This window comes from Balaenoptera borealis (assembly GCF_965194805.1).
Source record: "Balaenoptera borealis genome assembly, chromosome: 4".
NCBI classification, from domain to species: Eukaryota; Metazoa; Chordata; class Mammalia; order Artiodactyla; family Balaenopteridae; genus Balaenoptera; species Balaenoptera borealis.
The window spans coordinates 16,627,450-16,699,538 of record NC_138861.1 but is presented as its reverse complement, the minus strand read 5'-3'; the positions used below and the strand labels follow the sequence as shown (position 1 = coordinate 16,699,538).

At 35.4% G+C, this 72,089-nt stretch overlaps 1 pseudogene across 1 annotated transcript; it reads right to left on the bottom strand.

The window, feature by feature from the left end:
* Window positions 1–35,552: 35,552 nt before the first annotated feature.
* LOC309628471 (transmembrane protein 135 pseudogene) lies at window positions 35,553–70,559 on the bottom strand (annotated as a pseudogene). Its single transcript has 2 exons — window positions 70,525–70,559; window positions 35,553–55,896 (listed from the first exon to the last, which is right to left on the bottom strand). The product of its transcript is annotated as a transmembrane protein 135 pseudogene (transcript).
* Between the last annotated feature and the right edge of the window lie 1,530 nt (window positions 70,560–72,089).

Below are 72,089 nucleotides of genomic sequence, written 5' to 3'. Positions count from 1 at the left end.
ATGACCCTGGGTCTTGACAAGTGTTTCTTGGTTCCATTCCACCATTTGCATGATACAAGAAGGCTAGAGAGGGCTAGAACTTAATAAATGCCCTTCCATCTAGGTGAGGTAAGGTCTGGTAAAGTCTTGTCCCCTGATTAGCAGTCCTTTATTATGGAGAGCACTCTGAGTATATTTTAAAATCTTACATTTCCCTGTAGGACCTGTTAGAGCAAGGAGAAGGTTTTTCTTGGCTCTTCACCAGAAGCTCGTGCAGTTCCTGGAGAAAAATTCTATCAGTTTTGCGTCACATATTTTGAAAGTACTGGGTATCCCTACCTCTGAGTTTCCCCTCACCCCCCAGTAGTTTCCCACTCTCATGCTTGTCTACCCTTCAGCTCCAGCAAGCAATCAAAATTACCATTTAAGTGTCCCTCTCAGTTTATGGCTCCTGCACATTCTCCTCCAGATCTTACAAAGCAGATCTTGGCTGTGATTTGTTAGATTCTCCTGTCTCTCCAGATTTGGTATGGTGGTTTTCCCTGCAACCCGAGTTCTCTGATGAGTTCAAGAAATTTTTAGTTTGTTTGATTTTAGTTTGTTCAGCTTTTTTTCTTGCTATACGGATAAGAGTGACAACTTCTAAGCTCTTTGCATGCCAGATCTGAAACTTGAAGTCTTTGATTTTACCTTTCAGAGAAAGGATTTATTTCTGCTTCAAAAAACAGGGGCATATCACCAAATCTGATCAGAAATTGATGCATTTAAAGACTAGACATCAATCCTGGTAAAGGATGGTTTATTCCAGTTTGTACTTATTCCTAGGATGTAACATTCTAAGAGGTCTCAGGCAGAAGTCTGAAATATTTGCAAGGTTCCCTCATCCCCGAAATTGAAATTGTAAGACATTGAACTTCAGTTTTTGTCAGCACATTCCTGTGAGACTGCTAGAAACTCTTTTCAACTTTTCACTCTGTTACCTCAACTTTTACTTTATTGGCAATCTCCTCAACAGAAAAATGGCACTAAATAATAGGCCCACTTCTCTTGGCTTTTGTCCTCCTCTGTATCTTTCTTTCTCAGCACATGCTTATTGCCTAATAACAAAGACCCTCCTTGACCAAATTCTAGACAAGCTCCTCTGATCCCTCTTTTTGAGGAGGCTTTGTTTTTTCTCAGCCTGCCTAAGCTTGACTTAGCAAAGAATCCTTCTAAGTCAATCCCTTACCCTTGATATCTGATCATTTTTGATATCTGATCAAGTTCCTCATCCCCCATCTTTAATGTATAAGTCCTGCCTTATCAAGAATCCTATTAACTTGCTGTATAAAAAAATGAATAAAAATAAAATAAAATAAAATTCAAATCAGCTATAAATAAAGTAAAATAAAATAAAATAACAACAACAAAAAAAGAATCCTGTTTGACCACTTTAGCAAGAATCCACCAGCCCTTGGGTCTCCCTTAGAAATTTTCCTTTCACTGATTCCCTCAGTCTTATAAATCCCTGCTTGTCTTTGTTGTATTTGGAGTTGAGTGCAATCTCTCTCCCCTACTGCAATGGTCTTAGCCCTTTTGCAATAGTCTTGAACAAACACTCCCTTACCTTTTTTAACAAGTAGCAGAATATTTTTTCTTTAACACTGGTAGCTTTCTAATACTTCAAACAGATTTTTAAAAATATATTCAGTTCATCTTTTAAAATTTTTGAATGTGGGAGGGTGGGTTAAAAACAACCTAGAGAGTCATTTCTCAAGAACAATAATTTTGAGGGCATAAGCAACTATACTAAGCACTGAACTAGGTTACATAAGTTATCTCCTTATACAACAGCTTTTTTTACAAAGATAAACTGAGGCATATTGAACATTTTTAGAGTTTATTTGAGCAAAAATTTATTCTAATCAGGCAGCATCCAATCTAGCATATAGAAAGAGCTCCAAGGAGTTGTACCAAAAGGAAGATTTTATAGGCAGAAGGGAGGAGGAACAAGGAAGTTATCTAGACAAAAAAGCAGGTTGGTTATTGCAAAGTTACTTTCCTTTAAGGGATGGCAGGACTTTATCAGGCAGATTACTTAACTAGTGCTGATCAAGCAACTTCTGATTGACTAGTTCAAGATTCCATTTCTGGGAGAGTTGAAACTATCATTAACTTAAGTCTAGTGTGGTGACATAAAGCTTAATATAAATAACTCCATTTCAGGCCTGATGTCTCATTTGTAACAGCTTATAAGAATATCATTTCTATTTTACAGATGATGAAGTGGAAGATTAAAATGTATATGTAATTCTCCCATGGTTTCACAAATATTAAAGAATGGAAAGCCAAATTTAATCCCAGATTGGTCTGATTGCAAAGATAATACTTCTCAGTACAACTTTCCACAGTCTACCTAAGCATCTTGACTTTATGAAATTACTGGGATGAGTTAGTACCATATGGTTCATTTTAGATTTTATGTCTTATCCCACTCTTCCTAGAATGTTTTGGTCTTGGTGGATGCCTGCACATTATTTCTCTGTGGACATTTTTTCTGTAACAAAATTCTATATAGACCTATGTGTCAAGCACAGGTTGAAAAATCTTATAATATTATTTTTCAATCCCCATAACCCTTTGAGGTAGAGCCTATCAATATTTCATTCTACCTATGAGAAAACAGGGGTTAAAAGAGGTAAGTAACATTCCAGTGTGGGCACAGAGAGTTATTGCTCACCACCCAGTTCTGCAAGGGTTAAGTCATAACCCACTGCAGTTGACAACCAACAGTGCACCCTGAAAGGAATTCAGGATGAAAAATAGGATGAGACACTCTGTGCTTTGGACAAGCAGGCCCCTTAGATAGTTGGAAGTATATCTCAGGAAGAATTTCAATGATCCCAGATTCTTGATCTTCCCATATATAGAAAAGCACTAAAATCATTAACTTGAGATATATGTTCTTTGTAATTAGCAGTAGTCTTTTTTTTTTTTTTTTTTATGGCTGTGTTGGGTCTTCGTTTCTGTGCGAGGGCTTTCTCTAGCTGTGGCAAGCGGGGGCCACTCTTCATCGCGGTGCGCGGGCCTCTCACTATCGCGGCCTCTCCTGTTGCGGAGCACAGACTCCAGACAAGCAGGCTCAGCAATTATGGCTCACGGGCCCAGTTGCTCCGCGGCATGTGGGATCCTCCCAGACCAGGGCTCGAACCCGTGTCCCCTGCATCGGCAGGCAGACTCTCAACCACTGCGCCACCGGGGAAGCCCTAGCAGTAGTCTTTTACCAAGATGTATGCTTGACTACACATATTTCCCAGCCAAAAATCATATATAACTTGGCCTCTCCCCCACCTCTTCAGAGCTATTTCCCCAGAGCTAACTGAGTGGCTGTCTCAGGCTACAGTCCTCAGCAAGATCCTGAATAAAACTTAAACTCACAACTCTCATGTTGTGTGCTTTTTTAAAGTGGATACCAACGATCAGGATCCTGTACAAAGGAGCCAGTATTTGAACCACAGTCATGTTGCCTTGAATTCATACACTTAACTTCAACATTAAGTTATCTTACTTGATAAGTAGTTCTGTTGAAGCTTTATTTTGACAGATTAATGATATGGTAATTTTTTCCCCACTTATAAATTCAACCATTCATTTTAATCTCCTTTTTCAATGACTATTAATATGTAATAAATTCTAAGTTATTATAATCATGGCTAACCTATTTATCCATATAAATAAAAATTATTAAAATTTATTTCACTACATTGTACACTTACTGCTCAAGATCAGCTAAGTTCTATTTCTGTATCCATTGACACTCTCTTCCCACCTTCCGCCTTAATCATCATGTCTTCTGTTCAGAATGACATCACTGATACGTGTTAGTTCCATTTGACAGCTGTCACCATATCCTGGAAAATCCCAACATTTCTTTCAGTTGCTACTGAAAATAGGTAGTACTTCACGTTTATATTATATTTATTACAATTCTAACCAAATCTGGGATAGTAGCCTCTTTAGGAAGAGACTGTATATTGTCATAAATAGAAACTTATGTCCATGGGATTAAAAAAAAAAAATCAGGGGCTTCCCTGGTGGCGCAGTGGTTGAGAATCTGCCTGCCAATGCAGGGGACACGGGTTCGAGCCCTCGTCTGGGAAGATCCCACATGCCGTGGAGCAACTGGGCCCGTGAGCCACAACTACTGAGCCTGCGCGTCTGGAGCCTGTGCTCCGCAACAAGAGAGGCCGCGATAATGAGAGGCCTGCGCACCGCGATGAAGAGTGGCCCCCACTTGCCACAACTAGAGAAAGCCCTCGCACAGAAACGAAGACCCAACACAGCCATAAATAAATAAAATAAATTTTTAAAAAAATCATAAAATAGAATGACATTTTTAGAAATTCAAATATGTGTTTGGCAATTAAAATCTACGTTTGTCAATTTTCAGGCACATCTAGAAATATTTTTAACTGTTATTCATATATAGGTATAGCAATTTTCAAATGTGTATTAAAAAGTTTGTATTTACACAATATCAATTTTATGATACAAACTTGTAGTGGGTAGAGATACTGATGGAAGTTAATTATTTGCTTCCTCTTCATTTTTTGACATCTTGTACAAATTTCCAGAATGCTAAGAAGGGTCTAACTGGAAATTTTCAGAGAAGAATTCACTCTTGAAGGACTTTGATAATAACATATGAAAATGTTTACTTCTAAATGACCTGCACTCTGCAGAATGTAGATTAACACAGATTGGACATACAGGCATATTATAAAGTCAGACAGTCAATATTAATATTTGAGATCTGCCCACACTGATTACTAAGCCCCGGATACCTCACTAAGGAAAAAAGTGTCATGGTCCTTATTCTGGAAATCTTTCAGTTCTTGAGAAAGTAGACAAATGCACATACATCAAATAATTTCAGGAAGAACTAACAGAGCAACAAATATATAGAGACACTTGAGCTGCTATCACCCAATTCTAGTTCCCATATAAACTAAATAAAATTATTTTAAATATATTCTAAAATATCATGATAATTGAAGACATTTATTTTTTAATTAATAAGAAAGGAGGAACCTATTTTTTCAATGTAAATTTATTTCAAATAGAAATATATTCATACATTGAAAAGGGAAAATGGAGTAAAATTAGGTACAATGATACCAACACATTGCAGATCAACCTCAATCACATAAAAACTAATAAAGGAATAAAACATACTTATCACATCTTCAGTATAATGGAGAGATCATATAGGATATGGTAAGGAAGTAAGGAAGGAAATGAACATTTATTGAGATAGGTGCCTATCTCTGAGCTGCACACATTCACATATATAATTGTGTGGTATGCTCACAACATCATGAACTTCTTGAAGGCAAGAACTGTCCTTTTTAAAATTGTATATGCCTAGTTCCCTTAAGCATTATTGCTCAGTCAATGTTGATTAAATCAATTATTACATAAATGAGTGAACTAATGAATAAATGAACATGCTTTGAATGGAAAAAGTCTTTGGAATACAGAAGCCCAAGTCATTCTTTAGAACAGGAAACCTTTATTTTATTATTCCTAATTCTGTTTTTTTCAAACTACTCTGCTACCATTTTTTTTCCATCTGTACCTCTTGTTTTAAGATTATTGGATCTCATGTATATTCATGTCATTTATAATTTATTTCTCTTTTATATTTTCCACTGCATTCTTGAAGAAACTCCCTATTTCTTCATCTAATTTTAAATGCTGTGTGTTCAGCTCTAACCATTTTTTAAAATTCTGCTTCTCTATTGAGATTTGTTCATTTCCAAAAATCATATTTTGAGAGTTTTGTGGGATTTTTTTTTAATATTTAAGAACTATCTCCTTTACAGTTTTACATTTTTAATTGCAGCATCCTTTTTATTAATGCTCAAATCTCATTGGAAATGCTAATGAGAACTTTAAAAATTCTCTTCCGCATGTATTGTTTTTCAATAGGAGCCATTTGCTCCCAATGATTTTCCTCAAAAAGGAAAAGCAAGTTTCTCTTAATTTTTTATGTTAACAAATGTAGATGCATCATGATGTCTCCGTTTATGCTGAGGACCAAAAGACTTCGCCTCCCCTGAGTTCCTTTCCCCTGCTAAAGGCCTGATCCCTCTGCTAGCTCTCTTCACTTCCAAAGCCTCTTAAAATATAAATCCTTTTACTGTTCTGAGAGAGTCAGCTCTGTCTTCATCTTGACCATGATTCTGAGAAAAAGAAGACCTTGGCAGTTTAGCCAAGCAGCAGCTCTCTGAAGCCTACCGCCCCCCCCCAAACCCTCTATCCACCCCATCACACACGGGGGGCTTCTGAGTAAGAACAAAAAGGTTCTGCTGCTAAAGCTAGTTTGACAAACACTCATCTAAGTCTTGAGATCTTTCTACAGAGAATGTCAGGTGGACAGTACTGGGGCTGGGCTAGCGCTGTGCAGAGGCAGGGGCTTTTCCATGGATTCTGGCTCACTTGCACTTGGATTTTGCTGATGCTGCTCTTGATCTGCAGAGATGTGCCTCTTGGTCAGTCAGGAGACCAAGTCCAAAGGCTGCAGAGCACCTGCACCTGCGCCCTTTCCCCAGGAGGCGAAAAGCTAGGGATTTTGCAACATAAATTCAAAACAAACAAACACAACACAACAAATCTCATGGAAATGAAGATGACAACAAATAAGAGAAGACACCGAGGGTGAGCCTTGTGGGACTCTCCATCTCTGAGCTGTCCTGGAATTGGCTTTCTCTCCACATTGCTGTTTCTGCCCCTGATGCTGGGGTAAACAAAGACTCCTCCTTCCGTGTTCTTGATACCAACAGAGCTGTCGCTGACTGTGGCCTTACCATGGTCTACCACAGACACCCTCCTCCCCACCCAAAAATCCTACTGGCTATAGCAGAGAATACCAAAAATCCTACTGGCTATAGCAGAGAATATCTTTAAACCAAGGTTCTCTTTTAATCATGATTTACATTGTTTTCTTCCATGAAGTTCACCTTCATATACCTTCCCTGACCTACAAAATTGTTAACACTGTCTTAAGGTGAAATGACTGTGAAATCAGTGTTTAATTGATAAATTTCTCTCTGTCCTCTTTCAAAAAAAAAAAAAAAAAAAAACCTAAAACAGGAATTAAGGACAGTCACATTATAAAGGTTGGTGTGAATTACCCCATTGGACCAGGTAATACAAGCAGTAGTGATTTCTCATTTCCACTCTATAAAAGAATGGAGATAGTAGTATGAAGAGAGAAAAACTTTATTACTGAAATTGTAATTTATTTACTGAACTGCAGAAGGTTTTTTAACTAAAATAGATCAGAAAAGCTATGGGACATATCCAACATTTCATTCTGGACCATAGGAAGAACAGTCTACTTAAACTGAAATTAAAGGACAATGGAGAAAAAACAAAGCAGTTTACTTCCTGCTGTGTTCAGATCATTAAAAGTTAATATGTAAGTTGATTAATATGAGTAAGTTCTTAAAGAAGTTGTGACTTTTTTGTTGTTGTTCTTTCTTTCCTTTCCCTCCTCTTCTGTTCATTCTCTTCTCTTCTTTCTCCTCTTTTCTTTTCTTTTCCATACTGGATAGCCTTACTTCTTGCTGCTGATACAGATATCTTCAAAAGTGTGCCCTTGATGAAGCCCCCTCCCTTAGCATGCTCTGTGCTCCAAGTCAGAACTAGGAGGTAAAGCATTCAGCTTACTGCACAGTGTGATAGCTTTTTAACATCCCTTAAGACAAATGTTACCTGTTTTTCCCTCTCTCCAAGAGTCCCCCAAGATGTTCCAAGATAAAAAAAAAAAAAAAGGAAGGCCCTGTGCGAGCAAAAGTTTTATCTTCCAGCCCCCTTCTGTCCTAGCAGAAGTCTAGGGCAGAAACATCCTTCAAGTTACCTTGTCTCTAATACAGTCTTTTCTTTTAAGTCAATGGTTTTGATGTAACCCTGGGGGCATGGCACACAAGGATTTTTTGATGTTCTGTGAACTGATCAAAAGGTGCACAAGATCTGGGGGAGAGCAACTTCCACAAAGTTTTAGAGATATTAATTTCTATATCTGATTAAAGATTATTTGCTATAATTATGTATGCATCAACATTAGGCTTCAGTCTCAGTTTTGCCCAAAATCTGCTCTTAAGTTTTGAAATCAGCTTAGGCCTTTTTCCTACCTGTCATTTTCACTTTTACTTTGTTATCTTATGTTTTGTTCATTATGTTTATTTTAAATTTTTATAGTCCACTGAAAGTTTTCTTCATGTTGGTCATTTCCTATTGATTTTTCAAGCTATTTATTTATTTTCCCATGTTATATGTAGAGTGGTTTCCCCATTCAATTTTTACCTTCTTTTTATTATGGAAAAAAATAGTTCCTTCAGAATATTCATTTTGAAAGAGGACACCTTCTTTATAGCTTCCAATGGTTTTTTCACTTTCTTTTGGGAGTAAAAGTGTGAGAAAATATTTCTAAGTAGTAATATATTTGTTTTATACTTCATCCCACATCCATAATTTACATAATTCTTACAACTGAACCCTCTGAGCCTTTTCATTATCACCACCAGCTGCCCACTAATAAACATCAGATATGCACTGGGGAAATAGAATCGAATTTGGGGACTACTGAGATAAAGAGATCAAGAGGCACACTGAAGAGTGAGTTTCTGCAACAACTAGATAAAGTGCAGACTCAAGAAGAGAAAAAATAGGGTCAATGGAAAATGGTCTGGAGGAAAAGGAGTAGCAACATAGTGGTCTGAAAACTTCTCCAAATTGGCTTTGGGATGAAAGGTCTGGAAAGTACAGTGTCACATGAGGAGTGAGGAAAAGCCTGTGACTCCATACCCAGTCCAAGCAGATGTTCAGTAAATCCTTTTCTTGTGAATGAGTAAATGATGTTCAGTCAGAAGAGAAAATGTTGAGGACATTTTCAAAACTTCAAAAATTTAGAAGCTTGTTTTGTGAAAGAAGCAGACTTATTCAAATGAATTAAAGGGTTACTTTAATTTAAATGAATTAAAGACAAGGAAATTATTAAGATGAGAAACTCTTTTTGTTTGTTTTCTTTTGGGAGAAGAATAGCTTTCTAAAAACACATTAAAGGATGCTCAACATCACTAATCACTAGAGAAATGCAAATCAAAACTACAATGAGGTATCAACTCACACCAGTCAAAATGGCCATCATCAAAAAATCTACAAACAATAAATGCTGGAGCTGGAGAAGGTGTGGAGGAAAGGGAACCCTCTTGCACTGTTGGTGGGAATGTAAATTGATACAGCCCCTATGGAGAACAGTATGGAGGTTCCTTAAAAAACTAAAAATAGAACTACCATACAACCCAGCAATCCCACTACTGGGCATATACCCTGAGAAAACCATAATTCAAAAAGAGTCATGTACCATAGTGTTCATTGTAGCTCTATTTACAATAGCCAGGACATGGAAGCAACCAAAGTGTCCATCCAGATGAATGGATAAAGAAGATGTGGCACATATGTACAATGGAATATTACTCAGCCATAAAAAGAAACGAAATTGAGTTATTTGTAGTGAGGTGGATGGACATAGAGACTGTCATACAGAGTGAACTAAGTCAGAAAGAGAAAAATAAATACCGTATGCTAACACATATATATGGAATCTAAAAATAAAAAAAAGGTTCTGAAGAACCTAGTGGCAGGACAGGAATAAAGACGCAGACGTAGAGAATGGACTTGAGGACATGGGGAGGGGGAAGGGTAAGCTGGGACGAAGTCAGAGAGTGGCATGGACTTATATATACTACCAGATGTAAAAAGACAGCTAGTGGGAAGCAGCCGCATAGCACAGGGAGATCAGCTTGGGGCTTTGTGACCACCTAGAGGGGTGGGATAAGGAGGGTGAGAGGGAGACACAAGAGGGAGGAGATATGGGGATATATGTATATGTATAGCTGATTCACTTTGTTATAAAGCAGAAACTAACACAGCGTTGTAAAGCAATTATACTCCAATAAAGATGTTAAAAAATTAATTAATTAATTAATTAAAATAAGAGAAGTCCAGTAACGGAAAACATTCATTCACCAAATACGCCTCTGATAATAAAGCTGATGGTCAAGGTCTGGGTTTTCAATGGCAACCAATATTTATCTTGAATACATGAAGATGGAGAAAGTAGGGAGCAAGGGCAACAGACACTGGACAACTAATTACACTATAATTGAATTACAATTCAAATAATTGTTATGAAGAAGAACTACATAATTCTATGAAGATTTTAACTGTAGCACCTTACCTTGTTTTGGGAATTAAGGAAAGATTCCCTGGGGAGGTGACATCATGAAAAATTCTAAATAAGGGAAGGGTGGGGAGAGAATGGTAGGTCACCAGGCAGTGGAAAGAGTATATAAAGGCTCCAGACAGCAAGGAGAAGAGTCAGTGATGAGTGTGGCAAGAGAGGGGATTGAGATAGAGTGCATGGTGCCTGACATAGATTAAAGAAAGTATGTTTAGTGGTAGTATCAGGGAGCTGGGTATACCCTGACATAGTGACCTCATACCTGGAAAGCTTTCTTGCTGACTTCCAAAGAAGAATTCTCAGTCCATTAACCTGACTGAATGTGTGAGGTAGAGTGAACTCCTCACATTCCAAGACCCTGTATACCCTGTCACTCACACTACTTAACCCTTTTAGTGTGGACACTATTTAACCCCCAGAATAGTGTGAGACTCTGACCTCTTGAAGGATGATTCTTTTGTAACGGAAAATCATTGCAATTATATAATCTGCATAAAAATGAAGTTTTCCTTCTCTTTTCTTATAATTTATACACTATTTCTTTTTCTTTTCTAATTGCAATGTCTTGTAGTTTTAGTATTTCCTGTATGGTGTTAAATAATTGTGTTGCTATTGGATATTTTATATTTTTCCAGACTTTTAACATATTTAGTGTTTCTTCATTAAATATTATGCTGGCCTTGTCTTAAAACACATTTTTTTCAATTGCATTAACATGCAATTATTGAATTACAGGCCATTAAAAGTTACTGTATTTTAAAACAGAAATTCATGTTTAACTCTTAAAATTTTTTTCCCACTGTGATATATAACTTCTCTGAATTGTGACACACTTTTCTATTTCAAGAATAAAAAACTGTCTGATAGAGTTGAGGATGGTATAAACAATAATGTAGTGTGATGGATGCAGGCAGAGGCTGTGGCACTTTTATATCTGTGCATATCTCTTTTCCAGTGTTATTGCTATTTCATGTTTCATATTTCATGTCTCAAAATACATGCCAGAACTATTCAAACTCTTATAGAAGATATTCTAAATTTGATTCCTTAAGATTCCACATTATGGTAAGAATAGCCTAGAGCACAGATATAGACTTGTGCCTATCAGGCACACTATAAAGCATCCCACAGTTATGTCTAGCGCTACAAGTCATACCTCTTAAAGCTAATAGTTTTTATTTCTTCTCCTGCATTATCTCTGGCTCCCCTACTCCACCAAGATTCAAATTGTCCTAGTGATAATGTGTTTGACCATAAAGAAAGATAACGTTATCCAGTGTGAGTAAGTAGAGGAGAAAATAAGAAACATTCTCCACTTAGTTTGTTCTGCCTTACTTGCTAGACCCATAGAGTCTCCTGAAGTAGGGCATGTAATCAAAACCACAGGCTTGGAGCTCTAGTTGAAAAATCCTGCTATAAGATACATGTTTTTCTTCTCAGAGGAAAGTTAAATCCAGTGCCACTTGTTGTAGTGCCACTGTCTATATCACAGAGATGTGATAAATTGTCTTAGGCAGCCCTTTCTCCCAGTATATAACTCTCTCAGCTGGAAACCCTACCAATGTGGCATAATTTGAAAGAAGAGAGGGAGAGTTATAAATTATACACCATTATAATTAAATGTGAAATTGTCACTCATCAGGTGGCCGTACCATTCATAAAGACCTTCCCAGCTCATTGCACTGGACTTCTTAATCTAGTTCTTGGAGGTAGTTAATTTTCTCTGTAATTGAAAGAATATCCATTGTGAATGATTTCTAGGGGCAAGTGAACATGAAGATGATTTGCTCAACTGGTCAGTGGGTGTTGAACTATTTTCCTTTATTAATTTACAATGATTTCTTCATGTCCTCTGAATTTCTAACTTGATTCCAGAAAAGGTCATGCATTGAAAAAGGGGTGTTGTTGCTGGCTATAATCAGTCATCTTGCTGTCAGTTTTAAGGGAAAAAAAAGGATGGCAGATCAGGTGGACAAAGAGAAAAATTAACCTAACATAACCTGAGGTTTATGACACTGAAAAGCTAGTTAAGTAGGCTGTGGACTGTGCATTGTAGTAAAACACCTCTGTGAGTTGTAAAGGAAAATAAAAGCTCTCCATGGAAATGCTGCAGCGGTGCCTAAAGCAAAAGCTATTTTATATTTTCTCCTGTGGGAAAATGACTATGATTAGGTTTATAAGACACTTAACTCAGCACAAGAAACATTGTTTGATGATGCTTTCCAAGGCTATTGACAACAGTGCTGATTCTCAGTTAGAACTGGACTTCAATCATTTCAGAATTTCAACAAATACTTCAATCACTCTAAGTTAAAGTTAAGTTTCCCAGTCCTTCAAATAATTAGCTGATTCTTAATATAATGACTCCTTATACTATTTTCTTAAATTTGCATAGCACCTCTCTAAGGAGCACAAAGTGGTTTCCAGACCATATCTCATTAATTTTTTCTAAAAGCACTGCCAGGGGAGAAGGCCAAGAGAAATTAGAAAAGAATTTTTCTATATAAGGGAAAAAAAAATCTTCCATCCATATGTATAGTCTCTGTACATGTGACCATAGCTCCTATTGTTAAGAAACCAGAGATTCCTCCAATGATAATCTTTAAGCTTGTTTTTTATTTGTAACTACAATTTCAAAGAAAAAATTTCCTTCTGATATATTCTTTAAATTGAAAAGAAATTGAAAGAAAGTAGCCTTGCTTATATCAAGTAAATTAAAGAACATGTGACAGAGTCTTGTAGGACTTATTCAAGCTGGTATGGGAGAGAACAAACTTCACAAAAGAAGTTGATCGTGTTTATTGTGGGTCTGGACATGGTGAAGTTCCTGGTGAGTTTTCATTGTTGCAAACACAAGTGAGGTTTCAGTTAGCTTATTAAGGGACATATGGAGCAACAGGACAGTTTCTGAAGTAGTTAGTGTGCAGATGCAGCATGATAGCGTGATGCTATAAAAGGCAATCTTTCCAAACACACTGAAAAGAAATGAGATGCAAGCAGGAGTTTTCAATTTTTTAAATGCCAAGATTTGTTTATGAGGAAGAGATGGAGGCTTGAGGACAAACTCTTGATGGCCTGCCATGCGCTTCTCATCATTTCTGTAAACAATACAATAGAAGGACTTTTGAATCTGTCTTGGAAATAAGTTCCAAGAGCCATCAAAATGCCAGAAATGTTGTGGGATATCTGCTGGTTTCAATACAAGTATAGACCAACACCCAGGCTGAGTCATCCAGCACTTTCTGGGAGGAATAGCCAGTCCTCAGCAGAAGTACTGGGAATAATTCTGGATTCCAGGAACACACTGAGTTTGGAGGATCATGGAGTGGAAAGCAACAGAAAAAGATAAACAAGAACAAGTTCGGGACTTCCCTGGTGGTGTAGTGGTTGAGAATCCCCCTGCCAATGCAGGGGACAGGTGTTTGATCCCTGGTATGGGAGGATCCCACCTGCCGCGGAGCAACTAAGCCCGTGTGCCACAACTACTGAGTCTGCACGCCACAACTACTGAAGCCCGTGCGCTGCAACTACTGAGCCCATGCACTGCAACTACTGAAGCCCGCAAACTCTAGGGCCCGCCTGCTGCAACTACTGAGACCGCGTGCTGCATCTACTGAAGCCTGCGCGCCTAGAGCCTGTGCTGTGCAACAAGAGAAGCCACCGCAATGAGAAGCCAGTGCACGACAACAAAGAGTAGCCCCCACTCACCACAACTAGAGAAAGCCCGCGCACAGCAACGAAGACCCAATGCAGCCAAAAAAAAAAAAAAAAGAACAAGGTCAATGAGACCCACAGAATGAGAGCCTTTTGAAATTCCTTTGGTTATTGATTAGACAGGACTCAGGCAGTGTTAACAAGCTACTGAAATAAGCAGAAAACAGGCAGGCTGAGGCTGCAGCAGCAAAGTTCTCTTACAGGGAGTCTCCACTGTTCTTCCTCCTGGCAGTACCAGGAAGGCAAGGACTAAGGCTTCAGTCGACCTGGAAGAGCAGAATGGTAGACCTGTCCTCAAGAAGGTGAACCGTTCTTGTCTAGGGTAATTAGTCTAGGAGAACCGCTGGGAGTAGCTGCCACATCTAGAGCCTGGCAGTGACAGCCACCATGGCACTGAGAGAGGCAGCGGGAAGGGCAGCATCTGGGGCAAGTGGTTTCAACAGGGAGAGCCATTCTTCATTGAAAAGACAGCTGACAAATCCATCCCCAAGAGAAGCACTGGTCTTCCTACCCTGGGACAGATGCCCAGCAGTAGGACTGGCACCCAGCTCAGCAGCTCCACCAAAACCAGACAGAAACCATGCAGAAAACAAATGTCCTCTGTCAGGATCATGCATGGGCCAGTGCCCTCAAGGAAACGCAAATTAAAACAATAACTCAAATGTCACAGATCTGGAAAGAGAATAGAATTGAAAATTAGAAGACCTTTCTAAAAAAGCTCCAAGCTTTTCATAGGTATAATTTTCTTTATCTTCAGCATCCTAAGAAATGGATCAAAGGAGGTTTTACCACCATTTTAGGTGAAGAGAGCATCCTGGAGAAATGAATCAAACTGTTCAAGTCATTCAATTCCCTTCTAGAAATACAGTCTCTTGGTATTTGAGAAGCAGGGGAATTCATGCTTTCTTTTTTATACAGACCTTCAATCTCACTTATTTAAAAGATCAAATGATACCATGTGTTATAACATTGGTTCCATGCTTACCCATATTTTTTAAGCATCTTAAACATCCCTGTAAACAGGTTAGTAGTTCCTATTCCTACATCACTATAACGTGTAAATTATTATAAAATTTTAAATTCATATATTGAAATGAACATAGAATAAATTATATTCACATTTATTTTAGACTTCTAATTAACATGGCTGTGATTGAATTAATCTTAGCCTTATCCCTTTAACCTCAAATATTCCTTAACTAATCTCCTTGTACCCACTATGGGCTATGCTGTACTCTGGGCTACAAAGATCAATGAGAGCAAGTTGGCCTCTTTAGGAATTTATTATCTAGTGAGGGAGAAAAAGAGATTAAAACAAAGTACTGTAAAGTGCTAAAGGACACCTAGATCCGTGTTGTAGAGACCAATTTCATTCTGAATGTTTATACAAGTTTCAGCACTGGTACATTATAGCCTATAAAGTATTTTTTTAATTATACTTTATACTCACAACAACTGCTAGAGAAATTCCATATGAAAAGTAAAATGAAGCTCAGAGATTTTAAATGAATAACTAATATATATGATGAGTAAGAAGCAGATACAGGGCACAGACCTTAGATTTCTGGCTTCAGAGCCTCTGCCCTTTTCTTTATTATGACATTTGAACCTAATGAAGGAGGGATGCACAGGATTGAAGGGAATGATAGTAGAGAGAATGTGGGATCAAAGCTCTGTAGAATGGAGAAAGAAGAAAAACAATCTTAATTTCCTTCTCTCTGTAAAGGGGACAAGAGATCCTAACAGGAGAGTAGTTATGAAGATGTGGTAATTTTGGGGGGCAGTGCAGAGACCTCATACATGGGGGTGTTAACTGTTGCTAAAGAGTAGGAGATATAAGGCTGGGGGTAAGTCTGGACAGCTAGATTGTTAAATAATGACTCCCTGATCAGTACTGTGACTTAATCTAACTGAATATCTTTGTTAATTCCCTGTGCCTGAAAAGCCTCTGATTTTCACATAATTCCTCTTTTGAAATCCACGGAACTTTATCTGTACTTCTCTTAGTAAATCAATCATATTCCACCTTTTATTATAGTTAAGTCCAACTTCTCACCTTACTCTAATAGTGATGTTAACAAGAGCACTTTAATCATCTTTACCAGTCTAAACAACTAATACAATGTTTAAAACTGGAAAATGCTTATTTTCATTTTTTTTGTATTAAGGTTTGTATGAAACATGAAATGTTAGACTTTCTAGACTCATATTTATAGCCCTAGTGCCAATTTGCAGTACTCAGAATATATATTTGAATGAATGTGCAATACCTATTTGTTGATGGATTAGTGTGTTTGAAGTCCTGAAAGTTAAATTTGACAGGAAATACCTTATTTTGCATCCTGATGTATGATATATATTTGGACGGTTTGGGCATAATTTACCTCAAAAACAGGTAATTTGTGTAAAGCATATTTCCAATGAATGACCCCGTATAGTTAATGTATGTATAAGCAGTTTTTTTGAGTTGGCTGAACTCATTAGGATGCAGTCAAGAAATAGCGGAATGTTTTTCTCTCCCTCTTACCAATATCTTCAGTATGATTTATTAGATTTTTCCTTGCTTCAGACACAACTTGTTTGATCCCATAGATTTTAGTGCTTCTCACCACTTAGAAGAGTCTTTGAACAGTTTCATTTTCAGGGTGTTCAGAAGTTCAGTCTAATCTAAATAAAAATTTTAATCTCACAACCAAATTAAAAATTTTTCCTGCCCTTCACATCTTAAGTGAGTAGTGGTTCAATGGCCAGCATTGTAGAAGGAGGTATTTGGTCTGTATTTCACGCTCCATCTTCACTCCATCTTTCTTCTTAGGGTCAGATAAAGGGGAGGAGAGATTAGAGGTTCAACGTTATGGCCTTGTTTACTAAGCTTGTGAGTATTTCTTGATTATAAAACACTGTCTGTCATGGAAGGTGCTCTAGCAGGTTCTTCACAACCTAGTGGAAGCCTAGAGGATGGGAGCTCCCTGTTGCAGGGGATGCAGTCTTGTTACTTCCCAGGGCTTCCCCATAGCTGCTGCCCAGCTGCTGACTCTCTGCCCAGTTCCCCCCACCCAGGGGGAGAGCTCTTGTGTGGAGTCTTTCAGGTGACTCACAACTGTTCACCTCTTCAGCCTCTCTCCTCGCTCTCATGCACCCTGCCCAACCAAATGGTGAAAGCATATGTAAAAAACTCCTCTCTTCGTTTCCCTCTTTCCTCGTGCTTTCCTTACTGACTGCCTCAATCCACCCCTTATCACATGTCAAATTCTTTCAATAACTTTTTTACTTAGGTTTCTGTTAACAGCATAGTACAGACCTAAAATTTTCTGCAGGTTAGCAAGCATTAAATCTAGGTATGTGATGCCACTCTTCTCTTTTTGTATGTCTCTCCCCATCCAAGAGATTCTCTTGCCGACCAAATTGTCTTGGTGGAAAACATACTCCGACCAACTCCTGTTAAAGAACGCTTCTCTCCAAAAAGCCCCTTAACATCCTCTTTTATGAGGTAGCGATAGACAGTGCTTACTATACTGCCATGATATGTCTAGAACCCCACTTTAAAATATGCATACATTTATACCCCATTTTCTCAGCTTTGTGGCTTAACTTAGAGACAATGAAGGATGTAATAAATGATGGACCAAGAAGTTAAAGCCATCTGTTATGATAGATTATTGAGGACAAAAAGATTGCTTGTTTACTCTATATCTTATTGTTAGTGAATTCACTTGTACACATGTACAAAGAGAAAGGATTAATAACAGGTGAAAGAGAGATTATAGCCTTCCCTGGAATAGCATGAAATATCATGGATTATGACGTTTTGATTATGTGTATTCCAGTCTTCTCAGGGTTTGGAGCATTGATGACAGTTGACTTGAAACCAGACCATGACCTCAGAGAGGCTGACATGGATATGAATAGACACATTCCCCAGTATCATTAAGAAGTGGAACTCCTCTGTCCCCTTCCCTCTAATATTGTCAAAACACTATATTTGACATAACACTGTTATCTTGATAGAATATATACTGAGGTGGACATTTCATTCCATGTGAAATCACCTTTTTTTTCAAATGGAAAAAGATGGATGGTTAGAAATACTAACTATAAAATGCCAAATTTCAAAATTTACAAAGTAGAAGGCTGTTCAAAATGATACTATATATTTTAACTAAAAAATGTCTTGATTTTTTCCCTATGGATATTCTTAGAAAATAATATCTTTTTAAAGTGTAATTTTAATGACTTTCCTCATTCTATTGTATGAAACTATTACAATTTGTTTAAGAAATCCTAAATTGTTGGACATCTACATTGTCTTTTAATTGTATATTATTATAAAAGCTGCTTTATAAACATCTTTATAAAATTTTCACAAACCATAATTCTTTTCATGAATTTTAGAAATGAAATATAGAATATGTGTACATGCTATAAGGGTTTTGAAACATATCATCCACTTACACTTTAGAAATGAATCAATTTATAACTAATTGTAAGTGTAAGAGAGTAACATTTCCTCATACTTCTTCCATTTAATCTTTTTAAATCTTCTCTAAGACATGAAAAATGGTACTGTATGCGTTTGATTCTTTTATGGTGAAGTATGATTTTCGGATGCTTACCGTTTGTATTTAAAAGTAAGTTTACATACTTTGCCCATCGTAATATTCATGTTTTTCTTTATATTACTATATAAAATGGTATTATTTTATTTCTCATAAACATTGCAGTTTTTGACATCTGATATTTGCTTTTGTTATGCTTTAATATACCAAATTTTATGTAGCAAATTATATTAAGTTTTAACTTCATGATTTCTACCTGTGCTAAATTTCAATAGTTTATGTAAGGGGGAAGTAAATAAGGATATTTTATTACAGTAGATGGAAAAGAAAGAGCAGCATGTTGAATAACATGTAAGTATATAATATTTGAGAACAGAAATTCAAAGGATTAGAATTATCCTCCTCACCCCCTTCAAGCTTTCAATATCTTCTTTATTGAAATCTCATTTAGGAGAAGGCTCAGATGTTACATTTTTTAAAAATTTAAACAATAACCTAACTGTTATGAATGGGGTTATAATTTCTCCTAGGTTAGCTATATTAAATAAATAATTTAATTATGTTCTGTTTTATTTGGAAGTAAAAGAAGAGTTATTCCCTGGATTGTTTATTTTATACTATTAATAGAGATCATTTTCAAGGGATAAGATCATGAGATATTTTATTTTCTTCTTTATAAATTCATGAACGTTTTAATTTTTGTCTTTAAATGGGCATATATGCTCCCCTAATCAGAAAAAATAACATCTATGAATTTTGAATCAAAAAGAAATAGGTTTGTGCTCTTAAAAACTGAGATGTGCCAACAAAATTTCATTATCAAGAAAAAATGACAATGTTGTATAAAATATTTCTTCTCAAATTTAATGTGCACAGGAATCACCCAGGAAATTGCTAAAATACAGACTCTCATGAAATATATTTGAGGTGAGCCCTGAGATTCTGTATTTCTAACAAGTTTCCAAGCGATGCTACAGATCTGAAGACCACAACTTATATAACAAGCATATAGAGATAATTATTAATTTTGACAGCAGGCAGAGTTAGATCTGTTTCTGTTGAAATTTTATTTTGTGTGAGAATTTTGTTTGGCTTTGTTTATTGTTTTTTTTCTTTTTTTTTTTGCTTTTTAAAACTTCATTTCAACATAACTATACTTACAGAAATACACTCATATTGGTTATTAGAAAGCAATTTAACTTATCCTACACAATTTAGACCAAAAAAATCTGCCAAACTCTATGACAATTAAATGAGATAGTGACTATAAAATCCTTAGCTGAATGCCTGGCAGTGGGAAGAATCATGTAGCCTGTGATGTTAAAATTAACTTGTACTGTCAAACAACAAGAAAAAGTTTATTCTTCAACTATAATTAGGCAGAAGAGCCAAAGGACTAGTTTAAAGGAGATGATATAATCATTCACTAATTTGCCAAACATGTTTTTGAAAAAAAAAAAAAGCTAATAAAAACTTCTACAAAATTAAAGGACAAAATTAAGATATTGATATTGATATTTTTAACTTCCCTTTCTTTTAGGATTCCACTGATTTGGTGGTAAGAAGTTTTGAAAGAGTAATGTTCTTTATGTAGTAAAATTCTGTTCTCTTTTGGAAGCCCCAAGAGTAGCAGCAATAGCAAAATATGAAGTAAAAGAAAATTTCAACTACAGTACACAGTTTTGGTGACTTTTTTTCTTGAGATGGAGTGAGGAGAAATGCAAGAACAAGTCAGAGGCCTTATGATGAGCCCCACTGATCTTGAGAGATTGTCAACAGTTTTTGAAACAGAATATATTCCCTTGTACTTGGCAAAACTTCAAATGAGCAGCTAAATGTTGAGATGGATATCTGAACTGAACCTCTGAACTTTTAAAGGTTCACCTGTTATCCCTGAATGTATAATCAGATCATCTCTTTCTCTCTCTGCCTTCCCTCTGGCAAAATCTCCAGGATTAATTCCTGCCATTTTCTCATCTTTCAGCGTTTTCCCTACTGTAGGCAAGGCAGCTACAGTCCAAACAAGAGCTCATTTCCACTGAGAGTTCAGGGACACATGACACCCTACCTTATATACTGTAAATCAAAATAGACTACCCATCACCAACCTGCTAGAAATAAAACAATCCTGCTATTCTTGCTGTGAAAATTACCATTTCTAAAGGGTTGAGATTGGCGGGCAAAGCTTCTTGGCCAGCTCTTAACATATTATTATCTTTTCCCTGTAGAGTTGTCAGGCATCCTGTTATGATAGCACAGAACTGATTCAGACTACCTTCTGCTAATGACTCTCTGATTTTCCTTCCCTAATAAATGGGAAATAAGGTTAGGGAAAAAGAGGTTTTCAGGTTTTTGCTATTTGTGTGTGTGTGTGTGTGTGTGTGTGTGTGTGTGTGTATGTTTATCAGAATCTCAAAATATGTATTAATTCAGCAATTCCATCTTTGAATAAACTGGTAAAGTCTTCATAAGCTCAAAGTCTGCTGGCTTCCTCTTAGATATTGGTCTTCATGGATAGTTTCATTGAGAAAATGCATGCAAGCCTCCTTCCTCCTTCTGGGGACACATTCTTCAGTTTCATGGAGCTGGGTAGCTTGATTTTTATCTGTAGACTTAGAAATCTTGCAACTCCTTTTTTTATTTCCAAACCAGGTGTGCAGTGTGAAAAAGTAGAGGAGAGGCTATGAATTTAATACTAGCCATTAAAATAGTTTTATAATTCAATTACCAAATAACTTTTTCTATAGCCAAAAAGAATTATGCAGCAACTCTCTTTGAATGCATTGTAAAAGGGGGCCCTTGATACAGGGCCTAATATTTGAAAAATTTGCAATGCAGATATTCAGGGGCCATGCTACTTTAACTGTCTTGCAACATGCTTTGCAAACTTTTTACTAGGGCTCCTCAAGGGCAAATCCTTTGCTCACTGTATCCCAGCACTGAGCCTAATATATATGATTCCCGACTCAAAATTCACTTTTTCCATGAAATAATTACATTGGGGAGTTATGAAACCCTGAACAATGAGTATGTGGCAAAGTAGGGAGGAGAGAAACAGCCATAGAAGTTCTTGACTGAGATGATAGCTAAACAAGCGCCATGAAACACCAGCTTCCTCACAGTGGTAGCAGCTTTAGCGGTACTTGCTCTCAAGCTCAAGAGTAGCACGAGAGAGTGCACTGCTCCTCATTTCCTCATCACTTTAGCAAAAGCCTTGTGATTCCAGTGTGATTGGTTCTTAGTAACATGGCTTGAATCACATGTTCATTCCTGCCTGGGGAGAAAGTTATGTCCTGATTCCATCTGGTCTTTGAACACGTGCTCTACCTTAGGGATGGTGGGTGGAGCCCTACCCAAACCACCTGGGTTGAGAATGGAGAAAAACAGTTTCTCTCCCCACAAATTTTGAGTGTTATTACTGGAAGTGGGATGACTACATACAAAAAGTCTAGACACACACGCATGTATGCACACACACTCACACACACTCACACACAAATGTCCACTATGATTAGTCACTCCAGTCAGATTGATGTTTAACCTCATGTTCTATCCACTCCAGTAAGACCGTGTGATACCTTAAAGAGAAGTTACATTCTGAGAAAGAAAAACCCAGTGCTTACTAGTTTCTGTCTAAATTTAATTGGCTGATCTATAAAATGAGGAGAGTATCTTATCTGTCTAAAAATAGTAAGCTATGTTTGATTTTAAGAAGAATGTCACAGGTCTAAGCTACAAAATTCTATATATCTGAGTGTTTGTATTTAGATTCACTTGCGACAGCATTCTCCCAGTTATATTAAAAATAAATTTAAAAAAAATAAAATAAAAATAAATAAATAAATAAATAAATTACTGTTTATTATTCCCAGCACTGTGTCAAGCATTTCAATCTTATTTAATCCTTAGAGAAACCCCATAAGAGGGTATATTTATTTTAGCTGTAATTTATTTCCAAAAAATACTACCTCAACTGGCACAAACAAGAAAGCCATTTATTATCTAAAGGAGTAAAATGGATAAAGGCGGAGTGTTGTCAGGTATGTTATGAACAGGGCTCAAGGGATTTTCTTAATTTGCCTCTGGGTCAGCTTTATCTTCAAGCTTCCTGCCCTCATGGTTGCAAGAAAACTGCCATTAACCATTGAGACAATATCCATCCATGTTTACTTTCAAAGAGAAAAATCTTCCTCCCGTCCAGAATGGTGAAATAAACCTTTCCTTTTATTTTGAGTCATTTAACTCAGATTCTGTGCTCACAACTGGGTTTAAAGTGTCTCCAGGAGAATGTCATGTGCTGATTAGATTAAAGCATAGCATGAGTCCCTAAATCAATTACTGGGTTAAACCAGTCCTAGAGACGGATGTAGAGTCACCTTTCCCTAAGTCCTCGGGGTTGCCTGGGGACATGGTGGGACCTGAACAAAATCAGTAAGAAGGGCTTAAGAACTGTAGCAACAATGTTATTTGTCATCAGCACTGGGATACTTTTGAGAGTGACAAATGCCAAACTGGACAGAAAGCCATTATAACAGACATAAACTGAATTTATCCCATGCAAAGGAGGATACATGATTCCCCTACTTTTTGTACTGAGTTAACAATAAATATCTTCTATTACAGGGAGTATTATTATCATAGCCATCTTAGTAATCAAGACACACAGTTTAGAATGGTCAAGAACATGCTCGAAATTACTTAGTAAGTGTTGGTCCGGAATTAAAACTATCACAAGTATTTCCTATTCACTTCTAGATGCCTTCGTTGACCACAGAGCAGTTTATTCACCTTCTGTTCTCAGAGCAGTAGATAAGTGTCACTTTTCATGTGTTAAGTTTCTCAAATGGATGTATTTTATTTTCATTTCCTGTCTTCTATGCTAATACTGCAGTGCTAGTAAGTACTGTTACTTCTAATATTCAGTAATTTAATCCACATAGTGATCCTTTCTACTCTAGAGAAGAGTAGTGCACCTACTACACCTTAGGGAGAGATGAACAAAAGCAAACCAAGCAATAGGTTGGTGGCATCATAAGTAGCAGTGCTGTAATACTCTACCAGCCCTCTTCAGCTTTTGGCCATATTGGCACACTGGCCCTCCGTGAGTGGATCAAATATGAACTGACAAGTGTATATGCCCTGAAAATGACACACACACCAAGTGCTGATAAAGTGATTACCTTAGAAATCCAATTAGAAGTGAAACCGCATTCCTTCTTTTAATTATTTGCACGGAATGGGTCAGCCAAATCTTTTCTCCTATGGGATATAAGAAATTATTATACGATCCACAGTGTAAATTTCTAGTTTAGTAACATGTACTGCTTCCTTGGTGGATGTTAGCAAACTAGATTTTAGAGTTTACTTTCAAATATATACTCCCAAATTTGTGCCTGTAGAACAGCTATTTCCTACTATATACAAATAGCAAAATTCCTATAGTTAATAGAGATTCTAAACAGCTCAGGACATTTCCAATTCTACCCTGAGCCAGAATACTGTTATTTGAAAACACTTTAGAGCGTAACAAGTATTTCTCCAAATATTGTGGATGTGTCTCTTGGGTCAGCTCTTTTTTCCGAGCCATTGAACACACAACAAATGCAGTCGTTCCTTCCCACTGTAGTACATGTGACGGATTATAAGTGATATAGGGCAAAGAAGGCACCACCCACTTGAAATTACAAATATACCCTAAAGCAGTATAAATAGGATGAAATAAATCTCTGATTATTTTCAAACCAATGGTCTGCAACGGTTAGAACTGTTGCCAATCAGTGTTACTTCTCTATCTCTGGGACCTTATCTAGAATGATGTGAGTTTTTGAGGTATTTGTGTACAGCCAGCACGACACAATTTACATGCCCATTACAGGAAGGAAGGAAGGAAGAAAGGAAGGAAGGAAGGAAGGAAAGGAGGGAGGAAGGAAGGAAGGAAAAGAAAAAGGTAAAAAACACACAGAAGAATGTATGTTGACAAGTAGAAGTCCTAGTGCCCACCACACTGTTTGGAGACACCTGGTTTATTCTATCAGCTTCTAACTTTCTCTGGACATCACTCTTGATTCTCTGCTCATCATTCTTTCCATGCTACCACTTCTTTGTAAAGCATAAATTGGATCACGACTCTTTCTTAAATTGCATTGATGCTCTGCTATTACACTTACATCCCAATGTTTAGGTCACATGGCTGACAAAGACCCTAGCCTACTTGTTTTACCTTGTCATCTCCCCCTACTCCTCCTACCTGGGCCATTTCCCCCTCATTTGCCATGCTCCACATATTTTGGTCTTCAATTTCTCCTTCAGTCATTACCATGCCCATGTCCATTACAGGTCTTTTGCATTTGGTGATTGCTTTTCTTCTTTTTTTCCTGTTTCTGTTTCCAATGCTTAATTTATAAATCTTCATGATCTTTATGCCTCCCTCCTTCTCATATCCAGGTTTCAACTTAAATATTACCCTTTCAGAGACTCTGCCCTTGACCAACTAACACAAGGCAACCAACATCTTCAAAGTTAGTCTCCAGCATACAACTTTATGTATCTTCTTTGTAGCACTTCTCAGTTCCTGAAATTATATTATTTATGCTAGTATGTTATTATTCCTCACCCATGAAGATGTAATTACTATCATGGTAAGAACCTGCTCACTGTTATACCCCAATTTCAGAATACTACCTGGCACAAAATAAGTTTTATGAAACACTTTTTGATTGACTCTTGATTGACCACCCACTTCTCAGCCCCACTTGGCAGTTAAAGTTAGTATTTCAGACTATACCCTATCAGTTCTTTTTTTAGACATCTGCATGCTTACAGATGGGTTTTGTGACTTTGCATTCAAGAGTATAGTGACTATGTCACTCTATTTAACTGGTACATGATCTGATTATGTTATACATTATTTAACCATTCTCCTGTTAATGAACATTTAGGTAGTTCCCAGTATTTTGATATTATAAAGAATTTATGCTACAAATAATATTGGTCACCTACTTTGTTTCGGTCATTAGTCTAAGTATTGGGGACACACAGTAAAAAGACAAAAACATTTACCTTCATGAAGCCTACATTCCCATGAAGAGAAATATATAATAAACATTTTATAGTATGTAAGAAGGTAATAAGTGCTATGAAAACATAAAACAAGTAAAGGGATAATAAGCATGTGATTCTCACAATTAAAAGTTTTGCTTACCCATTTTTAACCTCTGAATTAATGTCTATTTACAGTAAAAATAATAATAAATGGAGGAGGCTTTTGTTTTTAAAAATCTTTTTGGGAGAGACCACTGTAAAGCTTTGAACTGGCTGCTCACAAATCTATTCTTTTTTGTTTTGTTTCATTTTTATTCTGGATGCTTTTAGAATTTTCTTCTTTTCCTTTGAGTTATAACATTTTATAAGGTTACTATAACTCTTGTCTTTTGGTGTTCTTGCTTGGCTTTCAATCTGAAGACTCTTTGTTTTGTTTGTTCTCCTGGCTCAGAGATATTTTTCTATCATTCTTTATTTTAGTCCTTCTGTTCTCCATGTTTCATCTATTAGAGAACTGTTAAAAATCTTAAACAAAATTTGGAATTCTTGGTTGTATTCTCATGTTTTTCATCATTTTGTCCTTTTAGTCCATGTTCAGGAAGATATTCTCAGTTCAACTTTTCAAGTCATTTATTTGACCTTCTGCCATGTATCCTCATCCTATTATTTCACTCATGTATAGAGAGATTATTCTTCATGCAGTTGCTTCTAACTTTCCAAATGAGATTGCCGAGTCACTTTCTGTGTGGCATTGGGAACAGTTTTTTCATCTATAAAATGGGAGTAAGAATTATACCTATCTCATATAGCTGTTACATGTTAACACTCAGCACCCAGTAAATGTTAGATTTCTTTTAAAAACATGAAAATAAGAACCCCCTGATAGCTATTAAAAATATTAAATTCCCTCTTGATATTAAACAAATCAGGCTGATTTCAGATTTCCCTAATGTAGTAATGCATACCAGAGAACACATTAGAGCAATGTCTTTAAAATCCTTAAAGAAAATGTGACTCAGTGACTTTATTCCCAGCCAATCAAGCATAAAGACAAGATAAAAAATTTTGAACACATAACAACTCAGTTCCCATGAGTCTTCTTGAAGAAACTATGAAGGAACGAAACTCAGCCAACTAAGAGATTAATGGTAAAAGTAGCAAAAGACTGTAAAGCCCTAGGACTAAAAGAAATGTAAGTAGTATGGGTAATATTATGATTAAAAACACTGACAATGTAACACTCCTGTAACTAACAAAGTTTGAGAATTCAAAAGTGACAAGAATTTTTGCAGTAGTGTAGATATGCCAAATTCCTCTTTTTATAAATACCTCCAAAAGATATTTATTTAAATATAATAAATCAAATAATAAATAATATAATAATTACAAATAAGATATATAAATGATACATATATAAAGTAAAATACGATGAAAATTAATATAATGTAATAAAATTGAGAAGTGAAGGGAGGGAAAGGAGGGACAAATATGTAAGAACATACAGAGTCAGAATTTACTCATGGTAGAGAAATAATAAATTCTTTCTCAAGATAGAGAGATTTAAATGTGTTATATCCGCACATACTGCCTCTGCCACAGCAGATGCGCCATAGTTCCTAGGTCAGCTAAAGCCCTGTGTACTCTACTTAATTACAGTGCATTAGTTAAAGCTTGCTGCATAACAAATGTACAGAAATGAATGGTTTTAAAAGGGCATAATCCAGTTTCTGTGGGGTAGGAATTCAAGAGCAGTGCAGTGGGCAGCAGTGCTTTGGGGTTTTTCATGAGGCTGCAGTCAGATGTCACCTGCAGCTGCAGTTGTCTTTAGGGTGACTGAGTCTTGAGGATCTGTTCTCAAGGTAATTCAGCCTTATGGCCGTCAAGCTGCTGCTGGCAAGTTGGTCTCTCTGGATGGTGAAACTCTCCACGAGACTGCTTGAGTGCCCTCATAACAATGGCTGGCTTACCCACTTCAGTACTCCAAAAAGTCCAAGGCAGGAGCTAGAACACCCTGGTGACCAGTCTAGGAGGTCAGACACATTCTCTTCCACTGTGCTCTGTTGAATACACAGGCCAGCCCCATTTTTATATGGAAGGGATTACATAAGGGCTTTTAACATATTGTGAGGTGAGGGTCACTGGGACCCTCTTCAGAGACTGAAAAGCCTCTTGAGAGCCGTTCAAAATGGGCACACAATGAATTCTGTTGAATTCAGATGGCCAAACCAGATCATGAGGCCAGCCCAAATTTAAACTATGGGGGAATAGGCTCCACATTCTGATGGAAGGACATCCAAAATCACATTGCACGGGATGTGGCTATCAGGAAGGGAATAGTTATGGCCATTTTTGCCAAAAATTTATCACAATCCAAAAATCTATCACAATTTCCTACATAACCTAAATTTAAATAAATTCACTATAAACACTTATGATAACTAGGATGATAAAGAGTTTATGAGAATTAAGAAAGAAGGGAGATCCAATTGTTAGTTTATACAATTGTGCTCGGTTTCTCCTGTGTGACTTATGTTGTGCTCCTTAATGCATTTTCATTTTTCAATGAAATTTCATTTTTCATTTTACAATAAATTGAGGCTTTCATTCTCTTCCTCACAATGCTAAAGTGATTCCCAATTTGCCTCTTTGTGAAATTTAAGCTTCTGATCACAGATTTTAAGGTCTTTCACTAATTTGAAAATAGACAGTTCATCACTTCCCAATGGCCACTTAATTGACATATTGTCATTCTAGTGCTTTTAAAGTCACAGAAAAATAGAACACATGATTGAAGCATAAATCCAATATGAATGCCAATCTTCCTCCCTGATATATAATAAAACTCAAGCCTTCACTGCTAATACCCTCTTCCAATGAATGTGCACACACACACACACACACACACACACCTCTATATGTATCTATATTTTGTTTTCTCTGAGTTTATGAAATCTAGTTACTTATATTTTATTTTTTCTCCTATTTGATTTCTGATTATTTGAAAGGTGCGGCTATGTTTTAAACTCCCCAAAATGGATCAAAATTGACTTCATGAATAAAAGTCTCTGAACAAATGCAGACTGATTTAAGATTAGGCTGCATCTCTTGTAATTAAAATGACAAGATTGAAGCATTGGAAAAACGGGACAAATTACGAAAAATATGACTACTACTGGGCTTAGCACTCTGTCTTTATTCAATGGACTATCACTTGAGACAATTCCACTATTTAAATGAACCAAGCTAAGTTTTGTCATTTGGATTCATGGAGAAGAATTTTAGAATAGAAAACAAAATAATTAAAATTTTTTATCATCATCCTTCGTAGGCAGACTAAGATTTTTTTCTATCAGAATCCTCTTGAGTGATAAATATGTATACCTGGAAAAGGCTTATAGGACATCAAGTCCAGGATTGACAAACATTTTCTTAAAGGTGCAGACAGTAAATATATATGCATGCAGGCTATATGGTCTCTGTCACAGCTACTCAAATTTGATGATGCAGTGTAAATGAAGTTGTAGACCATGCATAAATGAATGAGCGTGGATGTGTTTCAATAAAACCTTATTTACCAAAACAAGTCCAAGGGCCTCAGTTTGCTAACCTATGACCTAGTCCAATATCTTTCATTTTTCAAATGTGGAAACTGTCATACAATAGTGAAATAAATTGCCCAAGGTCACACAGTACTTATAAAAGAACTAGAAAAATAATACAAGTCTTTTGGACTCCTACCCAGGACAGCTGTCAAAATGAAATGCCAAAATTTATAGATAAAAAAATGTATGTGGTATATGCAGGTACATGTGCCAGTGAATATGCGTTTGTGCACGCTCAGTGGCAGCAGCAGCAATAGTAGTGGTAGTGGTAGTAGTAGTAGAAGTAGTAATAGTAGGTGACATCTAGCAAAAGCAGACCATAGGAGTATAATATAAAAGTAGTATAATTATGCAACTGAGAAAACATTGTCCTTGTGTACAGCTCTTTTGGAGAGATATTGTAACTTGTGGCTGGAGATTAATATAGATACTTACTTTTTTTATGTTGGCTTAATTGATATTATTTTGGAAAGTACTAATTTGTTGTGCACACTAGACTGACAGAGTGAATGGCTCCTCCAGGGCTTCCACAGCTGCCAATAGACTAATCGTGAGCAGTTGGAGAAGTGAATTACATTTTTCAGAATAAATGTTCAGATTAAAATCCTTTTAGCTCTAGATACCTTAAAGGAAAAGAAAAAAAAAAAAGAGAGAGAGAGACAGAGAGAAAATTTGCTTGACATAGTAAGTATATCAGAGTCAAAGATGAAGAGATTTTGGATCAAATACCTACTACTGGTAAATCAAAGGGGAAAATGCTAATGATAACAATTTTAAATTGGTGGATAATATATAAGGCAATTGTTCCAGAGTCATATAATTTGATCAAATTTTGATCTGAATAATTTGTTTCAGTTATTCAGTGAATATGTTTATGCACAGAAATACTTATTAGTAGTAGTATTTCCCACTTTTCTCCACAGTTTGCTAGTGGGAACCATGCCATATAAATGAAACTGATTTCCCATGGAAAAGTTATAACTAAGTTTTGCCTTCCTCACTAATGTCTTCGCAACAAATAAATCATATATATGCCCAGAAAACTAGAGTTATTAGATTTATAAATGCCTTAATATTTTACTGAGTAAAATTATACAACAAATATTGTAAAATGGGCACATGTTCAATGTGCACATGTTGTTCAGCGGTTTCTAATTTAAAGTTTGGATAACAGCTCATAAATATACAACTTGGCTACATTGGACAGGTAACCTCAGACTATTATGTTTCTTATAAATAACATTTAGACATTTAATTAACAATTCTTTTTGTCCTCATATAACTTAGGAAAACTTTGTTGGAAAATTACTTGTTAGAGGTATATCTCTCCAGATAAAATTGATATTTTCCTTATTCTCAATCTATATCTAATTGTTAAAGGAGACATTCACAATATTTTCAACAACTTCAGGACTTCCATCATTGTTCTTGGCAAACATCATATTTCTCCATAAAAATATGTTTTTAAATATAAGTAGTAATCCAATTTATATTCTCTTTATTCTTTCCTACCTCTTCATTTTATGCAAAGCTGCCTAATCTCATTCTAATAGAAGGCTACAGTGAACATTAAGTGCTGCAAAGCCTTAGTTGGTCGAGCTATCAGAAAACTTCATGAGAGCTACAGAAGCAAAGATCAGGTCATCACCAGGGATTTTAAAACTTGAAATAAATCTTAGAGAGTTGCTAGTAGAGGAAGAATGTTAGATTGTCATAGAACTGCAGCCCTGCTTTAAAATTTGGTATTAGAGAAAAAGATAAATGAAAATTTCATATATTTAAGGGATGGATGTTAGGCATTAAGTGTACTTATTGCATAACTATTCAAACCACTTCATGAAAAGTAAATCGAATGGGACTTCTGGTCCACAAGAATGTATAGATTTACTTCTCCTAGCTCTTTCCTGCTAAGCAGAGCTATAAATTCTGAAAATAACGTAACTGACAACCAAAGGAGAACTCTGAAAGATGATGAAGAAGCAAACTGGTTTTGGACCCCAGGATTAGAGGAAAAACACAGCAGCAGAGTGTTTTATGTTATGCCCACCCAACAGAAGAAGGACCCCTAGACCCAGCATTTGCCAGCCCCAACCTAACAAAGGAAGGCAGCCCAACTAGGCTCATTTTTCTTCTGAGATCAAACAGGAGTCCCTCTGGGAATATTAGACAAGCCTGACACCACAGAAAGGGGATCAATAAGTAACCCTACCAACCAAAAGCATCCAGGGGAAGCACTATCCTTCTCCACCAGACTAAGACTCTCTTCTTCCTTCAAGAGCACTGCGGACAGTGGGCAGAACCAGCAGGAGGGACTTAGTTATAACAAGTGGCCTGGCTTGGGAAGCATCTTTAATTCTGAGATACTCCTTTTCTGCCCAGCAATACTGGGTGGTCAAGAGAAACCAGCAGAACCAAGAAGAGGGACCAAGCCATAGGAAGGAGTCCTTCCAGAGAGTCTCTTTTACCAGACGACCACTGCCTTTCCCCTCCATGAGAAATAGGGCAGGTGGGCAAGAGGCAGGAAGGACTGCTATGGACTCAGTGTTTGTGTCCCCTCAAAATTCTTTGTTGAATCCCTAGTCCCCAGTATGGTGTTATTTAGAGGTGGAATATTTGGGAGGTAATTAGACTAAATAAGGCCATGAAGGTGGGGCCTCCATGATGGGATTGGCATCCCTATAAGGAGACAAAGATACCAGAGCTCTCTCTCTGCCCTATGGGGAGACAGCAAGAAAATGGCCATCAATTAACCAGGAAGAGGGCCCTCACCAAGAACCCAGCCATGCTGGCACTGACTGTGGGACTTCCAGTCTCCAGAACTGTGAGAAATAAATGTTTGCTGTTTAAGTTGCTAAGATTATGACATTTTGTTATAGCAGCCAGAACTGAATAAGACAAAGGACCCAACCACAGTAATCAGCTGGACCCAGGAAACCCCTCCCTGTCCTGAGGTATTGGGTCTGGTGGGCAGAATCAGCAAGATGCACCCAGTAACAACAAGTTGCCAGACCTGTGAAGTCTCTTTTACACTGCAGGTCTATAAATCCCTTTTCTTTCCCAGAAAAACTGGGAAGCCAGGAGGCATAGGTTGGGGTATCCCATGCTGTCTTATACTTTGAGGTACCCAAGCAACTGGGATGAGGATCCCATTCTACTCCCTCAGCAGCATCAGCAGAGACAAGTGGGAACTCCAGCAGCACCAGATAAACCAAGCAGACCAAATTACCACTATAAAGGCTCTGAAATTTAAACTGCCATTAGAACTATAGCTCAAAAAAGTAGGCCAAAACTTGAACAGGGTGACTACCTGTTTAAAAATAAAAATAAATAGAACCCAGAGTGTCCTAACATAATAGGCAAATTTTTCAGGATACAATAAAAAATCCTGTGTTGTACAAAGAAACAAGACCAATTACAGTTTGCATGAGAAAGACAATCAACTGATGTAAATGTTAAGATGAATAAGATGTTGAAATTATCTGATAAGGATTTTCAGTCAGTCATGGTTAACTATGCTTCAGTACTCGATGACAAATTATCTTGAAACAAATGGCAAGATAAACCATCACAGCAAAAAAGAAAAAAAAAAAAAGGAGAGAAAGAGAACTTATAAAAAAGAACCAAATGGGAAGTATAGAAATAAAAAATATTATAATATTAAAAGAAAACCTTCACTGGATGGGTACAACAGTAAAGTGGAGATAAAGGAGATTAGAAACAGTGAATTGAGGACAGATCATAGAATTCACCCAATCTGAACAATAAAGCAAAAACAGACTGAAAAAGTTGAGCAGAGCTGCAGACACATGTGGGACAATAACAAAAGATCCAATATTCATATCATCAGAGTCCTAGAAGGAGAAGAGAAAGAGAGTGAGTCTAAAAGTATTTGAAAAAGTAATGACTAAAAACTTCCCAAATCTGGCAAAAGATGCAAACCTACAGATCCAAGAAGCTGAGCAAACTACAACAAAACAAATCCAAAGAAATTCATGCCAAGACATACCTTAAACTTTAAAAAATAAAGACAAAAATATTGAAAGCAAAGAGAAAGATATGCAAAATTAACTATACAGGAATACCAATTCAGATGATAGTAAATTTCTTATCTGAAATTTTAGAGGCCAAAAGGAAGTGGTACAATATTTTTTAAGTACTGAAAGAAAAAAGCTGTCAACTATAAATTCTATATATGGCAAAATTATCCTGCAGGAATGATAAAGAAATAAAGACATTCTCACACAAAAGAAAACTAAAGAATTTATCACTAGCAAACCTCCCTTAAAGTTTGGCCAAAAGAATTTCTTCAAGGATAAACAAAACGAAAAAATAAAGAATTTTGGAGTATCAAGAAGGAAGAAAGATCAATACAAAGAGAAGAAAGATACATACAATGGACAATCCTTTCCTCATGAGTTTTATAAATTATATTTGATAATTTCAAAAAATTATAGGGACTTCCCTCGTGGTCCTGTGGTAAAGAATCCGCCTTACAAGGCAGGGGATGTGGGTTCAATCCCTAGTCGGGGAAGTAAGATCCCACATGCTGTGGGGCAACTAAGGCCACATGCCACAACTACTGTGCTCATGCACCTCAACTAGAGCCCGGGTGCCACAACCTACAGAGCCCACGCACTCTGGAAACCATGCACCACAACTACAGAGCCTATGCGCCCTGGAGCCTGTGTGCCACAACTAGAGAAGAGAAAATAAGCATGCCACAACTAGAGAGAAGCCCACACGCCACAATGAAGAGTTCACATGCTGCAGCGAAAGATCCTGCATGCCTCAAGGAAGATGCAACACAGCCAAAAATAAATACAATAAATAAATAATAAATAAATATTTTTAAAAATTATAATATCATCTGGTACTCAAGACATTGTTATTTAAAACTGGGAAAATAAAGACACTTATTTGGAAAAAAGACTTCCACCCTTCATTAGAAGTGGTTAAAAGTTTATACCAGTAGATTATGATAAGTCATGTGTGTTTGTGTGTGTGTAGCGATGCTCAAGGCAACTCCAATAAAAACTTTACAAAGAGATACACTTAAAAACGCTACAGATAAATCAAGACTGAATCTTTAAAAATGTTCAAGTAACCAATGGGAAGGCAAGAAAGAGAAATAAAGGAAAATGAATGAGAACCAAAGGGAATAAATAGGAAACAAATATTAATATAACAGCCCTAAGTTTCAACATAGCAATAATTATTTTACAAGTAGATAGATTAAGACACCAATCTAAACACAGATATAGGCAGAGTGGATAAATAAACACAATTCAATCTTATGCTGCTTATAAGAACTCTTCAAATTTAACATAGGTAAGTAGAAAGTAAAAAGATGGAAAAAGCTATATGGGTAAACATTTATCAACAAAAGGCAGTAGTGGCTATATTAATATCTGATAAAGTAGACTTAACAGCAAGGAGAACTACTGCAGACAAATATGGACTAATATATACAGAAATATATAATTATAATAATATAATGAAAAATATCAATCTGCTGGAATGCATCAAACAAGAGTCTTAAAATACAGGAAGCAAAAACTGATAGAGTTGAAAGGAGAAACTAATCCACAATTATAGTTAGGGACTTCCACACCTCTTTCTCAGGAATAGATAAAATTACCAGACAGAAGATCAGTAGGGAAAAAGAAGATCCAAATGACATAACCAATCAACAGGAGCTAATTCACATATTTAGAACGATCCATTTAATAATAGTACAATATACTTTTTTCACGCACCCATGAAACACCAAGACAGACCATATCCTGAGCCATAAAACAAACCTCAGCAAGTTTAAAAGAATTGCAAGCACACAGAATATGACCATAACAGAATAAAATTAGAAATCAATAACAGAAAGAAAACAGACATCTGGAAATTAAACAATGGAATCACTTCTAAATAATATATGCATCAAAGAGGAAGTCTCAAAGGAAATTAAAAATATATATAATAAAATAACAAAAATACAACTTATTAAATTATATTAGATATGGCTAAAGCAGTACTGAAAGGGAAATTTATAGCACAACCTACTTACATGAGAAATTTTAAAAGATCCTAAATCAACAACCTATGTTTCTGCCTTAGGAAACTAGAAAAAGAAAGAGCAAAAGAAACCCAAAGCAAGTAGAAAGAAGGAAACAAACAAAAAAAGACAAGAGCAGAAATCAGTGAAAATGAAAATAAAAATACAGTAGAAAAAGTTATTGGGGGAGAAAAAGCTTTTTTTTTTCTTTGCAAATCAATGAAATTGAAAGAAACCCTAATGACACAGACAAAAATAAAAGGAGAGGAGACACAAATCACCAAAATCAGGAATGAAGTAGTATATCACTGCACATCAGTATATCACTACACATCCTGTAGCCATTAAAGTGATAATAAGGTAATACTATGAATGATTTTTTCTCATAATTTTGACAGCCTTGAAGAAGTGAACCCAATATTGTTATTGTTACTACAGATACCATCCAAACTTTTCATGAAATTTTGATCAGTAAACTTTGTAGTCATCTGACAAGTTCATTTCCTTCTCCCCTTCTGTTCTGCCATCACTTTGGTCTAATGTCCATGCCTTTCTACCTGTATTACTACATAATCTTCTACATTGTTCTCTTGCCTTTAGTCTTGACCCCCTTCCCTTGGTTCCCCCGGTCCCCAAATTACATTTCTTAAACAAGTAGTAATCATTCCTTACCTTACTTGATATCCTTCAGTAGCTTCCTTTCTCCCATAGAATAAAATAAACATTATTCAAAATTCTATAAAAAGCTACTCATGATCTTGCCTTTATTTACTTTTCTAGCTTCATTTCTTGCTACCTTTGAAAGTCTATTCTGCCTTCTTATCCAAAATAAAAATAACTTATTTCAGTTTCTTGAACACATAATACTCACTCTTCATTAGAGATTCTTCTGTGTGGAATAATTCTCCTTTCACATTTTTCTTGGTTAGCTCCGACTCAATACTTAGGTCTCTGTTTAAACATCATTTCTTCAATACCAACTATGGGCTGCCATAGCAACATGTACTCCTCCCGTTAGGACACTTATCATACGACAAGGCAATTGCCTGTTTGCAGGTTTATCATTACCACTAAACTGGAAATTCTATGAAGGCAGTGCTCCTATTTATCTTACACATTTTTTTGATCCCAGCTCCTATTGCAATAACTGGTACCTAGGGTGTGTTCAGTGTGAAATGACCGATTGAATGAATCCTTACACACTAAGGAAAGAAACTCACCTAAAGCTGCAATGAATCTCAGACATAACAAATAAAAAGAAGCATTAACTTAGTCATGGGAAGTATGCTTATGTAATTTACCCTTCTAGGTAAGAAGTGGCTCAGGCTGAAAAATAAATTAAAGAAAGGAAAAGAAATGGATAAATTAAGTTCTTAGAAAATTGTAACAATTTATTGAAGGAAAAATATAATTTGAGGGGCATATTAGGATTTTCCAGAGAAACAGAACCAACAGGATATATATAGCTATATATATATAAGAGGAGATTTATAAGAAGTCCCACGAGCTGCCATCTCCTGGTTAGCTGGAGAACCAGGAAAGCTGGTTGTACAAATTCAGTCCAAGTACAAAGGCCTGAGAACCAGGGGAGCTGATGGTGTATGTCCCCGTCTGAGTCCAAAGGCCTGAAAACCAGAAGTGCGGCTGTCCAAGGGCAATAGGAGATGGATGTCCCAGCTCAAGCAAAGAGAGCAAATTCACCACTCTCTGCCTTTTTATTCTATTCAGGCCCTCAATAGATCGGATAATGCCCACCTACACTGGTGAGGGGAGACGTTCCTTACTCAGTCTACTGATTCAAATACTAATCTCTATTGGGAACACCTTAACAGACACACCCAGAAATATAATATTTTAATAGCTATCTGGGCATCCTTTAGCTTGTCAAGTTGACACATAAAATTAACAATAACAAGAGTAAATAATTATAATAGTTTTCATTTTATAAATGCCTATTTGTTCTAGGGCTTGTGTTTAACATTATATATATTTTTTCCTCACAACTACCCAGTAATACTGACACTCTTATCACACCCCTTTCAGAGACAAGAAGCCTAAAGAACAAGGTTGAGTAGTCGGACTTGGACACAAACCCAGCTCTGGTCAGTTGCAATTTCTACAGTCTTAACCTCCATGCTATAATGCACACCAGTGTCCAATACATTCCTCACAAAAGCAGCTGAGTACAGCTAGCAAAAATTCTGAAGCCAATTAGGTTGGAAAACTGATGATACTCCCTGTTCAACACATTGACATCCCCCAATCCTAATTCTATTCTATGCAAAATGAGTGCAAAACAGTCAGAAAGGACGGGATGGCAAGAAACTCTACTCTATTTGTCACTTAATTCTTAACCATAATAAAAAAGGCTAATTTCTTCATAAAGGTAGACATGAAAATTTTGCCACATTTCAGCAAAAAATACAATTCTATCTATTCCAAAAATTGTTTACCTACTTAAGAGCTTGGCAATCACTCCATAAAGTTTTTAGCCCTACCATCAAAATTTACAATCAGGTATTATATAAATGTATATGTATCCAAAACATGAAAAAAATCTATTGCATAATGCAGTTGCATTTAACTTTTCTGGTGACTGCTTTATGACAGTGACCTACATGGTCTGAAAATATAATGTGACAAAGAATATATCTGCTTTCCATCCCAAGGACATTCTTGAAAATGAGCTGTAATATTTCAAGAGTTTTATCCTTGTGAGTAAAATGTTAATAAATAGATAAATCTTTAACACTTCCCAAGCCATGAGCTTGTATTCAGTATAGCTAAAAGCAGAGCATGTCTTAGGGGGCAGGACTAGAATATAAAATTTTTTAATATTGTCACCACTATAGACTTTTCCCCAATCTGGGAAGTTATTCTTCATCAAGTGTTGAAAGACATCACAATTCGAATAATTTATTGGTATGGATCTATTTAGAAAAAGTCAGACCAAGTAAACCACTCATACCAATGATGCAATGTGAAATTCACATTAGAATTCTCTCTAGAATGACCTGGAGGAGTAAGGTGACTGGCTATGAACCATCTTTCTGCTCACATACTTCCTTACACCACAGGGCAGAGAATATCAACTAGGCTAAAAAGAATATCTCACAAAAGAAAGAAATGCTCTTCCGTAGTTTTACTGATGAATTATTTGAGACAGATTATTCAATAAATATTATATAGTTGGTTTTGAAAATATTGTCTAAAAAATTGTATTAGTACTTATATTCGTTTTCACATGTGATTTTAAAATGTTTTTGTAGTATTCAAATTGTATTTACTCACTGATAATAATAATAATGATAAAATAATATTTACTTAGCTCTTGCTATGTAAGTAATTTTCCTACATATAATCCTCTCAACAATTTTTGAAGCAGGTGCTATCATCATAACCATAATAAGATCTTTACCTCCATGAAATCCCCATAATAAACCCATGACACAATCTTATTTTCACAGCCAGTGTTTTAAAGATAATGAAACTAGGTTAAGAATGAATAAGTAACTTGCAGTAAGACTCACAGTAAGTAGTGAGGCAAGACTCCAATCCAGGATCTCCTGAGCTCAGAACTCCTGCTCTTAACCATGCTGCTTTCCATCTCTTTATCCCATATATTGTTTAAATAGTGGCATTTTCTAGGAAAATATCAATCATAAGAAAAGCTAAGGGGCTGTGTTATAGCCATAGTTTTATTCAGGCAGACAAATGAGTGCTTAAGTATTTCTCCTGTATGGTTTATAGGAACTCACCGTTCACCATACACACACACACACACACCCCACATACACACAGGCACGTTCCACGTACTCTCTCAGAGGAACCACCAACATATTATTTAATTATTTCTAGGACAATAGTCAGTCATTCAGTCATAAATCAAGTCTCCTCAAGTTAAATCCTTATTTCCCATAGTCACCATATTATATATATAAAAGTTGCAATACTGGAAACCCATTTTGAACCATAAAACATATTTAAATTGTCTCTCCAAAATAAATGAGAGTAAAATAACACACAAATATCTCTTTTTAAAAACATTTTAGAGCAAATACTTCATATAATTGCTATAGCAAAATATTTCTGCCTATGCTGTACTGGTTCAGATTTCTTAAAATAGTAGTCCATTGACGTTTGTTCTGATGATACAATCATTTCTGATAAATTATACAGCAATTTTAAACCTCTCTTGTTTTAAGAACCAACAAATCTTGTTTAAAATCAGCATCATCAGCTTCAAGTTTCTTTTATTTCTGATTCAGTGAATGTCAATGTATTTCTCTGGGAGTCTTTGAATGGTGTTAGGGTAGAAGTTATTTCAGTGAAGACACATTGAATGATATCCTCAGTGAAAGTTAGCTGATACCCACTGATTTACACCAGCTTCTCCTTGTTACCAGACTCTTAGTTCACTTCACTATTCAATTACTTATTTTACAAAAATACTTATTGAGCATCTACTGGATGCCAAGCACTATTCTTATGCTGGGAATACAGGAAATACAAGGTCCATGTTTCTTCTTATAAATGTTGTTCATGGTCAGAGATTTGTAAATATGAGTTATGATATTTGTTATGAGGTGTTTTTAAGAGTCATCATTTCATGACTGTTTTCCCAATGCTAAGTTACACTCACTCATTTATAAGCACATTTCTTAACAACTCCCCTATTTAAGGCAGCCAGACGCTTTGCACAGAAGTATAAGCAATACAAAGAAACAAATCTGAGGGGGGAAACAGGGCACCCTTAATTTTTGAAAAAAATCACTATATTATTTTCCTTTTTACAGTTCCAACGGTTTAATGAGAATCTATGAGGTCAGAGACATATTTACCATATCAAATTATTTAACTCTGTTTCAGACAATCTGTATTTTAGTAATCACATATATCATCTTCATGTCATTGCAAAAGGTAAGGGGGGAAACATGTATATTCATCAGCAATAATTATTAGAGCAAAGATTAACTGCTACCAATAATAATTAGTCAAATTGATTATTAATGACCATGGTATACCTACCACTGCATTAAAAGAGCAATTATGTTACTCATTGCTACATCTCATCTGTATCATCTAGCATATTACAATTGTAAATGATAATACATATTGAGGATTTTATTGCTGCATAATTATTTCTAGAAGTGTTCTTAGGCCATGATTCACCCACTAATTGTATGCAAAGGATATAACGTAAATAAACAATATAATGTAAACTTACTGCAGTAAATTTACTCTAAGAAAATTGAACAATCCTATCTTATTGTAGGAAATTTATATAAATGTACTTTATAAAATAAATAATTGTATCTCTTATTCCATCTGTAATTCATAATCACAAAGATAAGCAAGGGTATAATTACATGGAATTCAATTCCTTTTTGTAAAGCTAAATATAGAAGCAAGCAGCATTTGAAAGGCAAGAACATTGAGAAAAGCTATATTAATTAAATACAAAAATAATACAACTTAAATAATTAATAAAATCTTATAAAATATGTAAAAGTCAAGCATAAAAATAATAAAATATGTAATGATACTTATATCTCTTACCCCATTAAAAATACCTATTTTACCAGGAAGAGGGAGGAATGAGTCCTAATAGACTTCAAAATGGAAATCACATGATAAATATAAATTTTATTTGAAAATGCAGATATCAAGAAAATAAGTAATGAACAAATGGAAGAGAAGCTAATAGAAATGAGAAAGTAAGCAAGATCACAGTGTACCTCTTTTCCTAAAAATATGTAATGCAAAAAGACTTTGGGAATGATGGAATGAGGACCTCCATGAACTCACTCTCTCACTGAAACTATGAAAATACAGGCAAAAATACAGTACATCCCCTACATATGAACCTTCAAGCTGAGAACTTTCAAAGATGCGAAAGTGCATCTGGTTCCAGCAAGGAACCAGAACCTGTGCCATCAACGTCAGGAGTGAGTGAAATGGCAGCTTGCCCTCCATCTCCTATTGCTGATGATCCTTCAGCTCTACCATCTCCCACCTCCTCTCCCTCCTCCAGTCAGTAACTCTTCTTGCCTGTTCACTTGATGCCAGCCCCTGTATGCCCAGTTGTTGTACTGTACTACTGTACTTTTCAAGGTACTGTACTGTAAGATTAAAAATGTTTTCTTTATTTTTTGTTTGTTTTTTATGTATTATTTGTGTGAAAAGTATTACAAACCATTATAGTACAGTACTACATAGGCAATTGTGTTAGTTAGGTACCTAGGCTAACTTTGCTGGACTTACGAACAAATTGGACTTACAAATGAGCTCTTGGAACTGAACTTGTTCGTATGTAGGGGACTTACTGTAACTAAAATCAACCATTTCAGGAGTCTGGAAATTAACTAAGGCTGCAGAACAAACTAAGTATAAACTCTCCAAGAGAAGCTACTAAAACTTTATACTGCCACATAGTATGTGACATTTTTAACTTGGCGCTAATCCCATTCCCCTTCTTTCCCCAAAACAGTGTTGTGGTAGTCAAAAGCCACCAGCTTTTGTGAACAAGGGAGAAGTCTGGCCTCTTTTGGAGCTCCATTAAAAGCACCACCCCAAAAGCACAGTCAATATTTTGTCTGAAGTTACATCTATGTGGAAAATTTCTATGCCCAGGACGTTGTGGCCATTTGATTTGATTCAGAGCTCAGCTCACTGGGTAAAGGGGGAGCCCCAGGGTTTTATCAAAACAATAGCAATGTACTGGCAGCATCACGACTGCCTAAGACTGAGGTTCAGCTGGAGCCAACAGGAGTCCTGAAGAGGGAAAATTTTTCAAAGAAATCCTGAAGAACCAGATGACCACAGGGAACTTTGAAATGTTCCAACATATTCATGGGGATCTCAAAGGCTGTACCTAAGCCCAAGAAAAACATGGGAAAGGAGAATGAATATATATATATATATATATATATATATATATATATATATATATATATATATATATTTGTTGCTAGACAACCTACTCTACTAAAAAAAAAAGAAAAAGAAACTAAAGAGAATTACTCAGGCTGAAATGAAAGGATACTAAATAGTAACTCAAATCCACATGATTTAATAAAGACACTGGTAAAGGGCACTAAATAGGTAAATATAAAGCACAGTATAAACATATATTTATTCATAACTCTTTTCTTCTCTTTTTTAAAGAAGACAACTACATAAGGCAATAATTATAAAATTCTGTTGTTAAAATTGTAATGTATAAATGTATAATTTGTATGACAATAACAGTACAAAGAAAGGGGGGAAAGAAAATTATATTGTAGCAAAGATTTGTGTATTATTAAAATTAAGTTAGTGTTAATTAAGTTAGTGTTAATCCAAACTAGATTGTTTTAAATTAAGATGCAAACTGTAATCCCTTTCAGGAAAGCACTAAGAAAATAACTAAAAAAAATATATAGCAAAATAAACAACAAGGAAATGAAAATGGTTTACTAGGAAATAGCTTCTTAACACAAAGAAGACACTAACTGACCAATGGAAGGACAAAAAAGAAGACATAAGACATATAGAATACAAATAGCAAAAATCCTGCTTTATCAATAATTACATTAAATATAAATTGATTAAATACTTTACTCTAAAGGCAGAGATTGGCAAAATGGACAGAAAAATACATGATCCAAATAAAGCATTCTATAAGAAACATTCTTTAGATTCAAAGACACAAATAGAGGGAAACTAAAGGGCTAACAAGATATACCATGCATAGAGTATAAAAACTGGACTAAATGTCCAGTTTCAGTCTAAAACTGGACTAAATGTCTTATTATATGAGATATAAACAGACTTTAAGAAAAATTGCTATTAGAGATAAAGAATAGCATGTATAATGATAAGAATATCAACCCACCAGGAAGATGTAACAGTTATAAATATATATACGCCTAACAGCAAGAGTTTGGGGACAAGAGTCCCCAAAACAAAGCAAAAACTGTTCGAATTGAAGGGGAAAATGAACAATTAAACAAATAATAATTGGAGATTTCAATAACCCACTTTCAATCATGGATAGAACAATAAGGCAGAAGATAAACAAGGAAATATGACTTGAACAACACTAGATACTACCCAAACATAAAAGATATCTATAGATCACTTCATCCAACAATTGTATAATACACATTCTTCTCAAACACATATGAAACATTCTCCAGAATAAATTACATGCTAGGTCATAAAATAAGTTCAATAAATTTAAAAGACTAAAATTATACTAACTACGTTCTCCAATCAAAATGGAATAAAATTAGAAATCAAAATAGAAGTAAATTAGGAAAATTCATCAATGTGTAAAAATTTAAACAATGCAGTTCTTAAAAAAAGACAGTGAGTCAAAGAAAAAATCACAGGAGAAATTAGAAAATACTTTGAGATGAATATAAACAAAAATAAAACATACTAAAATGTATGCTTAAAGGGAAATTTATAGCTGTAAATGCCTATAGTATAAAAGAAAGAAAAAAGATCTTCAATTATTATCCTAAACTTCTTCTTCAAGAAAACAGAAAATAAGAGTAAACTAAACCAAAAGCAATCATAGAGGATGAAATAATAAAGATTAGGGAAAAAATGAATGAAATAAAAAACTGAAAATCAATAAAGAAAATCAATAAAACTAAAAGTTAGTTCTTTGAAAATATCAACAAAATCGACAATCCTTTAGCTATACAGAAAAAGAATAAAAGAAGAGTGAAATTACCATAATCAGAAATGAAAAGGGGTCATTATTACAAGCCTTATAGAAATAAAAATAATTATAAGGAATTGCTAAGAATAGTTATATGCCAAAAATTAGGTAACTTAGAAGAAATGGACAAATTCCCAGGAAGTATTGTAACTTACTCAAGAAATATAAAATCTGAACAGACATATAAAAAATAGAGATTGGATTATTAATCATTTAAATCCACAGAGAAATGCTCTGGCCCAGAAGACTTCCTTGATGAATTCCACCAAACATTTAACGATATAATACAAATCCTTTATAAACTCTTCCAAGAAATAGAATAGGGAACACTTCTCAATGCATTCTATGAGGTCAGTATTACCCTGATACAAAACATTGGCAAAGACATAACAAGAAAAGAAAACTACAGACCAATACAGTAAGTCCCCTACATACAAACTTTCAAGTTGAGAACTTTCAAAGATGCAAACGTGCATTCACATGTCCAATCATGTAAGTTAGTTCACGTGTCTGGCATTATCTGTAAAACTTAGGCTAACTTTGTTAGACTTACTAACAAATTGGACTTACGAACACACTCTTGGAACAGAACTCATTGGTATGTAGGGGACTTACTGTATCTCATTTAAATATACATGCAAAACACTCAACAAAATACCAGCAAACAAAACCAACAACATATAAAAAGAATTAAACACTAGGATCAAGTGTGATTTATCCCAGCATTGCAAATAGGATTAACATCTGAAAATCAGTCAATATACAACACCATATTTATAGAATAAATCAGTCAATATACAACACCATATTTATAGAATAAAAGACAAAAAAATGTTCATCTCAACAGATGTGGTTAAAATTTTTGATAAAATCCAACACCCTTTCATAATAAAACCATTCAGCAAACTGAGAATACACGAGAACTTCCTCAACTTGATAAAGAGAATGCATGAAATTCTGCATGTACTATCACTCTTAATGAAGAAGCTGAATGCTTTCTTCCTAATATCAGAAACAAGACAAGGATGTCCACTCTTGCCACTTCTATTCGACTTTGTACAGAAGTGTCTAACCATTGCCATTAGGAAAGAAAAAAAAAATTAAAGTATAAGGTTGAAATAAAGAAGAAAAGCTATATTTACAAATATCATGATCTTGTATATAGAAAATCCTAAGGAATCCACTAAAAAAATATAAAACAAATAAATGAGTGCAGCAATATGGCAGGATATGAGATTAATACGTAAAAGTCAATTGTATTTCTATGCAGTAGCAATAAACAACACAAATTGAAATTAAGAAAACAATTCCATTCATAAGGTATCAAAATAATAAACTTAAGCTTACAAATTTAATAAAGGAAGTGCAAGTATGTACACTGATAGCTACAAAATATTTTTAAAAATGAATGATCTAAATGGAAAGACATCTCATGTTCATGTGTCAGAAGACTTAATATAGTTTACATGGCAATACTCTCCAAAGTGATTTACAGATCCAAAGCAATTCATATAAAACTTCCAACTGCTATTTTTTTTTCCAGAAGTGACAGATTGTCCTAAAATCCATATGGCAATGTAAGGATCCCAAAATAGCCAAAACAATATTTTAAAAGAATAGAGTTGGAGAAATGTCTGTTTAGGTCTTCTAAATGTACATTTCTCCAAAGAAGACATACAAATGGCCAAAAGACACATGAAAAGATGCTCAACATCGCTATTAGAGAAATGCAAGTCAAAACTACAATAAGGTATCACCCTACACCAGTTAGAATGGCCATCATTAAAAAGTCTGCAAATAATAAATGCTGGAGAGGATATGGAGAAAAAAGAACACTTCTACATTGTTGGTGGGAATATAAATTGATGCAGCCACTATGGAGAACAGTATGGAGATTCCTTAAAAAGCTAAAAATAACGGTACCATATAATCCTGCAATCCCACTCCTGGGCATATATCCGTAGAAAACTCTAATTCAAAAAGATACATGCACCCCAATATTCATAGCAGCACTATTTACAATAGCTAAGACATGGAAGCAACCTAAGTATCCATCAACAGATGAATGATAAAGAAGATGTGGTATATATACAAATGTAATATTATTCAGCCATAAAAAAGAATAAAATAATGCCATTTGCAGCAACATAGATGGACCTAGAGATTATCATATTAAGTGAAGTAAGTCAGAGAAAGACAAATATCATATGATATCACTTATATGTGGAATCAAAAAATGATATAAATGAACTTATTTACAAAACAGAAATAGACTCACATAGAAAACAGATTTATGGCTACCAATGGGGATAGTGGCAGGGGGTGGTGGGTGTGTGTGGCAGAGATAAATTAGGAGTTTGGGATTACCATATGCACACTACTATATATAAAGTAGATAAACAACAAGGACCTACTGTATAGCACAGGGAACTATATTCAATATCTTGTAATAACCTATAATGGAAAAGAGTCTGAAAAAGAATATATATATCAATGTATATCAATCAATTGACCAAAAATGTAAGAGTTCATTTCTGGACTCTCAGTTCTATTCCATTTATCTGTATGCCTGTTTTCATGCCAATACCACACTCTCTTAATTTTGTAGAATTGTAGTAAGTTTAAAAATTGGGAAATATAAACCAACTCTAAAATATATATATTATGATATATATAAAATATATATATAAAACAGAATCACTTTGCTGTATACCTGAAACTAACACAACATTGCAAATTAACTATACTTCAATTAAAAAAATAGTTTAAAAAGAAAATGTATATAAACATACAATGGAATATTATTTAACCTTAAAAAAAGAAGGTAATTCTGTCATTTACAACAACATGGATGAACCTGGAAGGTATTATGGTAAGTGAAATAAACCAGACACTGAAAGGAAAAAAAGAATAGAGTTGGACGGTTTATACTTCCCAATTTTTAAACTTCCTACAAAGCTACAAAATCAAGACAGTGTGGTATTGGTGTGAAGATAGGCATATAGATAAATGGAATAGAATTGAGAGTCCAGAAATGAACTCTTACATTTTCAGTCAATTGATAGTTGACAAGATTGCCAAGACAATTCAGTTGGCAAAGAATATTTTTTTTGACAAATAATTCTGGGACAACTGGATATCCATATGGCAAAATAATGAATTTGGCTCCTACCTCACACCACACAAAAAAAATAAGTCAAACTCAATCATAGATCTAAATGTAAGAACTAAAATTATAGAATTCTTAGAAAAAAATAAGGATAAATCTTCATGATTTTAGGTTAGGTAAAGCATCTTATATATGACAACAAAAGCATAAGTGACAAGAGAAAAAGAAACAAATTGATGCTTCAAAGGCCACCATCAAGAGTGAGAAAACTCACAGAGTGGAAGAAAATATTTGTAAATCATATATCTGACAAGGGACTTGTATCAAGAGTATATAAAGAACTCTTACAACTTAATAATAAAAGACAACCCAAAAATGAGAAACATATCTGGACAAACATTTCTCCAAAAAAGATGAAAAAGTGGTCAAAAAGCACATGAAAACATCCCTAACATCATTAGTTATAGATTCAAATTAAACCCACAATAATATATTATTTCATACCCACTAGAATGGTCATAATCACAGAGGCAGGAAATAAGTATTGGTGAGAATTTGGAGAAATGGAACCCTCCTACACTACTGATGGGCATGTAAAACGGCCCAAATGCTTTGGAAAACAGTCTGGCAGTTCCTCAAAAAGTTAACCAAGGAGTTACAATGGGACCTCGCAATTCTACTCGCTCTAGACATATACCCAAGAGAACTAAAATCATATATTTACATAAACACTAGTACATAAATGTTCCTAGCTGCATAATTTGTAATAGTCAAAATGGAAACAACTTAAATATCAATTGGGAATGGATAGATATAACATGGTATATCCTCACAATGGAATACTATTCAGCAATAAAAAGGAATGGATTGCCAATGCATGCTATACATGGATGAGCCTTGAAAATACTATCCTATTTGAAAGAATCTAGCCACAAAGATCACATATTTATATGATTACATTTATATGAAATGTCCAAAATTGGCAAATCTATAGCTAGAGAGTAAATTAGTTGCTGTCTACAACTGGGGGTTGGAAGAGAAGACGAGAATGGGAGTGACACTAACACGTGGGGGATTTCTTTTTGGCATGAAGTAAATGTCCTAAAATTAAATTGCACTGATGGTTGCACAACTCTGTGCATACACTGAAAAGCAGTGAACTACATGCTCTAACTTGGTTAATTTTATAGTATATGAATTATATCTTAATAATGCTATTTAAAAAAACAACCTTTTCCAAACAATAAGAAATTGTTATGTAAAAACTCAGAGGAATAATTTTAAAATACTGAATGTGTTTTTTAAAATAGACTAAATGAGTAATGAATAGAGTGTCATAAATCCTTTGTCAGCCTGAAACCTCATGGTCATCCACTAGTATAATTCAGCAAATTTTGTCCCTTAAATTAGTTACAAGGAGAACATTTAGAAATTCAGAAAGTATGCAACTAGACAGAAAATGAGAGCAGCAATTTGACTTAAGAAGAAAGTCCATTTGTTGTTTGGTGTTTGGATCTTTAGAGAAGAATTTCATGCAAGAAAACTGATTGCTTTTGTGCGTTGCATGTTGCTAAAGGGCTGAGTGGTGAGGTTTTCATACCCATGGCTCTTTCTTTTCAGAAATAAATAGACCCAAATTCCCATTTCCATCATCCTTGTGATGGGAGGTAGCCTTCTGACAATTTGATTGAGTTCAGGACCGTAAAGGACAAAGGGAAGAAAATCTGAAAAATGAAAGCCTTTTTAGCTCCTGAGAATTATTTTCTGTCTACGTTCAGTATTGGGTGTCTAAGAGATAGTGGTAAGCCACCAATGATCCACTTAGAATGGGCAGGCATTGGCCTTAGTATGCATAGATGATTTCCAGTTCAATTTAGTTTCCAGGCTACATTAGAATACTGCATATCTAGGCTTATGATAAATCCCTTCAGCCTTTGTAGTGTCTCCAGAAGAGTTCTCAAAGAACAAAGAACATCAAGGTCAAGTTGATAGTAGCCTCACAATGAGAAATATAAGCGGGACAAACAAGAGGGCATGTAGATATAATCTGAATTTGAAATCAGCTGATTTGTATCCCCTGTTTGTGTCATTTAGTCTCTCTCTTCACTCTCATATGAACTTTGGAACTAGGTTCTGTTAAGTTCTTCCTCATACAAAAGATTACAATAATAAATTCATTCAATTTCCATTATGCTAAATGACCCTAAACCCTTTCTGCAACCTCTTACTGCCAATATACACCTGGGATTCATGCATCGTGTTACTTAATACATTATGAAAATAACTGGGTTACAGACTTTGTATAGAAATCAATTCTATATGCAGATCATTTCTGTGGTGGTAACAGAGCAAGATAAGACATGCTTCTAATCCACAGTGCAACAATACACAGAGGAAACTGTTATTGGTCACCAAAAGTGTCCCCACCTATAAATGATGATGAAAATGATAATTTACTGTATGTCATGCCTTATCATAAGCTCTTTATAAGCATGAGTTAATCCTATAATAACCTTAGAAACTAGGATGATACATAAATCAGGAACTGAGACATAACAGAGTTTCAGGAAATTGTTCAGGTTCGTGAGTATGTCACAAAGCAAGAATTCCAGCTGGAGCAGTTGGGCTTGAGAGCCTGAGACCTTAACCACGATATCTAGTCCTGTGTAATAAGAACAGATGGTATCAATTTTGAAAGAATAATGTTAATCTATTTTTTTAAATATATCAGTTACAAATAGCTAAAGGTCATTCTATGCTATTGCATTTTCATGGAGTAGTTACAGAGTGATTTATATGACATATATTTAAATTTATACATAGTTTAAAACAAATCAGATTAGGGTAACTTAGTTGTATAGTAGAAACAAATGAATAAATAATTTCTAGTTTTTAAAGCATTTAATGGAGAGAAAAGAAATTTAACTTTTATTATGCCTCTCTAGACTGAAGTTTCCTCATCTACAAATGAGAGAGCTGGAAGATTTGACTATATATTAGTTATAAAATTGTTTTTATGATTTACCTCAAGATCCTACATTCATATCCTCTCCTATTTTTCTAAGAGGCTGTTTATTTCTTTTTCTCACACATTTATAATAGCACTTAATATATTAAAAAGTAGAATTAGTTTTTAATAGTATGTATTAAATATATCTATTTCTCATTTATTATTTTTCTTATGATTTATTCTGTGCACTTTTTCCATTTAAAAATTTAAATAATTTTATATAGTCATATATATCATTTATTTTCTTTAATTCTTCTGGTTTTCCTGTGTTATATTTTGTCAGATGTTTCAAACATAAAATACAAAATAAGTTACCCAGTCTTTTACTTTATGAGTTGAATTTTAAGAACATTTTGATCTTTTATTCATTCAGAATTTTTGGTACAAAATGAAAATTAATTACAGATCAACCTCTCCTTCAAGTAGCCAGACAGTTATCCCAATATCATTTATTAAAGTTTCTACCTCTTTCCCAACTGATTACCTATTAAGGAAATCCAAACTTGATCGTAAATTGCATTCCCAAATGAGTTTAGGTCACTTTATAAAGTCTTTATTCTGTCTCATGGAGCTGCCCACCTATCCCTGCCCCAGTAATATACTGAACAATAAATAAATGGAAAGATTCTGACCTTCACTTATGGCAAAAGGGAAATAAATTAAGGTAACAATGAGCTTTTTCATATCTTTCAGATAGACAAAGATTTGTACTTTTAATAATACAAGTATTGGTCAGAATGTCAAATCCAGTCACACCAAAAATTTTGGTGGAATTGAAAATTGTTCAACCAGGCAGCATCTGTAAATATTTTAAATGTGCACTCTCTTTAACTTCACACAGTGATTCTCAATGTGTGGTTTGAGGTTCCCTAAGGGTCCTCAAGATATTTTCAGGGGATTTGTGAGGCCAAATGTTTTCATCACAATACTAAGACATCACTTGCCCTTTTTCACTGTGTAAACATTTGCATTGACAGTTTAAAAGCAATGATTGGTAAAACTGCTGTCACTTTAGCCAGAATAAAGGCAGTGGCAACAAATGTTGCAAATAGTCATATTTTTCTCCATCATGCACACAAAGTTACACATCCACACACACACACATACACAGTTTCACTCGTAATATCCTGATGAAGCACTAAAAATTATTCATTTTATTAAAAATCTACTAATAGTATACGTTTGTTAAAATATTTTATATGATGAAAAATTAGGTACACATTAAGCACGTCTGTTGCCTACTGAAGTATGATGGTTGAATTAAGGGAAAAGCTCTTATATTCGTTGAACCAGCTCCTTATCTCATGCAACATCATTTTTACTAGAAAGAATAACTGACAGACAAACTATGGTTATTCAGACTTGAATACTGGGGAGATATTTTTTTCTAAAATGAACAAAGGGAGTCTGTCACTTCAAGAAAAACAACTGACGCTATTTGTTGCCAATAATAGAATCCGAGCTTTCAAGCAAAAATTAGAATTTTGAAAAATTATATCCATCACCAAAAACTTGACAGCTTCCCCATACTTAAAGACTTTTGTATGGTGATATTAACAAATGTGATGTTTTTTCATATTCTATAACAAAATGTCAACATTTGTGAAAACTTAATAACTCAGGGAACCAACATTTTCAAAATGATCCATGCATGAGTAAAAGGGTCATTCAAAATGTAAAACACAAATTTTAATGTTACAGTACGAATAATTAATTTGGTTTCAGATTCCACATTGCAACTAATCTTTAAGAAACTTCCACTTGTTGGGACTTCCCTGGAGGTCCAGAGGTTGGGACTTTGCCTTCCAATGCAGGGGGTGCGGGTTCTATCCCTAGTCTGGGAGCTGAGATCCCACATGCCTTGAGGCCAAAAAACCAAAACATAAAACAGAAGCAGTGTTGTAACAAATTCAATAAAGACTTTTAAAAAAATGGTCCACATCAAAAAAAAAAAAAATCTTTTTAAAAAGAAAAGAAACTTCCACTTGTCAAGTTTTGGTGTAGCATCAAAAAGGAACATCTACAATTTTCTGTAAAAGTTACTAAAATCTTCCCCTTTTCCAAATTTCTATATGGGTGAAGCCAAATTTTCATCCACTTCACCAACATTACAGTACATTGAATGCTGAAGCAGATGTCAGAATTCAGCTGTCTTATATTGTCAGACATTAAAAAGACTCACAATATTTAAATGATGTCACTAATTTTTTGTTTTGGAAAATATAGTTATTTTCAACATAAAATATGTTGACATCAGGTTTGTTATTATTTTAAATCAACAAATCACTAAGTATTTTGAAAATCTGTCAGTTTTAATTTCTAAAGCAGCAAATATTGATAGACATATCCTACATTTTAGAAAGCTCTTTGCTCTCCTCAGTATAATAATTGAGAACCACTGACTTTGAAAATCTACTAATAGAAAATCACCTTGAATAAGTGCATAAAATTACTAATGAACTAGTAATTGCCAGATAGTTCACATGCTTTCCTTTTCTCAATGGAAGTTTTTATTGAGGTTATCCTGATCCTACTCCACAGTTCTATATTGGTGCTGGGAGAAGATGTTTTGTCTTTTGGTCCATGGTTAACTATATTCAGAAGATAACTTAGAATGTGAGGTCAGTGCATTCCACATGCAGGTACACTTTTTTTTTTTTTTGGAATGGACACATCTATTTGACTTTATTTATGATGCAAGTTGCCAATCCATACCTGGTTAGTTAGAGGTAGAAACACATTCATTTTGATTGTCTTCAGGAATACAAACAGTTTCTTTGTGTTCGCTCAATACTTTGCAGTCTGTACCAATGAAATCAAATTATCCTTCTCTATTCACCACTGCAAACTAGTTAACTGTTCATTCCAGCTATACATTCATTATATGACTGCTTCGTGATGGTTATTTCATTTCATATCTTCTGTAAAATAAAAGATGACTATAGCTTCTGTTTAAAAAAAATAAATCATAAGAATGTACCTTTTGACCAGTAAAATTTCACTAAACAATCTCATCATATCTCAGTAGAATTTGTCTTCCAATTTCATAGTCTTTTAATCTGAATGAAAACAATAACTTATGGATTAAAAAGTTTTCTGTTTAACTAACAGGAAAAATATCATAAATATAATTTCTGAATAGAGAAAATGAGATGCAAGTAGCAGTGCTTTCTTCACTGCTATAATACTTCATTTTTAAAAGTAAACACAGTACTAATCATTTTGATTCCAGTGAATAAAAACTTAAAACTGAATTTATTAATCAATTTGGAAGTCTGAAGCCAAAAGGATCCTTTAACTGTATTGCCTAATAGACAAGTCAATCTTAAAAAGGTAATCACAATGCAAAATTTTGGCCTAATTAAACTGGCTCTCTTTGATACTCTGTTTTTTTTGTTTGGTTTCAATCTGCCATAACAACCAAGGTTAGAATTACATGTAAACTGAAGTATACAAGGCTTGGTGAAATTGAATACAGAGGATTAAGCATTTTAAAAGTCTGGGTTATAATTCTTATTGCTACACAAGTTCTACTGCATAATTAATTTTCAGCGGCCTAAAACTTTTCAGCAACAAAATTATATTAAAAAAATACCATTATCCTTATATGTTACATTAATTGTAATGTAACATATCACAACAACTTAAGCCTTGCATTAACTTAGAAAAGAATAACTTGTCCCTGAAAAGCTCTAAAGAGTGATCATATTTCAATCAAAGCTGTCCTGAACTAACTCATAATCAGCAGTGACTACATTTTGTCACTTCTTTGCTCTAACAGGAGTAAAAGTGATGACAAAGATTTTTGGAAAAGAAGCTAGAGAACCTGCATCCAATTAGTCATGAAATGGACTTTTAAACAACCACTGGATTTTTAGAATGTTTTTAGTTGTCAAACATCCCTATAGGTGAAACAGCTGAGGAACAAACTGCCTAACTTGCCCAAACTACTTTTGTTCCATAGAATTTGATCCCTTCTAAATCGACAACAGCATACAAACTTAGCTAGGAAGAATTCAGTTCTTATAAATGACAACAAACATAATAAACCTACAGGAGGTTTAAAAGTAACTTCATTTGAATATTCAAGTGTAATGCTTCTGTAAAAGATTAAAACATACGTTTCAACTTTAACAGATATGTCAATTTCCATTTGTTCCTAACCTGCCACTAATACATAGGTTCACTGGGCTGCCAAAGAACCCAGCTGATCATGGAGAGAGATGAAGGTATCAGTGGAAAAAGAGCATGGATACTACAGCATTTATCCAAACAGTATGACCTGTCTTTGCATCCCTGAAGTAAGAATAGCCAGTTTCTCCAATTAATTTGCTCTATACTAAATAAAGCAGCATTGTCTGTGAAGAGTTACTCCATACCCATAACATTTCACTAGTATAGTTACCAATTCAGAGGTTAAAAAAAAAAAAAAAAAAAATACAGACCAAATCCATGTACCCATGATCCTTTGTATCCTAAAATGTAGAAATATTCTTAGTTTTAACCAAGAATTATATTGGAATGAAGTAAAATAACTTTTAGAGTAATTTTGAGTATACTCTTATTTGTTACTACATTTCTACATAAATTATTTAAGATTGCTTGTGGACATAATTTAATCTATAATATATCATAATGTCAACCATTACAGTGATCCAGAATGAGATTCTGGCTATAGAGCGAGCTTAATTATTAAGCAACACTTTCTTAAAAAGCTTCTGTATTTCTGATTGGTAAGAAAAACAAACACCAAAAAGAGCATCTCTCATTGAAATAGCACTGACGTTCAAGCTCAGGCCCCCTTCTTTATGTTCAACATAATTAACTCTCTAGGAAAAAATAATGAAACATTAAGTCACATTAACAAGTTACAGTCATCTTCAAGGAAACTCGATGGGCAATTCTGGTGTTACAGTTGTATATCTTGGATCCAACCTAGGGATGAAGTCCTGAAAGTGTTTAGATGCACCAGTACCAAAAACATCAAGAACTTTTCGGTTCATGACAGCAAATCTGCCCTTGGTGAGCCTTAAAAGGAACTTCCAGTAAGATGGTCTCAAGGTCTGAACTTCCATGACAGCTGCCTGGAAGCAAATTGCCGTAGAGATGGAATAGATGATAGTGTCTGCATGGGGAAAATAGGGAACCTTTCCTGCTTCAATGCCTTTGAAATACATTGTCTCTACCAATCTGGAAGCTAAATACATGGAAATTGTGCTTTTATAAAACATCATTGATATTCCCACCAAAAACCCAGCTATAATGGCATGCAGTTCATCATCCAGATTTCTGACCCAGCGCAGGAAGCAACTAGTACCCTTGTATATACTAACAAAAGAGCCCAAAAAAGCTCTGAGCTGGAAGTTTTCTTTATTGTAGAAGAGAGAAAGTAGCCGGAATGGCTGTGTAAACAGATGCCTAAATGCAGAGGAATTCCGGAGGCAGCACTGGATCAAGTATCCCATGCTAAACATTCTGATGAAAACTTTAATGCAATAAGAGATGCAATTATCCTCATAGTGTTTGCAACGTCAATACCTTGGTCCATGCTTACATACTGAATCCACAAGCTTCCTGACTAGAGCAATTATATTCGTTCCTCTTGGTTTTTCCTCATGTTTCTCAGTCTTTTGTTCCACTTTTGCATATGCCACCTCTGGTGAATAAGAATGTGTGGGAATTTCTTCCTTCCCAACAATGAACCTAAGTGCAGAGAATGTAAATCCTTTCAAACCGTCTTTGCACCCATGCAGAAACGTTTTGCTAAAGGGTAGACTAGTGGTAGAGGCTACCAGTAGTCCCCCAATATCTGTTCTCACTTTCTTCTCGTAATAGACCCTATGAACTTAAGCTGGGCAAATGGGTTGCCAAAACTATAATATTTTCTAGCTTTTTTTGCAGTTAGGTGTGACCAGTGAAATGTAAGGAAAATGGTAACAAAACTTCTATGAAGACTGGAATGTGGATGCAATATCTAGAACTGGAACAGATATCTTGCACAGCAAGGTAGAAGCCACATGTTAAAGATGGTAGAGCACAGAAGGAGCTTGCGTCCCTAAGGAGACCAGAGTCACCATATTCATCATAGTCTGCCAATATTTTTGTGAGAGTGAAACAAATTTCTATCTACAAATTTCTATCTTGAGTAAGCAGCTATAATTTGAGATTTCCTGTTACTCATAATTGAACCTAATTTTAACTGAGAATGACTCAGCAGTACTGTTAGAGGAATAGGACTCTATTTTATCTGTTTATTTGTTCTCTTTTCCTAGTGTAAGTGATTTTCCATTAGCATTACCAATGGAGTTTTTCAAGATAGTAGATTACTATTGAAGGCGAGGGTGGCAACTCAAATTTTCTTGGAATATTTGGTAATCCTATTTCTAGAGCACATGTCCATACAAAGCTACTGATATTTTTTAACTGGTGGGAATATTTCAGAACTAATTCACACTCTTATTTGCATACACATACACAATACCTTATTTTGCTTGATTCAATGAAGCAAAATACTTTTTAAATTATAAGTTAATAATTACTCCAGCAGTAAATAAACTAAGGTTACTAGCACAGGAAGATAACTAGGTATCATGTCTCCACCATAGAACTGTAAAATGTTTGAATTAGAAGATATCTTAGTAAACATCTACTTCAACTCATTCTTCTTTTCAGATGAAGATGTTCAGAGCCACGAGGTAAAAATTACAAGATCACAAGATTATTTATAAAGCAGTGGTACAGAAAAGCACCAATTATTATTCTCTAGCACATTTATTGTAACCAGTAAGAACCACTTTATCAGCTTGGAATACTAAATGAATGACATTTCCTTTCTTTCTTTCTTTTTTTTTTTTTTTTAATTACTGAAGATCCTACTGCCTTTGTTAGTAGGAAGGCCATCAGCCTTCTTTTCAATTGCTATAGAACTTCATGATCATACTCAGCTCTCAGATTTTACTTAGATCTCACTACTGGGAGAAGATTAGAGAACCTGATCAACCCACCCACCAGTTTCACATTTTCACATTTTCTCTTTGACACATGGGTTCTTGATTTTACATATAGCTTTTATATTGTCATAAGGATTTCAGTGATACTTAGTTTATCTAAAAACACTGTAAAATTAGTGACAAATCTCATTTGCAAAATTCATATTTTACTTAGTAAGGTGTAAGAAAGAATTCCATTTGCATTTATATAATGCAAGCATAGTTCTTGGACTCCCCCTTAAAAGTAAGATACAAAATAATTTAGATACTGTTTTAAGGCTGACTTTAGGAATCTTTGGAACCTTCTGGGATCTATCTTTTCTAACTTCCCTAAAGGATATCTTTCTAAGAGATTGCTTTACAAAAAAATCTACTTATGCACACAATCCTTTAAGTAGATGGCAGTCATACTTTAATTTAATTCATTATACCACTGCCCACTGCATTGATCTTTTGTCCGTTTCTGTGCAAGTTAACTTATTTTGATATTTTATGTCATGAATCACTATAGGAATTTAATTAAATTGATATATTAACTGTGCTATAATTGCCACTAAAGTATTGTAAATGTCAGGCTACTCTGCTCTCATCCCAGATCATGACTGTAAATAAGATGCTGCAATTCAGATTCTGTTCTTTATCAAGAGATGTGTACGAAAAGAAATAATCTATTTTGACCCAAAATCTGGAATTTGAATTTTACCTTTCACATAGAAATGATAAATACTTCCACAGAATATTTGATAAATTACCTATAATTATTTTTTTCAATTTTTTCTAATGTTCCAATGTTTAATGCTCTTCTGTGTTCATGATCTGATCATTGATAAATTGCCTGTCTGTAGTCATGCTACTTACTTTTTTAGACTCTAATTTATTCAGCACTTTTTTGAACATAAGTTAGTTTCATTTCCATTTTCATTGAGAGTATTTTCAAAATCTGATAATTTAGTTTTAAAAGTTTCATACTACATATTATCAATATAAAATTCCTATAAAAATGAAATATCCCATTTAGCAAATTCATCATCTGAACACACAGGAGCTGTGATTGTACACCTTGAGGTATTTATCAATGTGGCAGCATAGATACTATATGATGGAATTAACTGGCCAGAGTATTTAAGATAAATAAACTTGCATTTAATAATGGAAAGCACTTCACACACTACTGATACATAGACTGAAAAGTAACATGTTACTTTGTATAATAAATATGTTTAAATATTTTGAATGTTTAATATTTTTGTTTATTTAAAGTCATATTAGTTTAAATCAACCACCTATACCAAAGGTCATATTTACTTACCATTATATGCAAAATTAACTTAATTCCTTCCAAAAATAGAAGGACTATAAGCAAGCAAGTTGGGCATTAGTAAGTGTTAATTTATTGACATATAAAGCTTTAATTAACACTTTAATATAAAAAACTATTCAATATCCTAAAATTCTATTTAGCTGGTATTTTCTTCCTCACCCTTTAAACAGGCCTTATGAACGTGATGATGTTTCCTCTACCTTAACACCCAAAAGAGTGTAATATACAACATCATAAATAAATATTTGGGAGCAAATTAATTCAATACTAGATTAATGAAAAACACTTAAATAAAATTTTGGATTTAAAGGTCTATAAAATAGTTGATTTCTTAAATGTAGAAATCTATTTTATTAATTATTCTGAAATATTTTGGTTATATTTATATACTTCATAGTTTAGAATAGTGATTTATAGAAAAATCTGAAGATAGTATAGAGAGTTCCTACATAACTCACACCCAATTTCCCCCATTCTAACATCTTCCATTAATATGGTACACAATTAATGAATCAATACTGATCTATTAGTATGTATCTTGGTATCTTACATTAGTATGGTCACAATTAGTGAATCGGTATTGAAACATTATTATTAATTCATGTTCATACTTTATTACTATTCCCTTATTTTTTATCTAATGTCATTTTTCTGTTCCAGGATCCCATCCAGGATACTATGTTACTAGTCATCCTGTCTCTGTATTCACCTCTTGGCTGTTCTCAAACATTCCTTGTTTCGGAGGACCTTGATAGGTTTGAGTAGTACTAACCAGGCATTTTGCATAATGTTCCTCAACAGGAACTTAATGTTTTCCTCATGATCAGACTAGTGTTACAAGTTTTGGGAAGAAGACCACAGAGTTAAAGTGGCATTTCCATCACATTTTATGAAGGGTAAATACTATCAACATGATCAATCATTGTTAATGTTGACCTTAATCACCTGACTTAGGTAGTATTTGTCAGGTTTCTCCACTGTAAAGTTACTATGCTTCCCTATTTTAATTCTGTACTCTTTGAGAGGAAGTCACTATGCATAGCCTACATTTAAGGAATTGGGAGTTATGCTCCACCTACTTGAGGGTAGAGAATCTATAGAAATTATTCAGAATTTTTCTGCATTGAGAATTTGTCTATTCTTCTTTGCATGTTTGTTCAATCATTTATTCAAATCAGAATGGAAGAAAGCTTAATTTAAATTGATAACATCTAGTACCAATGATAACTATTGAAATGGAGGGAATATTCAAAAATCTTTGTCTTAAAAGAAAATATGACTTTCCATATATGATTTTCTAGCATATGGCCTGCCAAGGTGACTCTGGTACTATTACATACTAATGATGGTTAAAATAAAATAGTCTTAGGCACTTCTTTGATTCTCTCTTTGATCTTTGAAAAATGCATCTTTACCAGTAAAGTAAGAAAAAAAAAATCTATTCTCAGTTCCTCTTCAGAACTCTTTGGGAAAAGCCAGATGGAGAAAGGCAGTTTCACTTGAGTCATTTTTCATTTTCTCATTTTCTAACCACATATTCAGTTTTCCTCCCTTTTTTAGTAAAACTATATGTCTTCTTTATTTACTCTTTATTTATGGAGCATGTACCATGTGTTCTGTGCTGAGGATAATGAGCAAGTTTGCTATATTTAGTTCCCACATAACATTGATTACAATTAACTTTGGTTCATTTGTAGTTAAATTAAGGAAAGCAATGATTAGATATAGTCATGACCACTGCACTTTTTTAAACCATGTGGCCATTAGGAAACACTTCATGTTCCTCATTTCTTTATACAATTAAGTGAGGTACCCTGGTTCAAATACTATGCATCTTCCAAGACACCTTAGAAATATTAGTTCAAGACCCTAGAAGGCCATGGAAATCATAACTGGCCAGTCACAGGATGAAAATCAAGAGAATTTTCTTGATATAAAAACAAACACCCTAAAATTAAGAAAATGGTAATAGGAACATACATATCAATAATTACCTTAAATGTAAATGGATTAAATGCTCCCACCAAAAGACACAGACTGGATGAATGGATAAAAAAGCAAGCCCCTTATATATGTTGTCTACAAGAGACCCACTTCAGGCCCACAGACACATACAGACTGAAAGTGAGGGGATGGAAAAATATATTCCATGTAAATGGAAATCAAAAGAAAGCTGGAGTAGCAATACTCATATCAGACAAAATAGACTTTAAAATAAAGACTGTCACAAGAGATAAGGAAGGACACTATGTAATGATCAAGGGATCATTCCAAGAAGATATAACAGTTTTAAATATTTATGCACCCAAAATAGGAGCACCTCAATACATAAGGCAAATGTTAACAGCCATAAAAGGGGAAATCTATAGTAACACAATAATAGTGGGGGACTTTAACACTCCACTTACACCAATGGATAGGTCATCCAGACAGAAAATTAATAAGGAAACACTAGCCTTAAATGATACATTAGACCAGATAGACTTAATTGATATTTGTAGGACATTCCATCCAAAAGTAGCAGAGTACACATTCTTCTCAAGTGCACACGTAACATTCTCCAGGATAGATCACATCTTGGGTCACAAATCAAGCCTCAATACATTTAAGAAAATTTAAATCATATCAAGCATCTTTTCTGACCACAATGCTATGAGGTTAGACATGAATTACAGGGGACATCCCTGGAAGGTCAGTGGTTAAGAGTTCACCTTCCAATGCAGGGGGTGTGGGTTTGATCGCTGGTCAGGGAGATAAGATGCCTGCCACGGAGTGAAAAAAACAAAACAAAACAAAAAACAGAAGCAGTATTGTAACAAATTCAATAAAGACTTTAAAAATTGTCCACATTTTTTAAAAATCTTAAAAATATGTATATCACTCATCCATTAAAAGTAAATAAAAAAGAAATCAATTACAGGAAAACAACTGTAAAAAATACAAACACATGGAGGCCAAATGATATGCTACTAAATAACCAAGGGATCACTAAAGAAATCAAAGAGGAAATTAAAAAATACCTAGAAACAACTGACAATGAAAACACAACAAGCCAAAACCTATGGGATGCAGCAAAAGCAGTTCTAAGAGGGAAGTTTATAGCAATAAAATCCTAACTCAAGAAACAAGAAAAATCTCAAATAAACAACCTAACCTTACACCTAAAGCAACTAGAGAAAGAAGAATAAACAAAACCCAAAGGTAGTAGAATGAAAGAAATCATAAAGATCAGAGCAGAAATAAATGAAATAGAAATGAAAAAAACAATAGCACAGATCAATAAAACTAAAAGCTTGCTCTTTGAGAAGATAAACAAAATTGATAAAACTTTAGGCAGACTCATCAAGAAAAAAAGGGAGAGGACTCAAATCAATAGAATTAGAAATGAAAAAGGAGAAGTAACAACTGACACTGCAGAGATACAAAGGATCATGAGAGATTACTACAAGCAACTATATGCCAATAAAATGGACAACCTGGAACACATGGACAAATTTGTAGAAAAGTACAACCTTCCAAGACTGAACCAGGAGAAATAGAAAAAATGAACAGACCAATCACAAGAAATGAAATTGAGACTGTGATTAAAAATCTTCCAACAAACAAAAGCCCAGGACCAGATGGCTTCACAAGCGAATTCTATCAAACATTTAGAGAAGAGCTAACACCTATCCTTCTCAAACTCTTCCAAAAAATTACAAAGGGAGGAACACTCCCAAACTCATTCTACATGGCCACCATCAAACTGATGCCCAAACCTGACAAAGATATCACAAAAAAGTAAATTATAGGCCAATATCACTGATGAAGATAGACACAAAAATCCTCAACAAAACACTAGCAAACTGAAACCAACAACACATTAAAAAGATCATACACCATGATCAGTTGGGATTTATCCCAGGGATGCAAGGATTCTTCAATATATGCAAATTAACCAATGTGATACGCCATATTAACAAATTGAAGGAGAAAAACCATATGATCATCTCAATAGATGCAGAAAAAGGTTTCAACAAAATTCAACACCAATGGAGAGGCCTTCAAGATGGCAGAGGATTAAGACGTGGTGACCACCTTCCTCCCCACAATTACATCAGAAATACATCTACATGTGGAACGACTCCTACAGAACACCTACTGAACGCTGGCAGAAGACCTCAGACTTCCCAAAAGGCAAGAAACTCCCCACGTACCTGGGTAGGGCAAAAGAAAAAAGAAAAAACAGAGACCAAAGAATAGGGACAGGGCCTACACCTCTGGGAGGGAGCTGTGAAGGAGGAAAGGTTTACACACACTAGGAAGCCCCTTCACTGGCAGAGACGGGGGGTGGCGAGGGGGAAGCTGTGGAGCCATGGAGGAGAGCGCAGCAACAGGGGTGCAGAAAGCAAAGTGGAGAAATTCCTGCAGAGAGGATCACTGCCGACCAGCACTCACCAACCTGAGAGGCTTGTCTGCTAACCCACCTGAATGGGTGGGGGCTGGGAGCTGATGCTCAGGCTTCAGAGGTCAGATCCCAGGGAGAGGACTGGGGTTGGCTGTGTGAACACAGCCTGAAGGGGGCTAGTGCACCACAGCTAGCCAGGAGGGAGTCCTGGAAAATGTCTGGAACTGCCTAAGAGGCAAGAGACCATTGTTTCCAGGTGCGCGAGGAGAGGGGATTCAGAGAACCACCTAAACGAGCTTCAGAGATGGACGCGAGCCACGGCTATCAGGGTGGATGCCAGAAACGGGTATGAAATGCTCAGGCTGCTGTTGCAACCACCAAGAAGCCTGTGTGCAAGCACAGGTCACTCTCCACACCTCCCCTCCCAGGAGCCTGTGCAGCCCGCCACTGCCAGGGTTCCATGATCCAGGGACAACTTCCCTGGGAGAACATATGGCGTACCTCAGGCTGTTGCAACGTCACACCAGCCTCTGCCACCGCAGGCTCGCCCCGCATTCCATAACCCTCCCTCCCCCAGGCCTGAGTGAGCCAGAGCTCCCTAATCAGCTGCTCCTTCAACCCCGTCCTGTCTGAGCGAGGAACAGATGCCCTCAGGTGACCTACATGCAGAGGCGGGGCCAAATCCAAAGCTGAACCCCAGGAGCTGTGCAAACAAAGAAGAGAAAGGGAAATCTCTCCAAGCAGCCTCAGGAGTAGTGGATTAAATCTCCACAATCAACTGAATGTACCCTGCATCTGTGGAATACCTGAATAGACAATGAACCATCCCAAAACTGAGGCAGTGGATTTTGGGAGCAACTGTAGACTTGGGGTTTGTTTTCTGCATCTAATTTGTTTCTGGTTTTATGTTTATCTTAGTTTAGTATTTAGAGTTTATTATCATTGGTAGATTTGTTTACTGATGTGGTTGCTCTCTTCCTCTTTTTTTATATACAGATATATATATATTATTCCTTTTTCTCTTTTTGTAGTGTGTATGTGTATGCATCTTTGTGTGATTTTGTCTGTACAGCTTTGCTTTTCCAATTTGTCCTAGGGTTCTGTCTGTCCATTTGTTTTTTGTTTGTTTGTTTAGTGTAGTTTTAGCACTTGTTATCATTGGTGAATTTGTTTTTTGGTTTGCTTGTTCTCTTCTTTCTTTCCTTTTTTTAAATTACTTTTTAATTTTTTTTATTTTTAAAAACTTTTAAAAATTTTTAGTAGCTTTCTTTTCCTTTCTTTCTTTCCTTTCTTTCATTTTTCTTTCTTTCTTTCCTCTTTCCTCCCTTCCTCGCTCCTTCCTTCCTTTCTTTCTTCCTTTCTTTCTTTCTTTTGTTCTTTCTTTCTTTCGTTCTTTCTTTCTTTCTTTCTTTCTTTCTTTCTCCCTTTTCTTCTGAGCCGTGTGGTTGACAGGATTTTGGTGCTCCGGCCGGGTGTCACACCTGTGCTTCTGAGGCAGCAGAGTCGAGTTCAGGACACTGGTCCACCAGAGACCTCCCGACTCCACATAATATAAAACAGGAAAAGATCTCCCAGAGATCTGCATCTCAACTCTAAGACCCAGCTCCACGCAATGACCAGCAAGCTCCAGTGCTGGACACCCTATGCCAAACAACTAGCAAGATAGGAACACAACCCCACCCACTAGCAGAGAGCCTGCCTAAAATCAAAACAAGGTCACAGACACCCCAAACCCCACCATCGGACACAGTCCTGCCCACCAGAAAGACAAGAGCCAACCTAAACACCAGAACACAGGCACCAGTCTCCTCCACCAGGAAACCTACACAACACACTGAACCACCTTTAGCCACTGGGGGCAGACACCAAAAACAATGGGAACTAAGAACCTGCAACCTGCAAAAAGGAGACCCCAAAAACAGTAAGTTAAGCAAAATGAGAAGACAGAGAAACACACAGCAGATTAAGGAGCAAGGTAAAACCCCACCAGACCAAACAAATGAAGAGGAAATAGGCAGCCAACCTGAGAAAGAACTCAGAGTAATGATAGTAAGGATGATCCAAAATCTAGGAAATAGAATGGAGAAAATACAAGAAACGTTTAACAAGGACCTAGAAGGACTAAAGAGCAAACAAACTATGATGAACAACACAATAAATGAAATTAAAAATTCTCCGGAAGGAATCAATAGCAGAACAACTGAGGCAGAACAGAAAAGTGACCTGGAAGATAAAATTGTGGGAATAACTACTGCAGAGAGGAATAAAGAAAAAAGAATGAAAATAATTGAAGACAGTCTAAGAGACCTCTGAGACAACATTAAACCCACCAACATTCGAATTACAGGGATCCCAGAAGAAGAAGAAAAAAAGAAAGGGACTGAGAAAATATTTGAAGAGATTATAGTTGAAAACTTCCCTAATAGGGGAAAGGAAATAGTCAGTCAAGTCCATGAAGGGCAGAGAGTCCCATACAGGATAAATCCAAGGAGAAAAAGGCTAAGACACATTAATCAAACTATCAAAAATTAAATACAAATAAAAAATATTGAACGCAGCAAGCGAAAAACAACAAATAATATACAAGGGTATCCCCATAAGGTTAACAGCTGATCTTTCAGCAGAAACTCTGCAAACCAAAAGGGAGTGGCAGGACATATTTAAAGTGATGAAAGGGAAAAACCTACAATGAATATTACTCTACCCAGCAAGGATCTCATTCAGATGTGATGGAGAAATTAAAACCTTTACAGACAAGCAAAAGCTGAGAGAATTCAGCACCACCAAACCAGCTTTACAACAAATGCTAAAGGAACTTCTCTAGGCAAGAAACACAAGAGAAGGAAAAGACCTACAATAACAAACCCAAAACATTTAAGAAAATGGGAATAGGAACATACATATCGATAATTACCTTGAATGTAAATGGATTAAATGCTCCCACCAAAAGACACAGGCTGGCTGAATGGATACAAAAACAAGACCCATATATATGCTGTCTACAAGAGACCCACTTCAGACCTAGAGACACATACAGACTGAAAGTGAGGGGATGGAAAAAGATATTCCATGCAAATGGAAATCAAAAGAAAACTGGAGTAGCAATTCTCATAGCAGACAAAATAGACTTTAAAATAAATACGATTACAAGAGATAAAGAAGGACACTACATAATGATCAAGGGATCAATCCAAGAAAAATATATAAAAATGGTAAATATTTATGTACCCAACATAGGAGCACCACAATACATAAGGCAAATGCTAACAACCATAAAAGGGGAAATCAACAGTAACACAATAATAGTAGGGCAGTTTAACATGCCAATTTCACCAATGGACAGATCAACCAAAATGAAAATAAATAAGGAAACACAAGCTTTAAATGATACATTACACAAGATGGACTTAAAATTGATATTTATAGGACATTCCATCCAAAAACAACAGAATATACTTTCTTCTCAAGTGCTCATGGAACATTCTCCAGGATAGATCATATCTTGGGTCACAAATCAAGCCTTGGTAAAATTAAGAAAATTGGAATCATATCAAATATCTTTTCTGACCATGCTATGAGACTAGATATCAATTACAGGAAGAAATCTGTAAAAAATACAAACACATGGAGGCTAAACAATACACTACCAAATAACCCAGAGATCACTGAAGAAATCAACAGGAAATCAAAAAATAACTAGAAACAAATGACAATGAAAACACGACGACCCAAAACCTATGGGATGCAGCAGAAGCAGTTCTAAGAGGGAATATTAGAGCAATACAATCCTACCTCAAGAAACAAGAAAAATCTCAAATAAACAACCTAACCTTACACCTAAAGCAACTAGAGAAAGAGGGACAAACAAAACCCTAAGTTAGAAGAATGAAAGAAATCCTAAAGATCAGAGCAGAAATAAATGATATAGAAATGAAGAAAACAATAGCAAAGATCAATAAAACTAAAAGCTGGTTCTCTGAGAAGATAAACAAAATTGATAAACCATTAGCCAGACTCATCACCAAAAGAAGGGAGAAGACTCAATTCAATAGAATTAGAAATGAAAAAGAAGTAACAACTGACACTGTAGAAATACAAAGGATCCTGAGAGATTACTACAAGCAACTATATGCCAATATAATGGACAACTTGGAAGAAATGGACAAATTCTTAGAGAAGAACAACCTTCTAAGACTGAACCAGGAAGAAATAGAAAATATAAGCAGACCAATCACAAAAAAATGAAATTGAGACTGTGATTAAAAATCTTCCAAAAAACAAAAGAGCCCAGGACCAGATAGCTTCACAGGTGACTTCTATCAAACACTTAGAGAAGAGCTAACACATATCCTACTCAAACTCTTCCGCAATATAGCTGAGGGAGGACCACTCCCAAACTCATTCTATGAGGCCACCATCACCCTGATACCAAAACCAGACAAAGATGTCACAAAGAAAGAAAACTACAGGCCAATATCACTGATGAACACAGATGCAAAAATCCTCCAAAAAATACGAGCAAACAGAATCCAACAGCACATGAAAAGGATCATACACCATCATCAAGTGGGGTTTATCCCAGGAATGCAAGGATTCTTCAATATACGCAAATCAATCAATGTGATAAACCATATTAACAAATTGAAGAAGAAAAACCATATGATCATCTCAATAAATGCAGAAAAAGCTTTCAACGAAATTCAACACCCATTTATGATAAAAACCCTCCAAAAAGTAAGCAAAGAGGGAACTTATCTCAACATAATAAAGGTCATATATGACAAACCCACAGCCAACATCGTTCTCAATGGTGAAAAACTGAAACCATTTCCACTAAGATCAGGAACAAGACACGGTTGTCCACTCTCACCACTATTATTCAACATAGTTTTGGAAGTTTTAGCCACAGCAGTCGAGAAGAAAAAGCAATAAAAGGAATCCAAATAGGAAAAGAAGAAGTAAAGCTGTCACTCTTTGCAGATGACATGATACTATACATAGAGAATCCTAAAGATATTACCAGAAAACTACTAGAGCTAATCAATGAATCTGGTAAAGTAGCAAGATACAAAATTAATGCACAGAAATCGCTTGCATTCCTATACACTAATGATGACAAATCTGAAAGAGAAATTAAGGAAACCCTCCCATTTACCATTGCAACAAAAAGAATAAAATATCTAGGAATAAACCTACCTAAGGAGACAAAAGACCTGTATACAGAAAACTATAAGACACTGATGAAAGTTGACTTTCTATCTACAATTGACAGATTCAGTGCAATTCCTATCAAACTACCAATGGCATTTTCACAGAACTACAACAAAAAATTTCACCATTTGTATGGAAACACAAAAGACCCTGAATAGCCAAAGCAATCTTGAGAAAGAAAAACGGAGCTGGAGGAATCAGGCTCCCTGACTTCAGCCTATACTACAAAGGTACAGTCATCAAGACAGTATGGTACTGGCACAAAAACAGAAATACAGATCAATGGAACAGGATAGAAAGCCCAGAGATAAACTCACGCACATATGGTCACCTTATCTTTGATAAAGGAGGCAAGAATATACAGTGGAGAAAAGACAGCCTCTTCAATAAGTGGTGCTGGGAAAACTGGACAGCTACATGTAAAAGAATGAAATTAGAACACTCCCTAACACCATACACAAAAATAAACTCAAAATGGATTAAAGACCTAAATGTAAGGCCAGACACTATAAAACTCTGAGAGGAAAACATAGGAAGAACACTCTTTGACAAAAATTGCAGCAAGATCTTTTTTGACCCACCTCCTAGAGTAATGAGAATAAAAACAAAAATAAACGAATGGGACCAAATGAAACTTAAAAGCTTTTGCATAGCAAAGGAAACCATAAATAAGATGAAAAGACAACCCTCAGAATGGGAGAAAATATTTGCAAACGAAGCAACTGACAAAGGATTAATCTCCAAAATATACAAACAGCTCATGTAGCTCAATATCAAAAAAACAAACAACCCAATCCAAAAATGGGCAGAAGACCTAAATAGACATTTCTCCAAAGAAGACATACAGATGGCCAACAAACACATGAAAAGATGCTCAACATCGCTAATTATTAGACAAATGCAAGTCAAAACCACAATGCGGTATCACCACACACTGGTCAGAATGGCCATCATCAAAAAATCTACAAATAATAAATGCTGGCGAGGGTGTGGAGAAAATGGAACCCTCATGCATTTTTGGTGGGAATATAAATTGATACAGCCACTGTGTAGAACAGTATGGAGATTCCTTTAAAAACTAAAATAGAACTACTATATGACACAGCAATCCCACTACTGGGTATATACCCAGAGAACACCATAATTCAAAAAGCCACATGCACCCCAATGTTCACTGTAGCACTATTTACAATAGACAGGACATGGAAGCAAACCAAATGTCCATCAACAGAGGAATGGATAAAGATGTGGTACATATATATACAGTGGAATATTAGCCATCAAAAGGAATGAAATGGGTAATTTTTAGAGACATGGGTGGACCTAGAGACCGTCATACAGAGTGAAATAAGTCAGAAAGAGAAAAACGAATATCATATATTAACACACATATGTGGAATCTGAAAAAAATTTGTATAGACGATCTTATTTACAAGGCAGAAATAGAGACACAGACGTAGATAACATACGTATGGATACCAAGGGGGAAAGGCAGGTGGGATGAATTGGGAGATGTGGATTGACATATATCCACTGTTGATACTATGTATAAAATAGATAACTCTTGAGAACTTACTGTATAGTACAGGGAACTCTACTCAATGCTCTGTGGTGACCTAAATGAGAAGGAAATCCAAAAAAGAGAGTATATATGTGTACACATAGCCAATTCACTCTGCTGTACAGTATAAACTAATACAATATCGTAAAGCAACTATACTCGAATTTTAAAAAAATGTGAATTTTCTTGGTGAGGCACAGATATTCCAATACTCTGCAAGTGTAAGAGAGTGGTATTGACCCCAACTTCTGTATTATTTGCACATATAAAAGATTAACATATATATATATAATGGAAAGATAATGCAACATTCTGATTAGCTTGTACCATGTATATATTTGCCACCCTCAAGAAAAATGGAAACCATAACTGTGATTGCACATGTTTACTATCAGAGACCTCATTTTTTTATATAGCAATTCAATTAAAATTTTCTATACATTAAAAAACAACTTCTTTTAAAAAATGAATTAAGAGGCTGCTGAATCCTGGCCAAAAAACTGCTTTTACATTAAGAATTAATGTTCACTACTATTTAAGTGTGTTTACAAAACCATGCTGTGACATACGGTCATTAATGTCAACTTACACTTCCAAGAATCCTCATCCAAAATTGTTATTAAAATGAAAAAATGCAGTGAATTTTGCCTACTCTTTGAAAGCAGCCCTTTTGCCCCTTTCCGGTTTGCCCATTTCTGTCCCCCTCTGACCTTGAAAGAACCCAATTACAGAAATGAGATCACTAGGCAGTTTAAATAATAACTCTTTGACTTATAGTCTCCTGCATGCACACCATGCCTTGCTTAACCTGGTGATTCTTTTCCTAGATAAAATAAATAAGAGTGAAGAACTAAGTAGTTAAAGAATGGCTAAGCTCTCTACCTGCCACAGCCCCCTTAGTAATCCTGCAGGCAGATCATGCAGGCAAGATAACCTCTGAAGACGGAGCCAGCCAGCCCGCACGCAATGGAGAATGATGCAGACCCCAACCTCCTACCTCAGTGGTTCACTGATCTTCTCCCCCTCCCCCATTTTTCCCTTTAAAAACTGTCATGGCTGAGTAGAATCTTTGGAGTTGGTCTTGGGACATGATTCTACCTTCTCCCCCAGATGGCTGGCTTTTCTGATTAAAGCACCTTTCCTTTCTATTGACACTTCCCTCTTGAATTAGTGGCTTTTGATCAGTGAGCAGCCAAACCCGAGTTCAGTAACAACTTCAATGCAGTGAACTTTGCCTACACTTCAGTGTTCAAAAACTAGTCATCAACCATTGGGTGGACCAATCTACAGCAAATTGAAAGAACAGAGAAAACTTTAAATGTAATAAAACTCCAGAAGTATACCACTTGAGCAAAATATTTGTGAATCAAAATTTTCTTCACTGTATGTGTTGAAGCCCAAATTATTGCTTCCTAAAATACTACTGTAGATGAATATACTGTTCAGAACTGTTTTCTCCCAGGGTCATATGGTAGCTCTATTTGTAGTTTTTTAAGAAACATCCATATTGTTCTCCATAGTGGCTGCACCAATTTACATTCCCACCTACAGTGTAGGAGGGTTCCCTTCTCTCCACACCCTCTCCAGCACTTACTGTTTGTGGATTTTTTGATGATAGCCATTTTGACTAGTGTGAGGTGATATCTCATTGCGGTTTTGATTTGCATTTCTCTAGTCATTAGCAAAGTTGAACATCTTTTTGTGTGCCTCTTGGCTATCTGTATGTCTTCCTTGGAAAAATGTCTATTTAGGTCTTCTGCCCATTTTTTGATTGGGTTGTTTGTTTTGATGATATTAAGCCACATGAGCTGTTTGTAGATTTTGGAGACTAATCCCTTGTTGGTCACATCATTTGCAAATATTTTCTCCCATTCTATGTTTTAGTTCTAGTGTTTGTCTTTTTGTTTTATGGTTTTCTTTGCTGTGCAAAAGCTTTTGAGTTTAATTAGGCCCCATTTGTTTATTTTTGTTTTTATTTCCATTACTCTGGGATACAGATCAGAAAAGATATTGCTGCGATTTATGTCAAAGAGTGTTCTGCTTATGTATTCCTCTAGGAGTTTTATAGTGTCTGGTCTCACATTTAGGTCTTTAATCCATTTTCATCTTATTTTTGTGTATGGTGTTAAAGAATGATCTAATTTCATTTTTTTTTACATGTAACTGTCCACTTTTCCCAGCACCATTTGTTGAAGAGATTGTCTTTCCACCATTGTATAGTCTTGCTTCCTTTGTCATAGATTAATTGACCATAGGTGCATGGGTTTATTTCTGGGGTTTCTATCCTGTTCCATTGATCTATAGTTCTATTTTCGTGCCAATACCACACTGTTTTGATGACTACAGCTTTGTAGTATAGTCTGAAGTCAGGGAGCCCAATTCTTCCAGCTCCATTTTTCTTTCTCAAGATTGCTTTGGCTATTCGGGGTCTTTTGTGTTTCCATACAACCATATGACCCTGCAATCCCGCTCCTGGCATACATCCAGAGAAGAACATGGTTCGAAAGGATACATGCACCCCAATGTTCATTGCAGCACTGTTTACAATAGCCAAAACATGGA